Genomic DNA, 68,835 nt, shown 5'->3' on the forward strand with positions numbered 1-68,835 from the left:
TCAAAATATTACATGTATCTAAACGGAGTACATATTTAGACAAATTTGAGTCATTTAAGAGATTAAGTAGCATCTTAGGCCTAAAAGGATATAATAATAAAAAACGCACAAACACGCACTAAAAAACATTGTACAGTACTCCGCAAGGACACAAGAGAATGGGCCCAGGAGGACAGGTGCCTTGCAGAGAAGATCTTCTCCGCCACCCGCGCCTCATCCGCAGCAAACGTGGGACATGTGCTCGTGTGCTCGACGGTTTGCCTCTGAGACGACGCGGCCATGGCGCTCGCCCTCCTCTCACCCGCAGTCCCCCATCCACGGCGTAGCCTCAACTCTCCGCCACTCGCGCGCACCACCACCTCCAACACTGGTTTTTCCTTCTTCACCCCCTCCTCTTCTCCCGCCTCCCGTTGGTACTCCTTCCAGAGGACCAGCTCCACGGGCAGAGGTGACGGCACCGTCTTGTCAGAAGCACCGCGCGACGGATGGCTCGATGCAGACCTCCTCAGGAGGATCTCTGGCGCGGGGGACGCGGACCAGGCGCTGGACATTATCGCGGGGTCGGTTGGAGGGGCGGACTCCGGCCGTTCGAGAGCGTCTCTCGACGCGTCCGATTGCCACGCCATACTCGCGGCCGCGCTTGACCGGGGCAACGTCGATCTCGCGCTTTCGGTGTTCGAGGGAATGCGGTACGGCTTCTCGCAAGGTAGGGCAGATTGGTCTTGTCTTGTGATTTTACTTTTTAGTCATGAAATGTACTGTTGCTAATGTCCTTCGTTCGGAGTGCTGACACTGCTGAGTGACTGAGTTTGGTGTCAAACACTGCGTTGCAGGTGAGTGCTGGAGCTGGGCGAGGCCGGATGCGCGGACTTATGCGCTGCTAGTCCAGCGATTGGCAGCGGCTCTGCGTGTCTCTGATGCTATCAGGATAATCGATTATGTGTCCGGCGCAGGTGCATCTTCTGCAGAGGAGGTGACCTTTCTTTTTGGGAACTCATGACTTAAAGCAATGTCTTGTGTTTACATCTAGTGCGGCATGATGCTTCAATATAGTAGTAACTTCATTTTGATTTTTGACCCGTGAAGGCATAGTTTCAGAAACCCGTCGTTCCCACTTCCCACTTAAGCTGATACCTGGCACAACAACACAAAATATTTGTCCGCTATCTATCCATGCCTACTTTCGTCATTTGTCTACCTGGTGCTGGTTGCAGTTTAATTCTAACTAGACTTCATTTACAGTTTAAGAATCTTAATATGTAGCTTTGGATATGGAAATGTGATTCATGTGCGTGAGTCACATTGTAACCGTCAAACGAGGTAGTAAAAATGTTGCAGAGCAATCATCTTGCCATACCAATTATTGTGCTGTCACATTTCCTCCAAAACTTCATTTAATTTCTTTGAAGGAATTGAAAATAGAAAAACTAGCAGATAATGTTAAATTGAATTGAGAAGTGTTTATATTTTACAAAGAATTCAGTAGGAAACCATTAAGGTACATCAATAAATTTTTTCTTTGTCTTAGAGATTGTTTGCAGCAAGGCAATAATAAGCTACATCAGTACATTTTAGTTCTTTTTGTTATTGCAGGTCCCATTTGGGATAACTGTTCGCTGTCCAACCTGCACAGTAGCAATTGCTGTTGCGCAGCCTCAGCATGGAACTCAGGTTTGACGCTGCAGACTCATCGTGCTGTATCTCTCCCTTATTGAATACTACTCATTAGCTCGCATGACACGACGTACTAAGCAATTTTCCACAAGTACATCATGAGATGCATGTAAGAGACATATAGGTGACTTGTAAGTATAAGAGGAAATAATGAGGGCTGGGACGGATATACCCAATAGCTCCAGTTATCCAACCTTGTGAATTACTAGTAAAATAATAATAATAAACTGCTTTCCTTGTGTAACTAGTTCTAGTAGATAGGTCTCGGCCTCGGTTTTGTACAGTTTTTTTTTCCGCTTGTTCCGGCTTGCCGGTTGTAATCACGCTCCTTTGGGTCTTCTTCTTAATGAAAATGACATGCCGCTCGGTGTGTTCGAGAAAAGAAGGTAGGATGTTAATTACTTCATATATTATCCAAATTTTGAACTCGTTGGAGTGTAGATAACGACATCAACTTTTTTATTTTTTTCATCCACGCAGAATATGGAACATTCTGAAGCAGTATGTATGATACTAATTCTGAGTATATTGTACAATTCTAAAATTTAGAGCATATACTAGTATATACTGCTTTGCAAAAAATGGGTATATACTTCTTATTTCGGAATAAAAGTATATATTACTCCAAAACAGGCGAGGTGTACCAGGCTTTTACATCTTAGGTTGGAGCATATGCTACAAAAAATGGAGTAAAGAGTAAAACTGAGTATATCTTGCAATCAAGCTGCATAGTGCTTCGTCAGATGTCAACATTTTCATCAGTCCTTTCTCCAAAGCACAAATCTACCATAGTTTGCTGCAAGATCTGAAAGTAAAGAAGAATAGTTATTCAGTAAACTCGGTCAATAATGAAAAAGAAAAGAATAACCCTCTGATAACTACCACTAAATTACTGCAGACACCAAAGAAGTGGATCAAAGTATGATTACAGCGTTCCCCACATGAAAATATATTCACTAAAGAAATGAAAATAGCCAGAGACAAAATCTTGTAAGTACATCTTACATAAGAAAATAATCAGAATCTAAACTTAAGTTTTCTGAAGAATATACTACTATATTGGTACTGCATATACTGCCCCAAAATAAAAAAAATACAACCAATTCAATTTGCACATGCTGTTCTTTAACATCAGAAGGAAAATTGAAGCCACAAGCTTATAAATGGACTAAAAGAACAATATGCTTATGGGTTAGAACTTTTAGCCGTTAGGATTTTCTTCACCACCAGCCATGAATTTTTTGATTCCATTTTCTTAGTATACACACACAGTACTACTTAGGCTACTCACAAAGCATTAAATGTATGTTTAGATACAACTCCTCCAATGGCTTGTGTCTTAGTGTTATATCTAAATAAGCCCATACTTATTATGTTTTGTGAGAGAAATTATGAGTTTTCTTGGGTTTGGCAACGGTACCATTCTCTTTCTTCATTAAATAGGGTGCCACATCAGATTTTTGTCTAGGTGGCATGTTTTAGATACAGTACATGGTGGAGCATTGGGACTGCTCCTAGACTCTTAGAGTACAGTTCACTGATGTAATAAAAGAATTTAAAACCAATTAACTTTCTAGGCAACTTCGACTGACTATGTCATAAAATTCCAGAAATTAGTCATGAATCGGCTAATATCCTATATTAAACTTGGCAGGACCACACTCAACCTTCTGCAGCTAGATACAATAGCCATCATTCCTGAATCAACAAATGTACAGAAAACGACAATCTTGTAAGGACAGATACCAACAAACTTAAATTACTTACCTGCGGCCAAGAGAAAGAGTATTCTTGACCAGCCGGCAGCCGCCCAGGTAAGTTCATCTTGCCAGAGGAAGAGTCCCTGAGACCTGGCTGGCCACAAGGAGGGGCCCGTACATTAGAGAAGGTCACTGCCGTGGGGAAAATGGGGAGCCGTCACTGGAATGTACGCTGGTTAGCAACGCACTTCCTGCCATTGTTCACCAAAATGGCAAAGTCGATTGATTAGCAAAACATGGACCCTCCTAATGATCTCTGCACGAAACAACTAATCAGCTGCTGGAAGGAGGGGGTTCAATCAACCCGACGCCAGTTATTTTTGTCATTTGAATTTCATTTCAAGGTGAAAAGGTTTCTTGAAAAAAAAATATGGTAGGTGAAATAGTGCTATTCTGGTATGGGAAAATTTTCTTTTGTGTAGAAGGTACGAGGATTCTAAAACCATAACAATCGATTGGATAAATTTAATTTAATTTAATAGGGAGGATCATTTTCCATCCTCATGCTTTTACATATAGCCACACTGAGAGATGATAACATGAACAGAAATCCTTGATTATTTGTGGTTGGATACTTTGAAATGCAAAATTGGTTATGTTTGTTTTTCTCTTCAGGTGGTTTCTTGTTCTAAGTGCCGGTACCAATATGAACTATTTTCCGGACAAATTACAAGCATCGAGTCTGAAGAAGTTAGGTTAGTAAGCGTGAGTCTGCGAGACCTGTTTTATTTTTTGATCTATCTCTTGATAGTCACTGATGTTGTATATTAATATGGCATTATTTTTAGCTATGGATTATGAATCTATGATCAATAATTGTAACTGATGAGCACCTTTGACAGCAACATTCTGGTAAAACAGGTGTCACTTACTCCTTTTTGCTAGCAAGGCAAGGCTAATCTAACCTCTGCTAGAACTTTAGAGATAGTCGGTATCTTAATGAGCCATTTTACATATTGAGCTTACTCAGTTTGATCCATTCATGGTCAGGCTCACACATTTTTTTGTCTTATTGAGATTAGGTATTATGGTGAGTTTTTTGCGTGGTTGTTTCGATATTGCTCTGGAAATAGCTTTGCGTGATTGTTTCGTTATTGTCCCCTGAATTTAGCTTTCTAAGATGTCAAAACATTTAGAATTCAAATTTCTTTGTTTGATAATTAAACATTGTTTGTAAAAGGGCATGGTTTATGGGCCTGCCAACGATTATGCAACATCTGTCCACTCCCTAGTATTAAGTAATTTGGTTGATTTTTTTATTTACAAGGTTTGAAATCATGGTTCTCATGGTTTCGCGGCCAGTTCCTAGCTGCAGCTATTGCGGAATCTATTTACAATAATGTTTTCATATAGAAAATAAAAATTGTTAAATACACAGATAATAAAAGTCACATTAAAAAATTAGATAACCATAGTGATTTAGGTGTACTTTAATCTTATATAATTGATTTTTACTCCAGTGAAATTGTATTTACAAATTATCATATTATTTTGTTATATATTACCTATATGGAGTAGCAGAGATATCGATAGCTACAAGCTATGGCCTCTGATACTTGGAGCTATAGCGCTAGTCACTAGTATAGCGGAACCTTGTCTGCCGCTTATTATTGGGGCACAAAAAAGCACCTCTACAGTTAGCTATTCAAAATCTTGGTTATTTATTATCACCTCACAATACAATTTGAAGTACTTTGTTTCACTTTTTCGATGGTATTATGCATGACACTTCTTCTAATATTACTTCCCTAAGGATCTCCTCCTGCCGAACGCAGCATGGACATTTCAGCTCTGGAGAAGGCCTTGCGGTTCATAAATGTGATGAAAGATGATCTTCCAGCTGCTGTTCACTCTATCCTGGTAGCTCTCCTTTAGAAAATTCCATAATAGAACTTAGTTTGCTTGTATTTTGAGGATCTTTACTTTTGATGAAGTTGTACTTCAATCCTCATGACACATGTAACAAATCTATACTAGAACTGCAAAGTAGTATATTTCAACACATTTTCTGTTAAAATTTAGGCAATAATGTTTTGGTTGTAGTGTTTGAAAATGTCAATATGACAAGGCACTACAAAATTATGGAAGATGCTACTGCTACAAATGATCAATTGATATCAGAATTTGTTTTAAGCTCCACAACATGGGCATATCTTGGCAAAGTATCGCGAGAAACTAAAAACTTATCAGTAAGGTCAATGTGACCAAATTTGATTGCATAGGATGGCCAATCATTGACTTCAGACTGGACCCCCGATTGGTTTTTTTGTGGGAGCATTGTGGGGCTTCAGCTCAACCTGTCAAGAATGATATCGTACAATTTTTTTGACAATCTGTTGACAATACTATCAAGTATTAACAGCTTATGCCATTTTGTCTTCAAGTTTGGACCAATCATATGCTTATTTGCCGTTTCTGTTACAGATCCAGACACCCTCAGGAATAGCCCGTACACATAGGTTTGCTACCAAGACAGTGGAACTGCCTGCTCAAGAAGGGGAACGAGTGACCATTTCCTCGGCTGCCCCAACCAATACTTATCGTGAGATGGGTCCCCTCAAGATTGCAGCACGCTCAAAAGGGTTCGGACCAGGAGAACCTATGTGCCTCACTAATCACATCAGCGGACAGGTCTCAAAATTGCTAAGAGCGCCATCAAAGAATGCGGGACCATTTGTTCTTACTCCATATCTGTTTGTCGGTGCTCTTGCTTTGCTTGCTTCTGGTGATGCTGTTTCTGCGTTCATTGATCCAAGTCTCCCTAGACTAATTACAGCAACTGCCATTGCATCAGCTGCTGTAGGAACAACTCTAAACCAAGTGATCCTGCCAGAGACTCGAAAGGTATGTTAGATTTCTATGTAGCAAAAATATCGAGGGGAGTATTTATTCATTGAGTAAATGAAATAAAGTGCTAATACCATGAGCAGGTCAATAAAATGGTAGTGTACCAGACGTAAACCATGCTAACAAATACTCCACCCAATCATGCAAGTATGTGTTGGCACTACTACCAATTGGCTAGCATTACCGAAGGGCGAGAGCATTGGACTGTTCTCAATCTTACCGTATTATTTTAATTTATTTTTTGCTGGGACAATTCTACTATCAATTTGAAGGTATTTTTACCCGCAAAAAAAGTATTTTTATATTGAGTAAGTTTTTTTTAGGGAAACCTAGTGACTTATATTTTAAGTTAGAAACAATGGTGTGAATTATCTTTTCTGTGTGATTTATGCATTGTGTCTGTCCAGCTTCCACAAAAGGCAATAGACATTGTTGCTGTACGGCAGCAACTCTTATCTCAGTATGACATGCTTCAGAGTCGTCTTAAGGATCTGAAACAGCTTGCTGAAAAAGAGGTAAGTCCGTTTATTCTTTGTGACCAGTAAATCTTCTGCTAAGAGTAAAGTTTTGGAAAGAATAGTCTTCATCAAAATTCCATCGAAGGTCTGGATGCTTGCAAGAATGTGTCGGTTGGAGAACAAGATATTATCAGTAGGCGAACCATCATATCGGTAATTTTTATAGAAGGCCCAATTACCAACAAGTTCTTCTATTATATTATTTTACTAACTTAAGAAGGCACACTTTTATTACTTCCTCCGTCCAACAAAAGATGTCTCAAGTTTGTCAAAATTTGGATGTATCTAGACATGACTTAGTGTATAGATGCACTCAAATTTGGTCAAAGTTGAGACATCCTTTATTGGACGGAGGGAGTAGTATGTTTTCTTGTCCTACTGATGTTTTTTTATTAAGAGAACTAAGCGCTTTGCAAACTAATTTGCAGTGCTCGACGAGGTAGAGTGAAGAGGGTCCGAAAGAGCTTGGAAACTACTCTGTCGACAAAGATTGAGCTGATGGAAAGTTACGCAAAAGTAATAAATGAAGCTGTAAATGTAAATATGTATATATTCACACTTCATGTAGATGAAATGTAATTTAAATATGCTGCAGTTATGTTCTATGATTGAAATTGAAGTTGAGATGGACTCTGATGTTATCGTTGCTGAAGCAGCAAGCGGTGCAGTAAGTAACCCCCAATCCTTACCATTCTTTTTAATAGAAGGAAGCAAAGTTTTAACAACAGCCCCTCTCTTAACACAAACGAAAAGAAGGAAGCAAAACATCCAGATTACAGCTACAGCTCATTAGTTACTCAGATACTCCTACATACAGTATATATCTAAAGTACCATTGCTTTTGCTTGTCTTATTTTCCTGGCACATAACTAACAATCTGTATTTTCCTTCCAGGAAAGAATATCCGAACAAATACAACAATTAATGGAGATTGATGGTCTTGAAGAGGCAAGTCCTTCTGTCCATAATTTTATATTTTTGTTGAACATAACATTAAAATGAACTAACATTTGCTTCTAAACCATTTTAGCAATGGCGTATACAAGCTGAGGCTAATGATGAAGCAGAAAGGCTTCTTAGTTCAGATTCTTCGGAAGCATTGTCTGCTGAGAATGTATAATAAAAGTTTGGTAATATGCAAGAACATTTATGTGTTTTCCGTTTGCCATATATATTACTGCAGTATACATGTTTTACTTCCAAACTACGAACAAAACCGTTTTGGGCTGGGCGTTTTGACTGACAAAAATGTTTGTTTGGGCTCCTAGCAGCTACCCCAACAACTTCTGGGGTGTAAAAGGTGGAGACCATAGGCCCTAGAGATACAACAAAATTTGGGCCGGCTCACGCAACGGCTTGAGTGGAGCGCTGCAGAAAAAAAGGCCTATGACTGAGAAGCTGGGAAATAGATGCTTCTCCAAGCATCTGACACTCCAAACTTCACTTTTGTTTCCTACATTTCTAGGTATAAGATGTTCTAGGTCTGTCCTGTGTCAAACTCTTCAAATATTGACCGAATTTATAGAAAAGTTTACTAACATTTACAACTTCAAATTAGTTTTATCAAAACAAGCATGGCATATATATTTTCATAGCATACTTATTAATATATTCCCTCCGTTTCATAATTCTTGTCGAAATATTACATGTATCTAGACGCTTTTTAGGAATAGATATATCCATATTTGGGCAAATTTTAGACAAGAATTATAGTACGGAGGAAGTACATATTAATATTAATACATTTTCTATAAACGTGGTCAAAATTTAAAACGTTTGACTTAGGTCAAACCTAGAAGTCAGTGTTGAAGAGCTGTCGAAGCTTGTGATTTGCCATCAACCAGTTTGTAAAGGCTCTGATATCGCCTCAAAATCTACCACGAGTAACTAGGCGAGACTTTGGTCTTAATTTAGGAGGATTGGGTGGACTTGTGTGTCTGTGAGTTTTGTGTGACTCAACCCTCTCAATGAAGACGTAGGATCGTGCCAACGATCTGAACTTCGGGAAACAAACAACCGTGTCTTCGTCTTCCTGGTGATATCGTTACTCATTACTCATCCTGAATTGCTTCTATTAATTTGCATCTATTCTTGTTGTTTTAACTGTTGTGTTACTTTGTGTTTTGTATTCTTCATTTCGCTGCAACTCTGGTCTTAGGTTAAATCTTTCTAAGAAATTTAACTCTACAAAGAAGATGTATTTGAAGAATCTTAACTGGTCACATTCACCCGCTCTGTGACGTACTCGATCTTTCACCATTCCTAAACATAAGACATACTAGGTTTGACCTAAGTCAAACATTTTAAATTTGGACCAATTTTAAACCCTCAACCCAAATTACTCAATTTTTTCTGAATATGGACGTGCCTATGTTTAAAAAACGTCTAGATATATGTAATACTAGTACAGTGTCCGTGCGTTGCTACGGCCTCTTAATTCTTTTCGTTTTCACGTGTAAACATAATGCCCATGAAAATTCATGTCTACATAGAATACAATCACATAATTTGATTCAGTTGAGCTGGAATTTGACAAATCAAAATTTCATTTTCTATGCGTAGGCGTAGCAGCTCACATGTTGCTACGGCAAAGTTTACAAAAACCATTAACCATGAACATCTACAGTTGAGGAGCACAACTGCATAATTACAAAGATATTTAACGCATTAATCATACATTCCTTATCAGATCGAATAGCCTACACTCTGCATTCTTCTTATCTTAACACAAAAGAAAACACTATTTTATCTTAAAATCAAAATGCATCTGGTTGATGCCCACAAAAAAACAAAGCCTAATCAAACCACATTGGGTTGATCCACATACAACATTGAAAAGTAGAACACCCAAATAAAACCCAGTAGCAGCAGAGTAGCTGAGATCTCCGGCAAAACCAGATCCCAGCGGTGGTGTGTATGCTAATCTTACCAACCCTGGCGTATGTACGTGTGTAGGATGCCTGTGTATCCAAGTTGATGAATCGACGAGCAAAGCGGCGAGGGCGAGAGCAGGTAGCTACGGGACACGCGATTCGTCGGAGATTCATCCCCCAATGCAGTCGCAGCCGCCACACGAATCGAGAAGTGGTAGCTGGGGATGCTTAAGGCAGGAGAGGAGGCCGGCGAGCATAGCAGAGTGCCGGGGAGGACCGGTTGCGTGGTTGGGTGGACGGGCAGGACAAGAAGAGGGGACGAGAGCGAGAGGGATAGGGTTCGAGGAAGCCCGCAGCGACTAGGGCTCGGGGGTCAGACGGATGTTTTTCGGAACCGGGGAGTGCGGTGGCATTTTGAGCGCTCAATTTTAATGAAGTGACGTATCGCGACGGCCGTATCATCACCACCAACTCAAATTTAATATATTGATATAGATTTCGACGTGTAATTTCGGCCGGGAGGGAGTATACATTTTTTATTCTAATACCGCCAACAAAGATCCTTGCAAAAATAAAAATAAAACCAATCATGACCGATGTAAAACTCTCACCGTCGGGAAGAAGTATGGCAAACTCTCACCGTCGGGAGAAAAAGGAAAAGAACGCACGCGGAGCGACCCGTGCACGTACGCCTTCATTACATTGACGTTGGGCCCGGACCTGGACTCCACCTTGACCTGTCTACGCGTGGGTCGCTTTGCCGGTGCGCCTCCGCGCGGAAGAAAATCGTATGCAACGGAAAAAGGCCGGTTCACGTGGGCCTCCAACCCACGGCCTCGCTGAGAGGTGGTCCCAGCAGAAACCGGCGTCGCTCACGGTGCTGTGGTCGTGCGACGGACCCACATGCCAGTAGCGATGACACGCGTCTCAAGTTTCGACTTCCGTCTCCACTAAAGGCTACGCGCACACTGCCCACCGTTTCTCCTCTCCACGGACGCGCATACCCTACCTCCTCGGCTCCTCCTCCCCCCTCCCCGCCCTCTCGTGGTCGCCGTCGGGCAGCCGCTTGCCGCCCATTGGCTGTCGCCATGGACGCCGCCGCTGAGTGCGTCATCCTCGCCCCTCTCTGCCCCCTTCGGAAAATCGTGTGCCGATTTTGGGTCTGTTGTTCTTTTCCTCTTGCAGATTTTTTTTTGATGTGTTTCTTTGATGTTTTGCAGGTACCCGCACATCCAAGGGGGCGCGTCGTCTTCGTCGTCGTCTTGCCGCGCCGCCGATGCCGCCGTCTGGGAATCCGTGCAGCAGCAGCAGCAGAAGCGTCAGCGCTGCCAGGTACTCCTCGCGCGCCCTTGCCGTGCGCGGAAGTTCCGGCCCTAGTGGGCGAAATTTCCATTTATTTCGGTTTGTTATCCGAGCGGTTTCTGTGCAAATCCGATGTCGCGGCTTGTGTTTTTGTTAGTTCGTGGTGAAGGCACGGTATTTCCCCATCTTTTTAATCGGGTATACCCGAAGGGACGATTTCACTATCTTTTGATGAGAGGGATAAATACGATTTTTAGGACTCTTCACAACTCGACTACCAGCTGTACGATGAGGGCCGTAGATAGGATATCGATGGCAATTGTTTTGCTCATCCTTATGTTATCGTCCTTGCTAGTAGCACGGTTGTCATAACCACGGTGAATTGTTTTGCTTGCTGCAAGTAGAACGAAGAAACAAGAAGAAAACTGTAGTGTTGTCATTCTAAAACTGCGAGTTTGCTGTATAGATCAAGGATCTCAAAAAAGATAATAAGATGAGGGTCCAAGAAGAAGTCTATTGGTCTCTTCTCAGCTTGACCTTCACCTTGATCATTGACTTGTATCTCCTCTTGCTGTCCTTGATGATTTTCTTGTTCTTCTTATCTTGAGTTTGGTCGCCAAGTAGGGGCATCAATGAGCGTATCCATAGGAGAGATGTCCACAGCAGTTCCTTAGGCTTCAATGCGGTGGGTGGTACGAGGGTTTTAGCTTGCCTTGTTCTTTCCACTTGGAAAGATGGTTATTGATGAGGATTTAGTTAAATAATAGAGCATTTGTTGGGTGTTAGTTTTTTGATTTTGGGGTGTGGTTTAAATATTTTAGATGGAATTGTTGTAAACTACTCCCTCCGATCCATATTAATTGTCTCAAATTTGCCAAAATATGGATGTATCTATGTCTAAAAAGCATCTAGATACATGTAATATTTCGACAATTAATATGGATCGGAGGGAGTAGGGTTACGGGGCAATTTTGTTTCGTTTTGAGGTTTATTGTGGTAGAATTGGGGTTTTCTGGGCACCTGACAGACATTGCATGGGGTTTACAGCGAAATTCGTTCATTTGACTGGATTTGGATTGTTTGTTGCTGTCTGCGTGTTGTGCTCATGCCTGATACTGTCTGCATGGGAAGCTCTTACTCTGGTACATTACTCTTCGACTGTGTTGCTTTGTTATGTAGCACATGTCTAATGTTTTATTGTATTCTGTGTGGTGTTTGTAGAATTGGGTCTGTGTACTATGTTGTTTGCCATGACGAAATTTTGATCTCGCTGCTGCTTCTAGATTCAACGATGACGTGATGAGTACATTTATGTAGAAGGTTATGAAACTGTGAAGATGTCCTTGCATAATTAATTTATGAATTGTATATGCTGTATTGCTGTGGAAATTACTGACTCAATGGGATATACTCATCTTTGAAATATTTATCGATAGTATGTTGCTAATGCATATCATATGGTCTTCAAATGGTGGTTCCGTTATGGGGATGTCTCTGTAGTTAATCTCATCATTGAAATCTAAATTGTACTCCCTCCGTTCCTAAATACTTGTCGTGGTTTTAGTACAAATTTGCACTAAAACCACGACAAGTATTTAGGAACGGAGGGAGTGCAATTGCTTATTCTTCAACTTGGGATGGTTGGCTTGGCTGCAACATAACCATAACCATGTCACTCGATAATCATCTCTCAGACTTGGTTTTGTCTATCAGAGATGGTTAAATGATTTCCCTCAGTGCTATGTATCGGAAACTAGGATAGGTGAAGAAATGGCGATAGTCAACAGTCAATTGAGAAAGAAAACCCTAGGTTAAATGGGCAGCCAAATGATACACAAGACTTCCTGACTTGTTAGTAGAGCATGCAGGAATGCATGAGCCACAAAAGTTAGAATGTTTAGGAGCTATGATGAATTTGGGCCGGTGATGTAGCAAGATGCTTGTGGCTTGAACATGCAGAAATCTCCCTTGGAATATGGTGCCACAACTAGAATTTGTACTACTGTTTTGAAAGAAAAAATAAAAAGGTTTTGGAGTACTACAGACAGAAGTGTCCCCAGCTATGTCTAGCTGATGAAAAAAAATCTAACTGTTTATAGACTATGTGCTTACTAATACTGATTGTATGTTCTCGATGTTCAAACTTTTCTTATGTTTAAGTTAATAGGTGCAGCCATAATAGACATCTCTTAGTTCGATGTGGACGAGGTGCATTGGATGTGCTTAGTTGCTTCTTGACCTTCTTAGTTGCGTCATGACATTTTTACCAGGTGGATCTACCGCGGATGTTTGAAACACAACTTCATATCAAAAAGTTGTGAAAAATTGAAACTGCGGATATATTCGTTATGCTCTAAGTGACCTTTTAAAGTTTTATGCCAAAATATGACTATGCATTCTGTATCAGGAGGATATATCTGTGCGTCCTGTACCTGTACACTACTCACTTTTAAATTTCTACTGATTTCTCTTTTGTGTAGGACGCATCATATTTCGGCACCAAATTTAATATCACTTCTTGTAGCCTTATGTTTATCCACACAAAAATCTCAATTTTGTTGCAAAATTTCCTTTATTTAAAATGTTGCATTTTAAACATATGACTGATAAAATCAGTTTCTGTTTGAAATGTTTTGTGTTTATAACTTGGCAGGACCCTTCATCCAGTGATTTAGTTGGATCCAGTAAAGAAAATAATTCCTGCAAAGCATCTGAAGCTGAGCTACAGAATTCTGATTATGGTGAAGTTGACGAAGAAGATTATGGTGTGGACGATGAAGATGAAGGATCTGACTATGATTTCGATGAAAGTTACTTCAATCAACAGCTGGCTGATAAATTTGATGATTTAGATCTGCCACCAGGTGTGGAGGCTACTGTACCATGGTTGCAGAAAGCTGTAACTAATGTTGAGCCTGAAAATTTTAAGTCAATGTCAGAAATAGAGGATGAAATTGGTCAGAAATACAAGTTTTTTAAGCAGTTTGACACTGTTGAGGATTTCTCTGATCACCATTATGCTAATAAACCTGTTGGAAAGGTAACGCACATTGCTTTTTATTTTATGTGCTTTTTCCCACTCTGATGCTTATTTCTGTCTTCAACTTAACTCCAGACAGGGAAAGAGTGGACAAAAAGAATACAGCATGACTGGAAACTCCTGGAGAACGATTTACCAGGTCAGTTTTTTTCAAGAGATTGTTAAGAGGTTCTTAAATGACCCTTGAAGTGCAAGTGCCATATTTTGAAGCACATTGAAGATCTGATTTGAATCACCCACTTCACTACTCAGTCTTGCTTCAAGATTTGCGTAATTTCAAGAGCATAGACAATGTTTTGAAGAAAGCTCTTGTTAGTTTTCTTTATGTGTTGTGTTATTCCATCATCTTATTACTATGTTTAACTACACAGCTTTAGAAAGCCTACGTCTCACTGCTGAATCTCTTGTGAGTTAAATTGCTAATGCTTAGAAGTGCACATTGTTTTGATATGATACTACTTTGTTGCTGTCCTCTGGGTACATTTTAATTCGAGAAATCCATATCCTTACTATCATTCTCTTGTGCAGCGTCCATATATGTTCGTGTCTCAGAAAATCGAATGGACCTTCTCAGGGCTGCGATGATTGGGCCTCAAGGAACACCCTACCATGATGGCCTTTTCTTCTTTGATGCTCAATTTACTGATAGTTATCCTGCAACTCCTCCTGTATGTAATCAAGATTTTGATCACTTTGTACGTAAACTATTTTTATATTTTGATTGAAATATCTGCTGTGCTGCTTCGCAGGTGGTGTACTATCATTCAGGAGGACTTCGGCTTAATCCAAATTTGTATGAAACTGGAAAAGTCTGTCTTAGCCTCCTAGGCACCTGGGAAGGTCATGGTTGTGAGAAGTGGAACTCAGCTCAATCTACCATGCTACAAGTGCTAATCTCCATTCAAGCTCTTGTGTTGAATGAGAATCCATACTTCAATGAACCAGGATATGAAACTTTTGCTAATAATACTAGCGGACAGAGGAGTGCCTTAGATTATAATGATACAACATTTCAGCACTCATGCAGGACGATGCTGTACTCACTTCGAAGACCTCCACAGGTGATATACTGCTAATTATTAAGCTTTCGCAGTCCCTCCACCCGAGTGCACTCATGCATACAATTGTTAGACTCATACAACTGCCGAACATTAACATATGTGATTTTGTTAGAAGGGAATATAGAGGAGACAGCATCTTGTAGAAACCTTTAACATATCTGAACCCTGATCCATATAGGGTTGCTTTTGTAGCCTCGTAGGACAAATGTCTGCTTACACGGACATTTGCTTGGACTCTTTTCTCTGTCAGCCTGAGTCCATGTTAGTGTCCGGTATAGGATCAGCGAGAAGGATGAAGACACTGAGAACCAAGTATCCACGTTAGCCCTTCTTGATGACTCCATACTGGGTGCTGACAACAGAAACTGACCAAAGTGACATCCACATGGTCAACATGTCGACTCAATAACACCCTGGATGGGGCCAAGGTTGAAAAGACAGTTCGAGAATGGGTTGAAAATTGGGGTTATGCTAGAGATCAGGGCTGAAAGGTGGTCAAGTTTTCTATTGGAAATCATTTGTTTTCATCCTCCTTAAGATATACTCCCTCCGATCCTAAATTCTGGTCGTTGTTTTAGTGCAAATTTGAACTACAACAACGACAACAATTTAGGATCGGAGGGAGTACTAGTAAGTCAAGGGCACACATTCTTGAGCGATAGCAGCGAAATCTTGCTAGAATAAGTGAAGGTTGCATGTTGCAAGCTTGCAGCACAGCACAAGTGCACAGCAACCACAAGCTGGCCCTTAATTTGGTGATTGTAGGTAATTGTTATCTCTAGTACAGTATAGTGCACTGCGGAACGTTAGGCTGCATTTAGCATGGCGGGGGATTATGGGGCCGTTTGGTGCGCCCGCGGTTCCCTGGGCTGTCGTTTGGTTTAACGCCAGCATTTTGGCGAGCCAATGCGAGGTGTGCAGTATTTTGCCCGTGTCAGTTTCTGCGCCCACGGGCGGGCGAGAACCTGGCGGCGAATTCGTTCGCCCGGGATTTGGCGAGCCATCGATTTGGCATGGTGGGCTGGGGCACAAAGCAAACAAGCCCTATGATAATCATGTTTACCTGACCAGCTTTAAGCCTTTTTCATTGTTTGGCTAACCAATCTTTCTATTTCCATAGCTATTGTTCCACAGTATAAATTATAAAATAAGTTCGGGAACTGCAAACTGAACCTTAGAATTTCACAAAATAATCCATTAATTTTAATTGTGAGTTATCCCTTGTTTCAGCACTTTGAAGATCTTGTTGCAGGCCACTTCCGTGAATGTGGCCGCGCCATTCTGGCTGCATGCAAATACTACATGGAAGGTAATAAAGTTGGGTCTGTAGTTCCCAGCAATGACAATGAGGACAAAGAACTAGAGAACACAAGCGCAGAAGGATCCAGCAGCAGCGGTGCAGGTAAGACACAAAATAAAAAGGTAGATTTGCGTGCAGGTCGCACCGTGACTTTCAAGACCAACATGGAGGTTCTATTTGAGGAGCTCTTGATGGAATTCAATGTGAAGGGTGCTGACACCAAGAAGTTCTGTGTCGAGAAGTTGAAGAAGAGCCAGCCTGCTGCCTCTTGAAGATTCCAGCTGCTGCAGCAGATTTCTGAGTTTCTGTGAAGTGAAATCCATGAAATGATGTTGATTTCACTTCTTGCGTAACTATAGGAATGCTATGTAGATAGCCCCCCCTCCCCCCCCCCTCCCTTCTGCCTTTTACCGTACAGGCAGGCCTTCTGGACATCGTGACGATGGTTTGTCTTTTCCATGCTAACGAAAGTATCCACCCCATTACTGTGTTGTGATCCAAAATGGACATCTATATAAGTGGCGTGCTGGCATTTGACTCTCTCTCTCTCTATATTACTCCTGTATGTAGTTGGTTGTTCTGACTGACCGATTTCCCCTCCGGGGCTCCCCATTACTGTGTTGTGATCCTAAATGGACATCTATATAAGTGGCGTGCTGGCATTTGACTCTCTCTCTCTATATTACTCCTGTATGTAGTTGTTGCGGGACTGGGGGAAGATGAGGCTGGAAACCTCACTCTGGTTGTTCTGACTGACCGATTTCCCCCCCGGGGCTTCCTGGCCATCGGATAGACCTGTGTGGTTGATGTTTTCACCTCTGCTTTTTACCAATTTTTTTATTGGATTTTTGTACTGAACTCTATTAATCTCAAGAAGGCAGGAAATTTCTTTTTATTGTTTTAATATTTTATAAATCTTTTGGAGCAGATAAAACTATACAAATTTAGACGCTTGCTTCTTTGTAAGGATAAGCTTGCTTGCAAAAGAGGCGGGCACTTACGAGAGTAGGGGCCCTTTAGGTGACATAGGGCTGGCATGTGGGCCCTCCCCTCTGTTGGATCCATGTGACAGTGACTCGTATGTCACCGGACATATGTCCCACCCCGCACTTGCAGTCCACGTGCCCTCCCTAGCCGTCTTACCTAGGCACGTCATTAAAACGTGTGGGATATATAAAGGGTCTCATCTCTAAATTTCGACTGAATGCTTTCTTAACACTCAAAATTAGTCTCTTATTATTTTCTAAAAAATTTCCACGTGAGATAGCTGCCAGCATGCCACACAACATAAATCAATTTCTCACTACTAGAATGATCGACAACGGCATTTTCACTTCCCTCGTTGACAACCCCGCCTTGCTCCTTGTTGTTTATAGATCATATGAGTTGTCTCATGTAACTACGATAAACATTACGTAACTTGGATGGTGGATATCATCAATTCTTGTTGTGGTCGACTGTGTGCATATTGCTCACCATGTTCTCAGTGCTAGTCCTGATTTCATAGTGGACAGAGCAGTAATGGCTGTGCTGTGCATTAGTTGGAGTGATTTAAGTGGTGCGAGTAAACATAGTGATAGAAAGGGAAAAGCCATTTGAGTTCGGTGGTATTTTCTCAGATTGTCTCACTAAGGATGAAAGAGGATATGTACACTTTTCTCCCCGTGGCAGTGAAACTGACGAAGAGTGAGGTTCGTCGATATTTCTCTGGGTCATGTGCGTACATTCCAACATGCTCTCTCCTCTGGGAGTAGATGAGGCCCTTTTTCTCTACTTTTTCGCTGCAGCTTCGTGATACTTTGTTATCATGGTTTTGAACATTATTTGTTTATGCTGGCCTAGGAGGTCATGCAAGTTTGTAAGTACCATTTAAGTTCTAGATGATACGATATAATAAAGTACTTTTGACCTTTGTATCTTGGTATTACATCTTGAACTGTGTGTGCTAGTGAGTCGATCCAGGGACTAGCACAAGTAAGCACAGAGATCGAACCCTTGGTGAAGGGGGATCGCTTCATCCATCATTGAATATTGAGTGATGTTTCAGCTGTTCTTGAGTTGTTCTTGCTGTTTCTTTGGTATCGTGAAAGATCGCCACAACTGCGTCCGCATCAAGTGGTATCAGAGCTCTTGGTTGATCACGATACTAGTTGTTCCTTGCTGCAGCAATGCGCTCGAGGAGATCAAGCAGCATTCATGGAGTCCATGGAGATGGACACCTCTCAGATGAGGAGGTGCCACTTCCGATGTACGACCCCAGCCTGCAGCTAGCTGTTGTGCAGGGGCTGGTGCATACACGAGAGTATGTGATGAAGGAGATCGACAAGCACATGACGGCAATCTGACGGGACCTCAACTCGCTCACCAAAACTGTTCGTCAATTGGCTCCACCGACATCACCGCGAGGTGGGCTTGCTGAACGGGGTCATCATCGATAACTCCCCGGACAGCAGGGCCTGCACTTTGAGGAGGGGCAAGGAAAGTGTCGGAGCATGCACTCCGACGATGTCAGGATCTACTATGAATCACCCCCTCGGCGTCCTCGCCATGACCATCAAGGTGCTGCACATGGAGGCTTTGCCATGGGAGGAAGGGATCATGGGCAAGTGCACCGTGGCCGTGACGATGATGGTATAGGTAAACTGAAAATTGTCATTCCCTCATTTGATGGTAAAGCTGAGCCCGATGATTATTTGGAGTGGGAGATGCGTGTGGATCAAATCTTTGACAGTTACCGCTTCACGGAGGAGAAAAAGGTGAGATCTGCATCTATTGAATTTACCGGCTATGCTCTGATTTGGTGGAACCAGTTGTGCCGTGCCGGAGGACGTCCAGAGACATGGACTCAGATGAAGAACATCCTGCGGCGACCCTTTGTTCCAGTGCACTTCACTAGAACCTTGTACACTCGGCTGCAACAACTATGCCAAGGTAATTCTAGTGTCGATGAATACTATAAAGAGATGGAAATCTTGATGATCCGGACAGGGGTGAATGAGATAGAGGAGGCCACAATGGCAAGATTCTTTAATGGGCTCAATGAGGATATACAAGAAAGGGTGGAGATTGTTACTTATCAAGATCTGCAAGAACTGGTGCACCAAGCAGCCCGAGCGGAGCGACATATCAAGCAACGCCAAGCTCGTTCCAGCAATACCAACTCATCAAGCCAGTGGAGGCATTCAATTGAAAGGAGTGGTGCGCCCAATGCATTTTCTACCCACAAGTCAACCGGTAAAGAGCTAGCTCCATCAAAAGTAGAGTCTTCTAATGGTTCTACTTCTCGCACTAGTAGCATTCAGTGCCATACGTGCAAAGGCAGAGGGCATGTCATGAAGGATTGTCCCAATGCAAAGAAAGTGCTGCTCACAAAAGATGGTTATGCCACTGCTGATTCATGTGACGAATCGGAAACTGAGGGGAAAGATGAAGCCCACTGCACGTTTGAAACCGGTACACCTTTGAGTTCAGATGGAGGAGATGGTGTCAATCTCCTTGTTCGCAAAGTGGCTCGTGATGACACTCTGGTTGCTGAGAAGGGACAAAGACACAATGTATTTCAATCCATTTGCAAGATCAAGAACAAAGATTGCAAGGTAATCATTGACGGTGGAAGCTACAATAACATCATTAGCAATGATCTTGTGCAATCTTTGGGGCTGTCCACATGGCGACAACCACAACCCATTATGTGAAATGGCTGAATGGTGTTGGCAAGCTAAAGGTCACCCATCGTGCTAAATTGCTATTCTCAGTGGGTACTTATGTGGACAAGGTGGTTTGTGATGTGGTTCCAATGCAAACTTGTCATCTTCTTCTAGGAAAGCCCTGGCAATTTGATCATAATGCCACTCATCATGGAAGGTCTAATAAATATTCATTCATGCATCATGGAGTGAACCATGTCCTAGAGCCCATGGTGGAAGACAAAATTAAGGTTAAAAAATTTCCTGAAGTGAAGAAGTACCCCAAGAAGACCTCAAAACCGAAGATAATGTCGCAAACCATGTTCTTACCGATGCCACATTGCCGGAAAAGCCAAAGGAGGATAGAACAATTGTGTACATTGCAGAGATACCACTTCAAATTTCGTGCTCTAAGTTTCCACCTCTTTCCACACCATTCTGGAAGGGTCCGGCATGTGTAGAGGGCAGCAATAACTAGTTCTTGAAGTCATGTTGTAGGCACAATAAACGGAGCATGATTTAAAGGCCCAAGTCAAAAGATATGAGAGTTCCAATGAAAAGTGTTCAGGAATTGACCGTTGCGCGAGTCTCCATAATTTTCCTCCTTTCCAAGGCAGTGCCACACGTTTTTAAAACTCATTTTGGGTTGCTTTCACAGCTAACTAGGAGGGACGTTCCTAGTATAAGTATTCCCCACCCTTGTCTTTGAAAGGGGGTTCAGATTTCAAAGTTGTAGACACCCATGTGTGGTTGTGTATGTGCTGAAAGCACTCGTGTTCGTTGAGCGATAGCTTTCGTGTGTGGATTGAAGGGTATGTCCTTTGATCTAGATAGGATCCTGGTGATTCTCCCTTGTGATTCTTCATAGGTTCACAAGTACTATAGTTGGGGTTGCGTCTTTTGTAAACCGAACTAGTTATCTATCATCGGATATTGAGTGTTGTTTCAGCTGTTCTTGAGTTGTTCTTGCTGTTTTTTTGGTATCGTGAAAGATCGCCACAACCGCGTCCGCATCAATCAGCTTGTTCAAACATGTTTAAGATTTCATCAAAAATAAGAGGTGTTGTATCGTCAGTCTCCATGACATGCAATTCAGCAGCAGGCTTCTTGCCACAAACATGTGTAGGATCATATTTTATCACCACAATCATAAGCCATTAGCACGCCTATAATCACAAAGTTGTCGGTCCTTCCAAAGATCACTAGGTAATTGTTTGGAGGTGTGTGCAGCTGGTTTGATGCCGACAACATCTTGTTTACCCCAACCCTGCTGTCGGGCTGCCCATGGTTTGTTTCGGGAACTAAGATCTTGTTGTACCTTGGCAAGAACGACGGCTCTAGAGACTGTTTCTGGAAGTTGGGACTCCACCATTCCTCTAATTTCCGCTTTCAAACCCTTGATAAACTGAGTGACAAAAAACAACTCATCATAATAGGGATTATGGCCTGATATCTTATACATAAGTTCTTCAAACTGCAGATGATATTCTTGCACAGTGACTCGTTGTTTCAGGGTCAATAATTCAGAAACAAACTGATGATATTCATCTGAACCAAAACTGGCCTCCACTGCATTCATGAACTGAGTCCAATCCCCCACACGATGTCGTTGTTTGTATGACTGATACCAGTGAGCGGCATTGCCCTCCATGTGCATGGTGGCCGAGACAACCCAAAGAGAATCATGCACATTGAACAATTGAAAATAATCTAGGTACTTGTCACGCCAGATACATGGATTCTCACCATCAAAACAGGGGAATTGCATCTTGGGAAGAGTAGGAACTTTACCACTCACGGGGAGAATCGCGAGCAACCTCCGGTGACACTCACTCTGTAACCGAAGGATACGCCGCTGCCCAAAAAATCGCCTCCAGGGACCGAAAGACCTATGATACCAGTTGTAATGCCTATGCCCGTTGCCGCTGGCGACCGCCGAGACGTGAGTGATAATGGATGTTTGTGGAGAACAACCAACCTTAGTTGTTTGTGGTGAACAACCTAACCTGGATTGGAGAAGAGAAGAGAGACAACAACTTGTTCACGTTTTCATTCATCTAAAATGATGCATATCACCCGACGGATCCAGGCTCCTCGCGCGGCTGCCTCCTGGGCGTTTGACGCGTGGCCGTTTTGCTGCAGAGTTGGTCCAGTGGGTCCCAGCCACGTTCCTTTGTTCTTATCCCATCTCTATCCTCCTTCACTCGTAGCCTTATCTTCTCCTTTGTTTTCTCCTTTCGGCGGTTGCTGCCCCCGATCCGGCCGCCATGGCCTCCGGCCTGCGCCTGCGGTGCTGCAAGGCAAGGCGGCCGGCGCTGCTACGCGCCATGGCCGCCGGCGAGCGGTGTTGCAAAGGAGGTGGCGGTGCTGCAACCGGCGAGGCGTAAAGCTGCAAGCTGACGCCGCCTCCCGCCGGCGAGGTGATGCTGCGACTGGTGCTGCAAGGCAAGCCGGACAGCGCTGCTACGAGCCATGGCCGCCGGCCACCGGTGCTGCGACCGGCGAGCCGGAAAATAAGCGCCGATGTTGCAAAGCAACGCCGGCTCCCGCCTTCAAGGCGGTGCGGCGACCGGTGCGTCGTGGCGCTTCGACTGGTGTGCGGCAGTGCTTCAACACCTCGCTGTCGCTGTTGCAAGGCGGCGGGATGGTGCTGCGTCCGGTGTGTGGCGAGCTTTGACCTGTGTACGGCGGTGCTGCGACTGGTGCACGGAGGTGCTTCGACGCTCGCCATCACTGCTGCAAAGGGGGCGTCGCCTCTAGTCGGTGGGGCGGTGCTGCGACGGGCACGCAGCGATGCTTCGTCCGTTGTACGGTGATTATACGAAACGATGCTGCAACGATGTGCTGTGACCGAAGAGTTGTGGAATCCAACGGCAGGGAGTTCCAATCGGACGGACAGCTAGCGCGCCCTAATTTCTTGGGTTCTCAAAGAATACAACCTGAGCTTATAAAACGCTCGAGGACTCACCCGTTTCGCTCCATGATTTTTTTTTTGAGCGACGCTCCCTGATATTCTGCTCACGTGGCCCCACATGTAGAGAGGGCCCAAGGCAGCCTGTCAGGCGGAGCACACGGCCCAGGTCAAAAACCAAGTCTGTCCACTACAGCCCAGTCTATCCCAACACGAGCCCAAGAACGAAGCATCCCCTAAAAAACCAACTAACCAGGCCACCGGGGTCGCGGTACCTGCCCTCATGCACCTGGTCCACAATGTTTGGCGCTGCTTCCGACTCCGCGTACGTAGCCCCACAAGCCAGGGAGACAGGAGCAGCACCCCTGCACGGACCCGGTCCATACGCCACCCGTCCAAGCTCCAGCCCTTTTTGGCGCGAAGAATTGGCGCCAAGCCGCCGCCACCTTCCCGCCAATAACACCCCTGCACCGCTTCCCTTTCCCCCCCAACCCAAAACCCTTGCATCTCACCTTGCGACCACACGCAGTCAGACGCTGTGAGCCACCCCAAATCTACACCCTCGTCGGAGATCCAGGAGAGGTTCGTCGGTCATGGAGGCGTTCGGTGGATTCTTCGTGGACGAGAAGGCGGCGAGGGTGGAGAACATCTTCCTCGAGTTCCTCAAGCGGTGAGACAAGCGCTGCCGCCGCCGCCGGCCCTCCTTACCTCCCTCCATTTCGAGGGTTTCCTCCGGGTCCAGTTTATTTGATGCGTGGGGTTCCTCTTCTTGGATTTCAGGTTCAAGGAGCCGGATGCGGCCGAGCCGTTCTACGATATGGAGATGGAGCAGATGCGGTCGCGGGAGTCCACCACCATGTACGTTGACTTCGCGCACGTCATGCGCTTCAATGATGTTCTCCAGAAGGCCATCTCCGAGGAGTACCTCAGGTGAGATTTGGATGTTTTTTTTGCGAGGTGTAGATTGTAAAGAAATTACGGGTGTGGAATTAGAATTTTGGGGTTTATGTCTGGATTTGGATACGAAGTGGTGACAGCTCAGTTACTCGGATTTTACACGAAAACTAGTGCAGAATTTGGGTTACCGGCTAGGTCCGAGTCCGAGGTGTGGGGAGGTGAGCTTATCGGGACTTGTCGGTTAGATTTGAGATATAACTGCCTGGTTGAATTTTTCGGACAATGAGTTGCTTTATCTGTTCATTCTAGTAAATTTAATAAGGAGTAGTTTTCAACTGTTGAACTTTATTGTACAAATCTTCCTCTTCATATGTGAGACAGTTCGTGGGGAAGCGAGTATATGCGCTGCCCGTTTACATATTTGATTAATATTTTCAGTTAGTATACACTGGTTTCTTTGTCTGTACAAGGAGGATTGCTCACATGGCACATTTTGTTGCATTAGGTTTGAGCCCTACCTTCGGAATGCGTGCAAAAGGTTTGTGATGGAGCAAAGGGCTGGGGAGAACCGTGCGCCAATAATCTCGGATGATAGCCCCAACAAGGATATTAATATTTCTTTCTACAACATCCCGATGTTGAAAAGGTCTGCAGTTGCTCTGTAGAAGTATGTATTATCTATTTAGCAAATAGATAAATCGTTTGAATGTCGGCGTGCCTTAAATGTCATATGGGTTCAAAGACATTTGAAAGGTTGAGGACTTGATGATGTTTGTAAGTATTGCAGACTACCATCATAGATATTAAATGAATTGAAGGGGCACATTGCATGCAGAGTTTAAGTGTAGGTTCATCTGGTTCTGTTGGTAGATACTGCAGTCTTAATTGTTGACATTTTGCATTTATCTGTTAGATCATAGGTGTAATTTAAAAATCTTGATGGTTGCCAAAATATCGACTGAACATTCTGTTCTAATAGGTTGAGAGAGCTTGGGACAGCGGAGATTGGTAAGCTCACAGCTGTAATGGGGGTTGTGACAAGGACGAGTGAGGTCCGACCTGAGTTATTGCAAGGCACCTTCAAGTGCCTTGATTGCGGAAATGTTGTAAAGAATGTAGACCAGCAGTTCAAGTATACTGAGGTCACAGCTCTGAACCATATTTTCTTCCGTTAGTTTTGTTATCTCATGCTAATAATGAGTTTTTGTATCTCTCCTTCAGCCAATAATATGCGTTAATGCAACATGCCAAAACCGAACCAAATGGGCCCTTCTCCGGCAAGATAGTAAATTTACAGATTGGCAACGGGTCAGGATGCAGGAGACATCAAAAGAGATACCTGCTGGGTCACTACCTCGTTCCTTGGATGTCATTCTGCGGCATGAGATTGTCGAGAAGGCTAGAGCTGGGGACACGTGAGTGGGGGAACTATTTGTGACCATTACTCTGTAGTGGTTTGGTTGACACCATCTTATTAAACTTATCTGTTTTGCCATTTTCAGAGTCATTTTTACTGGAACAGTTGTTGCTGTTCCAGATGTTATGGCATTAACTTCACCTGGCGAGAGAGCAGAGTGTCGCCGAGAAGGTCCTCAGAGAAAGAATGGGTCAGGTGTCCAAGAAGGTGTAAAGGGCTTGAAGTCTCTTGGAGTAAGAGATCTCTCCTATCGCCTTGCTTTTGTGGCAAACTCAGTGCAGGTACGAACTATTTTCGCCAGTGTTTTGTCTGACTAGTTTGTTTTTGTCATTTCTCCTTTAAGTTCCTCATCTATCTTCGACATTGTTAGGTGGCAGATGGCAGGAGAGAAGTGGACATCAGGGATCGTGACATAGATGGTGATGACAGTGAAAGACAGAAGTTCACTGTAAGTTCAGTTTATGCTTAAGAAACTACTGATCTGTTCTGATTGACATAAAGGAAAAGCACGGTGGTGTCCTTCAGAAAAAGGACCAGAGTTACTTACCCTTTGGATAAGAAAGCCCGCTCTTTAATGTCGTTTTGAAACTATTGTTCTCCCATGTTGGTTTAATCATACCCGTGTTGTTTTTTGTGTCTTGAATGCATACCAAGCATGCTCATATTAATATTATCTCCTGAACTGTTGTACGCACCTATTTCATTTTTGACTTGGCGTTTTATATGTGAATATAATGGATGTTAGATTACAACATGGATCTTGTTGAACTGCCATGCAAGTTTGTTTTTGTGGGATTATGAGTTTATCACCTAAACCAGTTGCTTTTAACCTTCATGGTTGCTACCTGAATGGTACCTACATTCTTAACCATGTGACTAACAGTACAAATGTTCTTAATTGTCTCTTTTTTTTTGCGGGGGATTCTTAATTGTCTCTTTAACAGGAAGAGGAGGAGGATGAGGTTGTTAGGATGAGAAACACTCCTGATTTTTTCAATAAGATAGTTGATAGCATATGTCCTACAGTCTTTGGTCATCAAGAAATAAAGAGAGCACTCCTCCTTATGCTTTTGGGTGGTGTTCACAAGATAACACATGAAGGCATAAACCTTAGAGGCGACATCAATGTCTGTATTGTTGGAGATCCAAGTTGTGCAAAGTCACAGTTTTTAAAGTAAGATTTCTTCTCCTGTATTCTCATTGCCTTTCTTTTTTTTCTGATGCTATAAACTAACTTAAGGTCAATGAACTGAACATATAAACTTGTTAATGTTGCTTCCCAAGATAACGTGAATCAGTCTGTACAGTATCGCACAAGTTGTTTTAGTATGCATACACGTTCTATTGGTGTAAACTGCTTGAACATGTTTTGGTGAATAATTACATGATAGGCAAATTTTACATTACATCCTACTAGTAAAGAGAGAGTGGCAGTACAGGCCTTCATATCTTAAAGGTGTAATAGACCAATCGGTTTATTGTCTTCTCTGCTGGTATTATTATTTGATTAACCTAATCCGAGATGCTTGCAATTTTATAAGCCGGCACCTTGCCGAGTGGCTTCATTGTCGCCAACCTGCCAAACTAGCAACCCCTAGTGAATTATTTGCCTACTGCAAGGCTCTGCCTCTGTCAAAAAATCAGGCTACATAGGACAATTGGATTATCACAATTCATGTGGAAATGCATCCATGCATTCTATGAAATGACTAATAGTGAATTAAAGATATTTTTGTGAGTGAACTAAGGTATTGATTTGGTTTTAAAATTTAGCACACCAATGTCTGGCATTACATGTATCTTTGAACGGACTGAAACTACCTGTAAGATGCTGCCCCCTCTTACCAGGGGTGTAGTATGACCAAATCTGAAGAAATTTAATCCATTAGATAAAAAGAACGGTCAGTCCAAACAAAATTGTTAGTGCTGTACAAGAGCTCTGTGATTTGTGTGGTTTGAAATATCAATTATTTAGATTTTAGTATCTTGTACAATTTATTACTTGCAAGACCTCCCCTTGTAATTTGCTGAGTTCTCTATCATGACAAAATTTAAAATCTGTGCTTGTAATCCAATCTTCAGATATACTGCTGGTATTGTTCCGCGATCTGTCTACACATCAGGAAAGTCCTCATCTGCTGCTGGTTTGACAGCAACTGTTGCTAAAGAACCCGAGACTGGTGAATTTTGTATTGAGGTATCAATTTTTAGCCACTTAATCCATCTTTATCATTAGTATAAGTATTAAGGAATGCAGGCAAGACCTTCAGAAATCAGTATTTGCTTGAAACAATTCTGCTATAAATGATTAATTTTTTTGAAACTGTACTTTTTAGAGAAGTCATACAACATGTCCTATTATCTTTGTTGAAGCATTGTTTTTTTAATGTATATGCTTTTTTACAGTAGATGAGCTCCGCTGAGCTAGAACCTGTGTTAATGTTGTGGTTATAGTGTACATTCTGGCCAGTTCTGGAGTCTTTCCTCAGCTGTTGCGAACATTTCATTTCTTCCAGGCAGGTGCACTCATGTTAGCTGATAATGGCATCTGTTGCATTGATGAATTTGATAAGATGGATATTAAGGATCAGGTAAGCCTATCAACTTTTAGCTATTATTGCTCATCCCATTTTTCTCACTGTGATGTGAAAAACTTGAATGCCAATTTTATCTGTCTTGTAGGTTGCTATACATGAAGCAATGGAGCAGCAAACCATTAGCATAACAAAAGCAGGAATACAAGCAACATTGAATGCACGAACTTCAATATTGGCAGCAGCAAATCCCACAGGAGGGCGTTATGACAAGTCAAAACCACTTAAAGTAAGTCAAACAAATTACACCTTATAATTTATCTTGATTTTCCAGAAAGTTACATTGCTTTTTGTTTTGCTCATAAGATCTTTTGAGGTGAAAGTTAGAAACGTTGAATCTCATACTTTTGTGCTGCAATCCCTACCAGTACAATGTGGCATTGCCTCCAGCTATCCTTTCAAGATTTGATCTGGTATACATCATGATCGATGAACCTGATGAAAACACTGACTACCACATTGCCCATCACATTGTGAGGGTCCATCAAAAACGTGAAGAAGCACTTTCCCCTGCATTTAGCACTGCAGAATTAAAGCGCTACTTTGCTTTTGCAAAGTCTTTAAAACCGCAGGTTTGCCTCTTCATGCTCTTGGAAATTGAACTTTTAACTTTTCATCGACTTACTGTTATTGCTCTTTATCATTGCAGTTGAGTTCAGAAGCAAAGAAAGTTCTGGTGGAATCATATGTTGTCCTCCGTAGAGGTGACAGTACTCCTGGTACTAGGGTCGCTTACAGGATGACTGTTAGGCAACTAGAGGCATTAATTAGGCTGTCAGAAGCAATTGCCAGAAGCCATTTGGAAAGAATTGTAAGTAAATCCTCATGTGTATATTAATAATTGACTATTGAATGATCTTCAGTTTTTCCTTAAAGCATCATCTTTTATATTTGTAAAGTAAATAAACTTTACTTGCAGTGTCATCAATAGTAGGATCGGCCTAAAACTTTCCCTTGTGTACCCGACATTTATTCATTCGCGTCCCATAATTTTGCTACTAACTTACTTTCAACTTGAAATCTGTTAGGTTCTTCCAGCTCATGTCCGCATGGCAGTTAAATTGCTCAAGACATCCATAATAAGGTGAGTTTGTTGACTATTTAACCTTCATGCCTTGATATTTTGATGATGATATCAGTAACAAATATGCTTATTAATTTTTGCAGTGTGGAATCAAGTGAAGTTGATCTCTCTGATTTTCAAGATGCGGAGGATGGCACAAATGTACCTGCTGATAATGATCCTGAACAGCCAGAAGAACCTCATCAACCAGAAGAACCTCAACAAATGGATGCAGGTGGGTTTCTCACTATTGCTGAGATGACACTCAATTCTGTTTTGCTCTAATCGTTGCTTTCTCTTATTTTGTCTATGCAGCAGATGCTGGTAAGAAGAAATTGGTTATAACCGAGGAACATTTCCAGAGAGTTACACAAGCTTTGGTTATGAGACTGCGGCAGCATGAAGAATCAATCATGAAAGACGGTACTACTACATACTTCTATCCTTGACTTTCATGACTTGCTCCCTTCCCTAGTCTTTTGTATTGGTAATCACGTTCAGCCAACATTTCCAACTTCACTTGAAGAATGGAAATATATCTTATATATTTATATAAGAAAACCATTCCAAGTGCTGTGAGCCATCTATACTCCATTGCTCCCTTTCCTGGACAAATTAGTATGGTAGGAACTAGTTTTGAGAACAAAGTGTTTTTGAATGGCACACTCATAGTATATCAATTTTCAATATTGTGAAATAATATTGTCTGCAATCCAGCATGGCTTAGGACTATCTTCTAGGGCATGCTTGTAATGCAGGAATAACATACTTCTGCAAGAAATTGACGGAAACAGTTCAATTCTGCTGGATGTGAGAACTTCCTGCATTCCAAATAGGGCATTTGATTTCATAGGCTTGCCTACCACTTCTAATTTATACTGCTTTATTTAACGGTTATTTAACAGACACAAGTTGTCATACGCCCAGCTGACCAGGAATTGAATCTGACATGTTTTGTCGCAGCTGACCAGGAATTGAATCTGACATGTTTTGTCGTTGTCCCACTTTGGTGATGCAGGGGATGGTCTGGCTGGCATGAAGCAAGGGGATCTAATCATTTGGTATGTTGAGCAGCAGAATGCCCAAGGCGCATATAGTTCTACAGAAGAGGTGAAGGAAGAAGTGAAGTGCATCAAGGCCATTATAGAGGTAAAACCTTCTGCATTAGTATATGTTCATAGTATTGTATGGAAGTCTGCTTTCTGGATTAATCTGTCGAGTATGGTATATAACGTCCAACCCAATTCATTGTATAAGGGTACATTAAATGCAATTTATCTTTTCCCAAGCAAATAAATCCTTCTCATGTTTGCTGAAAACTTTGTCACCGTGTGTCTGTCTGCAGAGGCTGATACAGAGGGAAGGACATCTTATAGTCATAGATGAAGGAGCGGCAGGCGATGGTGTGGCAGCCCAACGAAGACCATCGGAGAACAGAATATTGGCAGTTAACCCAAATTATGTTATTGACTAACCATCCTTCGCAAGGAGGCACTGGATCTCCAGAATTGTATTATTGTTTCTTGCTCTCAAGGTATAAGCATGATGATTCTCACCTGTAGTCTGCCTATGTAATTTTTACGCTGTGATAGGGTTATGTAAACTGTCATGGTAAGAGAAGATCATTTTAGTTTAAGAGCCTGTGAATTCTCGGTTTCTAATATACTGTTGTGCCAGTTTCTAAAAGAATTTATGCGCAGTGCAACGCTTCATTTTCTTTCGTGTTGTTTTGACTTATTCTTGAAAACTGATAAGTCTGAAACACATATCAGGGATGTACATGTTCTTTTCTTATTGCCCCAAAAGTATACCCAAAAATCGAAGGATGGCAAGGAAGACCTTATTTGAATTCAAGTTTCAAATAGAACAGTTGCCCTTTTTTTTCCTGAAAGGGAAGGGCAAGCTCCTCCTGGCAATTGTCCATTTGGTTTGTAATTTATATGATACAAACTCACAGCCATGTCTGAATACTTTTGGATCTATTGACACAAACCTATGCCACATAATTGCATCCAAATAACGCAGTCGTTGGTCACAAATAGTTGTCTCAATCCATCCAAATGTGCATACCCATCCAAATGTGCATACATTTACGGTAGAGGAAGTGTTAGTTACAGACGCTAGAAATACTTTGAACGCTGTCGAAATGGACCACTAGTAATGTTGAGGTGATGTGTTCAGATCATATGTTATCTCAAAAACTTTACTGAAAGTTTATACATATTTTACATGAATATTTTACATGAAACAGTTCAATTCTCTTACGGCTTAGAATTTCCACGTTTTTAAATAGAAGATGTTCTCACTTTTTTGTTAGTCAAACTTCTTCAAATTTAACCAAGTTTATAGAAAATATTCATGTCTACAATATCAAATAAATATATTTTGAAGATATCCTTACAGATACAATAAAATTAATTCAGAGTTATAGATGTCGGTAGATTTTTCTATAAATTTGGTCAAACTTTAAATTTTTAGAATTAAGTAGAACAAAACTTAGGACATATTAGAAACAGAGAGAGTAGTATAGAACGAGACAAAGTGCTCTATCATCTCACTAATAAAGTGAATTGAGCTTCCTTGTGGGAGTAGAGGAATGTTGAAGTGTAGAGTAGGGTTTTTTTTGCCAAAAAGAAATAACGTGTATATACTCACTCCGATCCCCAAATAAACAAATCCAAGTCATTGATTCAGGACGGAGGGAGTATTATGTTTAGTTTGGTGGGTTTCACCTGTCTGATACACGCCACGTCATTGAACTACATAGGCATCCTCCATGTATAGGTACTGTATTTCCAAATTTAATGAGTTTTGCCTACATTGGATGGTGAAGTGCATTTTACTCTGGGCGAATGAACCGAGCGAGTGACCAGTACGGGAGTAACTACTCCCATCCTATCCGGCTATCCCACCAGGTCGTCACGCCTCGTTATGATCTTAGCGTGATGCTCACCAAACACCGGAAACAACAGTGAATTGCGTCAACAACCCCAATCTCCATGTCAATCATGCCGGCGAAATATCAGCGAGGTCGAGCTGGATAACATGCTTGCCTTAATTACACAAACAGCACATTTCCACTTTCACCTGTACGAACATTTACACTTGCATGCGGTAATTTTTTTTTAGAAATCTAACTGGAATTGCTTAGAAGAGAAAAAAATCTGAGTACATTGCAACTTCGAGATAGAAATGGATTCGAAGCAAACGAAATACTACAACAAAGCAATAAACTTTTCCTCACTACATGTATGCTTTTGCTTAGAAGAACTAATTTGTCCAATTTTGAACAGTGGAACATCTCGAGGACCAAATCTTCTTTTGGTCTGGACTTTCTGAGCACCTAGAATTCTATATTAATTCATCTACAACAACAAGATTACACATGAATAACAACAAGATTACACATGAATAATCTAGCAAACCAGACCACTGTAAAGAAATACTTACTCAAAAAAGCCAAAGAAAGCTTAAAAAGCGAACAATCTTATCTAACAACCAATTCTATACCGATCGAATCCAAGGAATTGATAGGTCGCGGGTCATGACCAACCAAATTGACTGCGTCAGATCTTGGGGCCTAGCAGCACATTCAGCATCGGAAGCCGAGCACGCGGCCATCGGCCGGCGAGACGCCAATGCGGCACAACTTGGCCGCCTCAACATGGTGGGTGAGCACCCCAAGCACGGTGACCTTGCCCTTCATGCGCAGCAGCGAGTCCACCTCAATCAACGGCGGCGACAGCGCTTGCTGCCTCGCCAGAGCGGCGAGAGCAGGGGACGGGCCGGAGGCGGCAACGGTGATGGTGTCCGGCTGCGCGGCGGAGGCAGAGGAGAAGGGGAATGCGGGGACGGTGAAGCTGGTGGCCATGTACTGTGTGCGGCCGCCTTCGATCTGGCCTGCGGGGATGTACATGGAGCCGACCTCGCCGCCCGCGTAGCCCACGCGGAGGGAGCTGTCGTAGTGCGCGAGCGGCGCGCGGTTGGGGTTGCGCACGGAGGCGAGCTGCTGGAAGGTGAAGGTGGCGGTGCCGTTCACGAGGGAGAAGGAAGGGAGCTGCACGGCGGTCACGGCGATGGCGGGCGCGCGCGGGCGGAAGAGGATGAAGAGCGCGGTCGCGGCGCCGCCGGCCGCGAGGAGGAGGAAGAGCGCGGCCACGACGCAGGAGCCCACCGCGGATGAGGAGGAAGGGCGGCTGCTAGTATAGCGCGAGGCGGCGTAGTACGGCGGCGGCTCCAGCGATCTGGCCATGGCGACAGAGAATCTTGGTTGTTGTTTGTGGCGAGGGGCGAGTGGAGCAGGTAGTCTCGGGGTTTGGTACTCACTCTACAGATACGGACGGAGTTGTCAGAGACACGCGACCGGAAGAGAAGGGAGCGAGGTTGCATGTTCTGCGCTGCCGTAGCGTAGACTGCCGTTCATTTTAATTTTTCCTAAGATGTTGTCTCCGATTCTAAATTGTTGTCAAAATATTACATGTACGTATCTAGATCTTTTTAAAAATAAATATATCCATATTTAAGAAAATTTAAGTCAAGAATCTGGCTCAGAGGGAGTAAAAAACTATTGCAAGGACAACAAATATATTGATTTGAAACTTCAAATTATAATTTCAATGTGTGAATTCTATTTTTTTATCCTTTACGTTCACTTGTTTGACACAATCTATCATATTTAATATGATTTTCCAAACTTATCTCATTTAAGCAAACTTGTGACACAGATTATCCCGCCTAATGTTTTTCCTCATTTCCCAAAATCATGAGGCGTGTGTCTTCCCGGCAGGCTGGACGAACTGGACTGCTCGCTTGCGTCGGAGGCCTTCCTTTCTCAGCTGCGTTGGCCCTTGTCTGCACGACACACGCGGGGCTCATTCGTCTCGTCAGCTCCTTCATCTCCTCGCCAGCGCCACCTGGCTTGATGAGTAAATGGACACATGCAACATGCTCCACCTCGACATCGCTACCATTGAGGGATGATCTGCCTCCATCGCACGGGTCGTGTCGCTCGTCCAGACCGCATCAACGCCCACCCCAGCCCTCACTTCTCTAGCTAGATGCGCCCAGCTCCAATGCATGCATTTCTTCTTATCATATTCCTCTTTGCTCCTGCACCACCAGATTGAGCTAGAAAATTCGATCAACATGCATAGCATCATGGCAAAACAAAATTCAAAGAGGAGGACAATCTCTCGGCCTCTGCATCGATCAATGCACACAACCATAATGTTATTAAAAAAATCATTCAATATACAAGTCCCTGGATTACAACTCAAATGAAGAACGAGCTTAAACAAATCAGCCACATTCAAGCCTATGAACCACGCACCACACAAACCGGTTGAAGAACTAATGTGCTACTGTCTCCAATCGATTATACCCAGATTCCATAAACCCTTGCACACCATGTGACACTGAAAAACAATTGCCGGATGGTTTCATCATGATAAACAAAGACACACGAAGCGGTTTTGTACTGCGGCCATTCCAGCAATCTGGCCACGACGAGAGCGAATCTTGGCGGTTCTTTGTGGCGAGGGAGGAGTGGACGATTTTCTCTCGTAGTTTGGTAATACTACTCACTCTACGGAGTTGTCGGAGACACACAATGTAAAGACACGGGAGCGGCATGCTTCTGTCGCCGTAGACTGCGGATTTAATGTAAAAATGTTGGAAGGGCAACATATTTTACTTTTCAAATTATACTTTAAAAGTAAAGAGAACCATATCCAAATTTCGATCCATAGGACCCACATGAGCTAGTTACGGTGGTACAGGTGAGCGTGGGCCACTCGTGAAGTACAACGTCAGCCTCATCGACGGCAAGTCACGCCCCACGCGTTCAGGGGCGGGGTGTGGTGCCACCAGGTGACGTACTTTGGGGAAAATAGGCTTGATGTGTGTGCATGAAATTATTTGGAAGTTTTGACCACAAATTATTTTCTTTGATTTGGGCCTCTCGATGCAGTTGTTGCCCACACGCTTTTCTTTGATCAAGGCTTCGATCACGAATTATTTCACTAATATATAATTATACATATAATTGATATCATTGTATTTGTATTCATATTCAGAAGTATTTGCTTATGTTTATGATTTCGATCACATTTGTCACATATTAATAAAATAGTTTTGTTAAAATCTTGTTAAACCTAATATGCTCATTAAATTATTGGACGGATTATACTATTTCCGGATCTATGTTACTTATCTCAAATTTGTCCAAATATGAATAAATCTATGTTTAAAAAATGTTTAGATTATAATATTCAAAAGATTATAATATCTAGAAAAATGATATGGGTCGGAGAAAGCAGTGGGTCGCTAATAATCACACACGCCCACCTGGCAGTTTCGGTGATCCACGGATCCTGCGGCTAGGTACTGCTCAATTGTTTTGGAGTTGAGCCTTCCTCCGCTCTCTCTCTCTCCCTCCTTGTTTTCGCCACCGAAGCAAGCTAAGTTTCCTGGCGATTTAAGTCAGCGAAATATTCACGGGTGGTCTGGAGTTTGGCATCCAAGCACGCGCGTCCTGGGGAACCGCTCTTTCTCGTTCGTTGGATTATTTTCTCCGATTTTCCTGTTGCTATTTTGGTGATTTTAGTGGCCAGATTGGGGGTTTTGGGTGATGTGGTATTTGTAGTCAAGGTTATTGTTTGAATCGAGCAAGAGGAAGGAGTCTCGAGCGTTTTGTGCGCCGTTTTGGTGATGGATGTGTAGCCTGGTTTTGGTATTCAACTTGGCTTGGTCAGTCAGTTCGTCGCCTCAATCAAATCTGTACAGGAAGGAAAGAAGGAGGTAAGCAGGGATGTGGTGTACAGTTTGCGATAGTTTAGAGAAGCAGAATTCTCTGGTTTCTAAATGGATTTTCCCTTTCTAAATCCTCTCACGCTTCAGTTTATTATAAACTGTTGATTTGGACCGGTCGGGAACGTACAGAATGTGGTAGGGGTAGTCGTCACTAGCTTATTTTGGCATGGTTATTTCACTTATCTGGGTATGTTTTGGGGCGACGGTTCGTTCTAGGGGTGGTACCTGACCCTTGATCTGTGTTGTCTGGGAGTAAAAAGAGTAGATTATGTGTGTTTATTTGAGCAAGTTCAGTAGAGAATGTGTGTTGGTTGGTAGTAAGGAGGGTAGATAATGTGTGTTTGTTGGAGGAAGGACAGCTTGACTCTCTTTCATTAAACTCAAAGCAATCTTTTTTCGTGTAATGACACTGACAATGTGTAATCTATTGGTTTTTTTAGTGAATCGGGAGAGGAGGCCTCTACTTAACTGTATATAAAACATAGATCAAGAGTTTTCATGTATAAGCTGGCAGGAGAATAGAGAGGGGAGGATGTTACATCAGGGGGAGGAGAAGGCTCTGATTACAGAACGAATGATCAGATGATCAAACGATGAGAGGATTAAGAAAGCAAAAACTTAGTCAGGCCAAGAGTCAATCCAGCTAAGAGCTGAGTGCTTTCCAGACTTGTTCATACGAGCAGACCAAAGCTTCAGAGTATCGGAAGAAAAGCGTGCTACCAACTGAACAGGGATGTTTTTGTTATTGAAGACTTTGCGACTTTGAGCCAGCCAGATTTTCCAAAGCACTGCAATCAGGACTGAATCCCAAGCTGGTCTCGTTTCTGAATTGGGAGACTCGTTTTGTGTGATGTAAAAAGATCCTCAATCTGCCTGATTCCAACTGTAGAAATACCCAAAGAGTGCAGGATAGTGACTGAATGGGGATAGAAAAGCACCAAATGATTCACCCTCTCTGCCCGTTGGACAACCAAAACGACATCCATCAGACTTAACAACATTCTGTTTGAAGAGCCGAGCTCTGACTTTGATTCTTTGTCTAACCAGCAGAGCAGCCACGCAAATTTTTTTCTCTTGGGAGCAGAACAACTCCAAATTGCTTCAGAAGCTTGATCAAAGATTCCCCGAAAATTGGTAAGGTGATACAGGTTTCTCACCGAGAAGTGTTGAGAGGGATTGAACTTCCAAAACCTCTCATCAGGGCAGTCGACCAAAGTAGGTATAGATGTAAGGAGGTCGATGAGAGCAGTCCTTTCACAGTTTGCTCTTGCGGATGTCAGGTGTTGAAAAGGGGCAACACCCAAGTGCCAGTCATAAAACAATCAGCGACCGAGATATTAGGTCGCAAAGCCTGTGGGAATAAAGCTGGGAAGGCAGAAACAAGCAATGTACAACTGAGCCAATTGTCTTGGCAAAAAGACACAGCATTACGGTTTTGCAAGCCGAACTGAAGTCACTGATCTATATAGCTGAATATAGGAACTCAGGTGCTTCCAGACATTCGTTCTAGTGAATCGAGATCCCCAACATCCTTCCTTTGATAGTACGAATCCAGATAGCCCAAGAAGAGGTTGGATTCGTAAAAAACCGGTGGCCAAATTTGTACAGAAGACAGAATTTCAGGTTCTTAATATTAAGACCTCCTTCATGAAAGGGTTTGCAAACCCTATCCCATGCCACCAAACAGTCGTTGCCAGAAGACCTATTAGAACCTTTCCAAAGAAAAGATCTCAGGAGATTGTCAATTTTGTTGACCAACCATTTTGGTAGTCTTAAGTGACAAAATATGTTGGAAGGGCGGACAGAACTGAATTTGTAAGCACCCCCCCTTGACAAAATTTATGGAGGAGGAGGATAGAGGTCTGCCAACTGCCAGGATCACCGGAAGATATGCCTGGTCCGGATCACCTTTAAGAACTTTCAACGTATCATCAGCATATTCAGCACTGGGCAAGGAAAATCTTCCATAAGGCCTAATTCGGTTACGCCCACCCCGGCGAGGATCAACAGGGAAAACTAAAATTCCAGTTCAACTTCTGTAAAATCCCTCTCAATCCCCACTGGTACTGTTGCAACCGAACAAGCCCTAATGGGATGTTGTAGTCTTTTCTCAAGAGCAAACGATTTAACAGATTGTTGAAGCACATCAATCAACAAACAAAAGAGTAAAGGGGAAAGGGGAACGTGGCACTCTGTTGAGAACAACTGCAGTCTTGGAAGAGGTAAACAACCCTTTAATCCAACTGATCCATCTATCATCGAAAACTCTGGTAGAAAGGATTTTGAAAAAGGCATCCCAAGCGATAGTGTCAAAAGCTTTACTGAATTCTAGCTTAAGAAAAATAGGTTTCTTCTCTCTAGTTTTGCAAGCCTGAACCAAATCCATAGCATTTTTTTTTCCCGAAAAGGAGGGAAATCTATAGCATATAGAAAGTTGTCAGGTGGAAATGCCATTGATCTTTGAAAGTTTGAACCAGATGTTCAAAAGTGCATGCCGTTTTACTTTGGGGGATCTGCACAGAGCGTTTTGCATTTCCTATTAAGAAAATGCATAAAATGTACTCCCTCCGTTCCTTCTTGTCTCAAATTTGACCAAAAATGAATGTATTTATTCATAAAAAGTGTCTAGATACATGTAATATTTCGACAAAAATTATAGAACGGAGGGAGTAGTTATATTCAGAAAAATTCTCATCAAAACAAGATATAATTTTTAAAATATTTTGGAGAAAAATCTTCAGAATGCCTTAAAAAAGAGAGGAAAAACCCAGTAAAAAAAGAAAAGGAATATCAATTACAAAGAAAATGCTCAACCTTGATGAAGTACTTAACATTATTCAGAAGTTCGGAAGAAATAATCCATTACATAATTCGAGATTCAATAAAACTATAATAACTCTGTCATCATCATCACCAAAATCTTGTAACTGAAAATAAAATGTCCATAATTTATTCTGTCGAAAAAACTATAATGGGATGCATGGGCACCGGATATACTCCATCCGATCCAAAATAAGTGTCTTGGACTTAGTACAGACTAAGTCCAAGACACTTATTATTGGATCGGAGGGAGTATGAGCCAGCATGTTAACTCTTTACTGGATATGTGATCGGCCCATGCAATCGTCTCGCTTGGGCATCAGGCAGGGACTACGAGCTTGGCCTGGACAGCATCCTTGATCTTCTTGATTGCATGGCAGAAGAGGTTCCCAATATCATCCATGAGCCCTATGGCGACGCTCTGCTGCAGGGGGGCGCTCAACTCTGTCTGGTACAGAGCAGAAACAATCGAGCCGGCACAGGTAGCAGAGACGCCGGCGCTGGAGGAGGAACCGGCAGAAATTGTTTGCACAGATTGCTGACCTTGGCCATCAGGGAGGACGATGAACCCACAAGGTGAGAGGGAGAACGAGGTGTGGCCTCCACCGTTCATGACTTGATGCATGGATTGCTTATCAATTGGAGCATAGGCCATGAACATGCAGGATGCGTCAGCATATGCCTCTTGCAGGATCAGCTTGTCGTTCTTGTTGGTGGTTCCATTATAGACCTATAAAGATTTGGACAAAACATTGACAATCATCAGGGATTTGTGACGAGGAAGAAATAATGTGGTCAGAATTAAGCAGCAGAGCAGAGTAGCAGCCAAACTTACACTGGGGCGGAGGACAGAAACTGAGTTGCCATAGAGCTGGCCAGTGGCAACACAGGCCACCTCTTTCATGGGTCCACTGCTGGCAAGACTGTCCCACTCCCCGCGACGGCTCCCGTCGCAGAGGTAGTGGAACACGCGCCCTGCCGGCACACCGGGGAGCCACACCGTGGTGGTGGCGCTAAGAACCCCTTGATGATCCAGAGTCACAAAATGCACAGCCAACTCAAACCTCTCAGAGCCAACGCCAATGCCACCGTTCCAGTCATTCCATGGCTGGCCTGCTGGGAGGCCGCACATGGCCACATAGAAGTTCATTGTCATCCGCTGCGCAAGCTCCAAGATACCCTTCTTTCCCGCTGGCTTCATAGCAGCGCCTGGATGTTTCAAAATCGATAGACATATATTACATCACCATTCAGAATTTGGGCCAAATGCATGAAGAATCTGGTTTATGAACTCACCGGTGTTATTGAGGTTCAGAACAAGATCAGAGCGCAGAACGGCAAAGTATTCACTCTGCCTCTGCAGTGATGCAAGCCAGCGTCGAGCGCCAAATGCCTGGCCAGAGCGGAGCAGCGGATGGAACAACGGCTGTATGTTGCTCTCATCGTACTCAGCATGTACGATACATGTGACCTGAAATTAATGTACAACATCCATGGAGGGCTTGATAACAAGAATTTACAATGAAATGCAATTTGCTAAAGTATGTAGTGTCGCATGCAGACTACGTACCTTGCAGTGGCCATCGTCCATTTCCTCAATAATGCATCCACTTGGCAGCAGCCTGTAGGCAGTGTACATCGTAGGCAAAGCAGCAGCGGTCTGGTAGAGGTCAAGTGTCTTTTCATCGTTGTGCCCAATAAATCCATCTACGGACACATCCACCACGGCCCATAATCTTGGCTGGAGCCGCATGCATTGCCTCATGAACCTCACCCTGACCACTGGCGCCCTCGGTGCCAGCACCTTCAGCTCTGCGCTCATCTGGACCTGCACCACAGATTTAGGGATACAACACATCCATCACCAGCTATAAAACCAATAGTGGGATTAATGAAATACACAAAAACAGTACATAATGTGTTTCTGACCGAAAACTGTATGAGCGGCTCATATGACGTGTTGAGTCAGACAATATATGGTAATATGGAACGTTGAAGCTCACCAGTTGGACCAGCCTAGGCTGCGAAGCACTGCTATTGATGATGGCGCTGCTGGTTACACCTGCCACAATAATGCCTGGGAACATCTCAGACCAGCGAGCCTGCAAAGATATATGCAACTATGAGCATTCCTAGCTACCTGGAGCACAAAAGAGTGTATGGTTACTGGGACAAAGCTAGTGTGTACGTACCGGATCCATGAAGATGCTAGTGAGGTCGGCAGCGTTGCCCAACACGATGCCGGTTGTCCTGGTGCCATCCACAGCAAACCCCTTGGGACAGATCCCGAGGATGCCCGGGTAAGTGGCATTCTTGTAGGCCTGGTTGTTGAGCACATCTCCATCCGAGGTCCTCAGCCACATAGGTTCATTCATGCTCGCAATCATCTTGAATTCCTCACAAGCACCGATGAGATGATCAAGAAGTGTGATCTGGCTGGCAGCAATGCTTCTGGCTGCAGAAGACATGGACGGTGCAGGCACAGCGGCAGCAGGGTTGATCACCAAGGGGCGGCCGCCATTGTTGAGGCCGTAGGGGCTATAAGCAGCAGGCAAGGCCCCTTCTTCTGCTGCAGCAGCAGCATCATCAACATCCTTTCCGGTCAAAACGCTGACGAACACCTTGGTACGCATGAGTTGGTCCTTGAGCATTGCGTTCTCCATGCGCAGGCGCTGCTTCTCTGGGGTGTCCCTGCAGTCATGAATGTGCATCCTTGGGCCTCCACAGCCGATGCATGTCCTGCTCTGTATTTCCGCCTTCATGGCTTTGTTCTCAGCTAGCAGCATCTCGTTCTCTTCCCTCAACTTCTTACCCTCCTGCTGCTCCATCTTGTTCTGTGTTTAGCAATTCAAGTTGTCAGTACTCAGTAGTAACTAATGTAACCCACAGAATGACACTTCATGCAAACCATTATAGCATTGTGGAAACAAATGGTATGTCTATATACGTACCTTCTTTGCGGAGCGCCTGTTTTGGAACCAGAACTTGACCTGCAGCAATCCCATGCCAAGCCGCTTGCTTAGGTCCAGCCGGAGTTGCTCATCTGGATGGGGGCATTGCTGGAACACACTGCAAAAAAATAAAAAAATAAATTAGAATGGATTTAGTTCATGTACTCTTAAAAAATGTAGCTAGATGGTTCAATTGTGTATTCTTACGCTTCAAGTTGTTGGATTTGCTCTCTGCGATGGCGCTTGGAACTCCTTGGTGCTGTCCTCCCAGCAGCAGCAGCACCACCACCACCAGCGTTGCTGTCTTCATTTGCAGCAGCTGCGTTAGCATCATCATCAGTGTTGGGTTCATACGACACACCATCAGTCTCATCGCCAAGGTTATTGTCGTCGCTGAAGTCAAGTTCGATGTTGTGATCGCTGCTGCCTTGCTGCCCTTCTCCGTCCATGGCCGCCGGAGACACCTAAACCTGTTGTCCATACATAAGTTTCCAAATATACATATATTATACAGTTTTGATTCCCAATGTATAGCGTAAGTTAAGTAGCAGTAAAAAAAAACGAAATAGCGTTAAGAAAAAGCTGCCTCCGCTCCTCCCCAGCGGTCGAGACGGGCTCCTTCTGTAGGCCACGACCGCTCATCCCTCAGTGGCCATCCGAGATCTTGCCCGCTAACCGTGGCTGCTCCTCTCCGACGGCCGAGTGGGCTTGCTATGTGTTTTTTTCCCTTTTCCTGTGCATGCTATGTGTTTGATCTGTGTATTTTTGAAAGTTCATCCAAAAGATAGAAAGTTGAATGAAAAATTAAAAGTTCTTCCAATTTGTTTGGAAGTTTTTATTAAAAAACTGAATGTTCAGAAGACCAAAAGTTTGATAAAAGTAAAAGTTGAGAAATTTGTGAAAACTGAAAGGTGAGAAATGTAAAAGTTGAGAAACAAAAGATGAGAGGATGAAAAATAAAAAGTAATTTGAGAAAACAAAAGGTGCGACGACGAAACATAGAAAGTTGAAAAAGCCAAAGAAAAATCGATGGCATGTCTCAAAGAGGAAAAGAAGAAGGCCGGGGTAGCACCTAGAACCTGGCGGAATCAATCGTGCAGAAGCATCCTTGTGTTTACAAAATCAAATTGCTTGAAGAGTATAATATGCATGCAAAAATAGATAATACATTGTAGGTAAATGTTTTCCACAGAAAAAAAAGAGTTCACCTTCTCCATTTTAAGAAATGTATATGCTTGTGTACAAAATTAAGAAACTATCTTGTCGATTTGGGAAGTGGTAACACAATACATACCAAGAATACAATGATGTTGCTTCTACAAAAAGATAGGAATACCCAAACAGAAAAAAGAAAGACCGTGAACTATCTATGTTAGTCATATTAGTAAAATCTTTTTGATCCGTCGTAGCTCCCACAGTAGACAGGATGGAAGCAAGATCTTCTCTGAGAGAGCAAACTTTTGGTAGTCAATATTTTCCGTAAAAAAACTCAAACAGCATCACACATTTTTTTATGTGTATATTAATAAAAAGGTATCGCTTTAAACATGATGAAACTCAAACAATATCACCAAAAGACATTCTGATGAGTATGCAAGTCAAACATTTTTTTCACTATCCATTCTAGTAAAGAAAACCTCAAAGAATGTCAACCAAAGACAATGTAAATAAAAAACTTCTGTTCATTTTTACATTCTCAAAAATATGCAAGGATAACCATGTGATGTTGACTCCTAGTAATGCAAGGCAATGACGAAACAACGAAAATTTATTGCATATGCATAATAATTCAATTAGATCAGTGCGATCTATATCCAGAATAACACACGGGATGCTACATGTTGTATCTGATTTAAACTTTATCACAGAGACTACATATTTCCAACAACGCGTAGGATTCTACTTGTTCCCGAGTATCCACGCTAAAGTAATGTTAATGGTGCATGAACATCTAAACTTCATAGGATTTGAATAGGTAAAGACAATAGTTGACACCATAGAAATACCTTTGACTCAATCGTTGTCTCCCGCACAGAGACGCCACAAGCTACGAAGGCTGGAAGACTCTCAATCTGTAGCAACGCAAAACACGGGTGGCCAACATTTATAGGCGACGCGTCCATAGAAAATTACAAATTTAGCCATGATTTTTGCATGGAAGGTAGTAATTGGGATATAAATGCGAATGATCGCATGCTTGGCTGGTAGCGAGGATAAGGACTATAATATATGTATATTAAGTGGAAATTGAGTTAGCACATTTATGTAGTGCATTATTTTAATAAATTTTAAATCAAAATAGATTTAAGATTACGATCCGATATGATACGGATACAGATAATATCGCAATGCATTAATATTCAGGAATTAATTGGCATTTGAATAAGGATAGGATGTCGATGGGTATTTAAAAAAAATAGTAAATAATATTATATATATAGATACAATTAATTTTATGCTCAAATATAATTTGGGGATAAAAATAAAATCATTAATCTTTACGCATTAGTAATCAGGATACAGGTAATATCTTGAGGCATTAGTGTATTTTCTGTTGAAAATACACTCTATTGCTTATTTTTACGAGTGAGTACTTGTATATTAAAATTTTGTGTATTATTGTATCATACGAAATAAAAATCACTTACTGGTTCAACTATATTGGTTCTCATGTATCTATATAGCATATATTTTATAAGTGTCTCCCACTAAATACAATTAATTTTGTAAATCCAAGAGTGTTAGCCATGTCACCCTAATTATTTTTTTACTCTATGTAACATCTCAAGTTTGACCATAATTTTTTTGGCCGTATGTAACATTTCAAGTTTCGCCATAATTTAATTTTTTTGCTCGTATGTAACGGTACTGCAGAGACAGATTTCAAGAAACTCTGGATTTCAACATAATAAGGGACATCATTCCATATTCACGCAATTCCTTCACAAAGAAAGTGTAAACAAAAAAATTGCACTTTTGCAACTATTAGAAAGTTAGTTCCTAAAATTATAACCAATTTGCTAAATATTATGAATTTTTATAATAAACATCAAAGTTCGTGTATGCATTTTATATGCATCAATAGCTCATATGATTCTATCGCAAGATCGTACATGTAATGACCGTAAAATTACTTAAACTTAATTATATTTTGTTAAACTTGATTAATACCAACTAAGACTAATTAAGGATATGCATCTATCAATTATGCATTAATGAAATTGACTAAGAACTAAAACTTTTAATAAGGTTTCGTAAACCCTAACTTTGAACCCTGTTAAATAATGCACTTAAATATTTATCCAATGACCTTTAGGATTTATGCACAAGCTCAAGTAATTTTATGTGAGTCCCTACAAAATTCTTAGGAGATTTGGAAATTATTTGGGCATCCTTTGTGAAATGTATTTGAATATAATTTCAAATTACAGTACACCTAATTTCAAACAATGAACTATTGTATTTGAAAGTGTATTGTTTTGTAAAACTTAAACACGACTTTTCAGGATTTAAACAAATGCATAAAAACGTTTTGGAATTTAGTTATAAAGGCTTAAGGGATTTAAACCCTTTTGAAACCATGATCTGTTGTATTTGAAAGTGTATTGTTTTGTAAAACTTAAATACGACTTTTCAGGATTTAAACAAATGCATAAAAATGTTTTGGAGTTTAGTTACAACAGCTTAAAGGATTTAAACCCTTCTGAATTTAATCAAACACGAATGCATTCCAAAGTATTTTAAAACTAGGGTTTTTTATTTCTGTGCCCCTCCGTCCTTAGCTGTACTCAGCAATACCCGAGGCCAAAAACAGTGCTCGCTTCTAGAGTTGTTCGTTTTCTGCTTCCTCGCAAATGCCCTCACGGAGCACCTGCTAACAGTCAAGCCCCTTTGACCGTTTGGTTCTGACGGGTGGGCCGGAGGCAGCCCTGACAGGTGGGGCCGGAGCGGCGTTTCTGGCGTGTGGCTGCAATGTCCTAGTGCAAGCGGGCAATGCTTAACGGGTCTGGTTACCTTACATGCGGGCCAAGGCGTTGCTGACAGGTGGGGGCGGTCGACTTACATGTGGGGCGACGCAACGAATGACAGGTGGGTCCATCGCCTATCTCTCTCATCCCTTTCCCCGCCTACCCCAAATAGGACCGATTTAGGGTTGTCAAATACGCCTCCGTGAGCTTGTGGAAGCACTGGCAACGCCGCCGCCAAATACGCCTCCGTGGGCTCGCCGGCAAGACTTACGAAGGGAAGCACCCGCCAAATATGCCTACGTGAGCTTGTGGTTCCTACGCCGTGGACACAACTTATTCGAAGAAAGCAAAACACACCTCAAATGCAAAATATTGGAAGCGATTACATCATAGGAATTCAATATGTCGGTTATTACCACAACAGTTCATCATCACAGATCACCCAACGCAAATTCTAACAGTTAAGGACATTACATTAATATAAAATGACTTTAAAATAACAACGACGCCGATCACTCCTAGCCGCCGGCTTCCTCCTCCGTTGCCACGCCAGGCTCGGCATGCCCCTCCACATGCGCCACCTCTGGCACAACGTACGGGAGGCCGTGCATCTAGCCGGCATGGGGGAACGTGTTTGCCGTGTTGGTGTACACGTTGTACATCGTGAATGCGATAAACTCGCATCCACACCAATACACGCGGCCAAGGAGGTACTCGGCGCCGTGGCTGTTGGTGAGGTGCACTAGGATGACCGTGTCGACGCCATCCTCTCAGAGCTGCTCCACGCGGTACACGGGAGGGCCTACGGCCTCCCGGTGTAAGAAACTGGTGTGGAGGAAGTTCCTGACCACACCTGGAGCGTACGCTCCACACGCACGCCCGGTGGGAACAACTGCTCCTCTGTGAGGGGCGGCGGGTTGAAGGTGAGGCCTTCGAACGCCATTGCCCGTCGGTTAATCGCACAGAAGAAGTGCAGAGAGGTGAAGATGTGTAGAAGAAGGAGAAGAATAGAAAGAAGTAGTGTAGTGGTGCCGGGTTAAATAGCGATGGTGAGGGAAGGGGAGAGGTTTCTGGTGTTGAGTGTTGGGTGGTGGGCTTTGAAAGCGGTTTGCATGAATGCTTTGGGACTTTTCGCCGGAGCGGTTTGACTTGCGGAGGCGTGCGTGGCGGCCTGGCATGGGAAACTGGCGTGTGCGGCGGCTTTACATGGGAAACCGGCATGCGTGGGCAGTTGTAGGGCCTTGCACAGGAAACCGATGTGTTCCCGCGCACCCTCTGGCCTTCAATATTTCTTAATTAATAGGGAGCTTGACTTGCGGAGGCGTGCGCAACTCTCTCGAAGGAGCTCTATGCCTATATATATATATTCCGTGCCATCATTCCGGCCTTTGCATCTAGCCTTCTTCCCTGCTACCAAAGATCATTCGATATGGCACGGTGGTCTGGGGACTCCTTCCAGTGCTTCTCCATTGAAGCGGAGAATAGGGAGCTCGACGGAGAAAGTCCGTAACGACGGACGTCATTCTTCACCTCATCGGACGAAGATGAAGTCCGTAGTAGACGGCGCTGCACCGGTCGCGGTGGTCGTGGACGCCGCCGATCTCTACCAAGACGTCGAACTCCGGCGCCGCCTCCGCCTCCGCCAACATCTCGTCTAAAGGGCAGGCCATGTCTCCAGCGCCGGCCCAGCCTCCTCCTCCGCCGGTGTGACGTCAACCGGCCCTGCCACCGCCTCCTCCTCTGCCGCCTCGTCTATCTACATCTCCAGCTCCTACGGCACCGCCGTCGCCAATGCCACCGCCGCCGCCGACAGTACAAGTCTCCATGGAAGTGCTCCGATCGTTGATCGGTACACTGAATGTTTTTTTGGGCCATATCTATCAGTGTCAGGCACCTTGGGGTTGACAATGATGCCCTAAATTTAAAATCAAAATTGCAACGATATATGTTTGTAAATTTATTGAGTTCTTGCTTCGAGAGTCGTTTCTTGCTAGCCTCTTTCTTGTAGAATTCATGTGAGGGGCTATTCGGTTGTTGATTGATGGGAAGGAAAGCACCATCTAATTTTCATGTGTTTGTGGCCAAAACAAACTTTGCTTCATCCGCCACTGACAGAGTTTCATGCAAATTTCAAGTGTTGGATCCAAAACGATAATAAATAAAGGTTTAGAGCATATAAGAATTTTTGTTTGGTAACCTTACGTGTTACTTGTTCTTCTCAAAGAATTTCAGAATTTCTGGAGTGTCGTACCAGTGGCCCATGGGGTCCCACTGACACGGGATGCGTGGGTCGCAAGTGACGAAGCCCCACCAGGTTGGCCTCTCGGGAAGGTTAAGCCTGGGGAGCCCGCCCCAAAGAGACGGTTATTGGCGAAAGGAAAGCCAAGAGTTGGAACAGGAGAGGTGCCCGCTTCGGTGGGTACCCGGGAACTCTGGTCCCGGGAAGAGGAAGGCACGCTGCCCCGGCAACGGGTTGGGCGCTTTTGCCGGGAAGGGGCTCCCAACAACCCGCGCTCGGGCATGCAGGTGGGACCCGCAGAACAGTGAAGAGAGGATGAGATAGCGGACGCAGTGCATTTAATGCACCGATATAAGTCACATCGGCAGGGCTAGTCTTGCTCAGCAAGGCTAGAGCGGTTACCCTATAAGTCCATTTTATTTACCGTGTAAAGTGGCCTGGGCGCTGCATGGCGCCCAACGTGGATCAACAGTAGAGTAAGTTTTGTGGCAATGACAGGCGTATAGCTAACGTGTCACGCTGCATGCATCGGCACTTGTGGTATCCCCTTGTCTATAAAAGGAGGACCAATGCCATCGGTCAAAGGGTTCGAACCCTAGTCAAAACAAGTAGTATGGCATCCACTTGTAGCAAAATTCCTTAGAAGGACAAGTAGCCTCCCCGGGAACCCCTCGGGCAGTCTGTAAGAGCGCACTAATTCGTGAATACAACTAAAGGCAAGATGTAGGGTGTTACACCTCCGGGTGGCCCGAACCTGGGTAAATCCGATTGTCTACACTTCGTGTCTTTCGTCACGCTGGCGATCGCCGAAGCGCTTGCCTCGCCCCTCAACGAACAACAAGGGAATGTCCAACATCCTCGGTGCCGGAGACCCGTGCTCCGACATCTGGCGTGCCAGGTAGGGGGGCGTGCAGAGAACTTCGGGTGCCCGCTGGCGTCATCGGCTTCTTCACCAACGACATCGCCTACATCAGCCTGCCATGCCGCCCAAGAAGGCAGACGAGCACCCGGTCGACTTGCGCGACACACTGGCCATGCGCACTCGATCCCACAACGCCACGCGTGCGTCACAAGGTCAAGGGGACCAGGGGTCCCCTTAATGTCAGCAACCTCAACAACCGCAGCTGCCACCGCCACCTCCTCGGGGTCGATGGCGAGGGGGCCTGCGGCGCCTAGAGCCGGAGCCAGCCGCACGGCGACCTCAACGTCGCACGTGCCAGCCAGCGAGTTCACTCGCGGGCTAAGGACGCGCAGCAACAGCGCGTCGCATTCGACGCCATTGTGATCTCGGCCCTCTAAACCGAGGGCACCGGGCGACCGGGCGGACGGTAGCAGGTCAGAGAACCGGGAGCCTCCCTCCCAGACCCTGGCGGAAGCCATCATCACCGCGCGTGTCATGGTGCGCTACGAGCCGCCGCAAGGCACGCTAACGCATGACGTGTGGAGTGCGGAGTTGGACGCGCTCCTCGCGCTCGCTGCCCAACAGCCGCAAGGTGAGGGCGGCCCGGCCGATTCGGGCCGGGGACAAAACCCAGGACGCGGAGACGCACCCTGCGCTTCGGGACATGGAGAGAATCCTCCACCCTCGGGAGGACAAGATGACGAGGATCCCGAGGACTACTCGGACTCGTCACCGACTGTCACGCCAGGTGACGCACGAGGCGTCCTGAACGCCCGCCAGCAAGAAGATCTCCGCCAGCACTTGCAGCGCCGGCACCAGCACGAGAGAGAGCGCCCGCGTCCAGAGGAGCAGGAAGACGCTCCCATGGGCGCCAATGACGGCTGCGCCGCGTTCTCCCGCGAGCTGCGCCGGGTGACATGGTCCCGCAAGATCCGAGCGCCAACGCTCGGGACGTACGACGGGACCGTGAACCGCAAGGACTTCCTCCTGACTTACACGTTGGGCATGCATGCTATCGGTGCCGACGACAAGGTCAGGGCCAACTGGTTCCCGATGGTTCTGAAAGGATCAGCGAGGACTTGGTTCCTCAACCTGCCCGCCGGGTCCATTGCCTCCTGGGCTAATCTGTGCGAGCAGTTTGTGAACGCGTTCCAGGGTGGCTACAAGCGCCCGAGAACCATGGCGGAGCTGCACACGGTGGTGCAGAAACCGGGGGAGACGTTGCGGGACTTCACCAACAGGTTCTCCAACATCTCCTATTCCATCCTAGAGGCGGAAGCGGCCGCCATCATCAACACGTACGCCATCAACGTCCGCGACCCGAAGATGCATGAGAAGCTGAACACGCACCGGATCCGGACTACCAGGGATCTCTACGCTCTCGCGCACAAGTGCGCGGTGACCGAGGAAGGGGCCTTATGTAACAGCCCGAGAGCAACTTTTACATTTAAGCCCTTGTTTGGACCTGTTTGTAATTTATTTAAATGCTGCATGACAATTACATTTGCATCCATGCCATGCCATGTCTATTATTTGTGTCACATGAGTTTTAAACTTGCATCTCAAATTGTGGTTTGAATGCTTGTTGTGTAATTTGGCTAGAAGATTCAAATATGAATCACCCTCCTTTGAGTTTGAATTCTTTTCCCTCTATTTTTCAAATGAGACTCAAATGGGTATGTTTCAACCTTTAACTCATTTGAATATTTTACAAATACTAGTAACCTATTTGATCTCTCCTACTTCTCAGCTATTCAAAAAGGTGTTTGAAATTTGAATCCAAAAACTATTCGCAAAAACAGAAAAAGAAAAGGGAGAAGAAAACCTTACCTGCTCACTTGGCCCGAGCTGGCCCAGCCGCCTCGGCCCGCCTTCCTCCCGCGCGCGCGAGCAGGCAGCTCCGCAACGGAGGCCTCGGCCCAGTGTCCCGCGCGCGTCGCGCGGCCCAGCTCGGCCCAACCGCCAGCGCACCGCCCCGCTTCCCGTTTTCCCGCGACGAAAGCGTAAACTCCAAAAGTGCGCGTTCTCTCACAAGCCTTCTTCTTCCTCTGCTTTTCTCCGTCCCAACCGGTGAGCCCCCCCCGGCCACGTCCTCTTCGACAGCGACAGCCACGCCTCCGCCTCGCCTACATAAGCTGCTCCGCGCCCCTCCTGCTAAACCTAGGCCAGCAAAACCCTAGCCCAACGCGAGGACGACTGCAGCGACGACGCCGATGAGCCCGGCTTCCAGGAGCCCCGAGATGTGGCCTGCATCCACGAGGGAGCAGACGCTCTCACGTCTCACGCCGCGTGAAGCAGCTCACTCGTGAGGTGTGCGCCCTCCTCCCTAGCGTGGAGGCGCAACAGCTGTTGAGGTGGTTGCACGTGCCGATCACCTTGAACTCAGACGATCACCCGATTGGTCCCTTAGGATCAGGGGTAATACCCCTCGTAGTGTCACCGATCATAAACAACGTGACAGTGACCAAGGTTCTGGTGGACAACGGGCGAGCCTTAACCTCCTGTCCGCCAGGTTGGTGGAAAAGCTTCAGCTGCCTCTGGAGCAGATGAAGCCCACCGACCCGTTCTGGGGGATCAACCCCGGAGTGGGGCGAATCACGCTCCCGGTGACTTTCGGGTCCCGGGAAGCATTTCGGACTGAGCACGTTGTCTTCGACGTGGCTCACACCACGTTGCTGTACAACGGGATTATTGGTCGGCCGGCGCTGATCAAGTTCATGGCGGCAACTCATTGTGCCTTCGGCGTGGTGAAGATGCCGTCAACATACGGTGTACTCTCCATCAAGTGCGACCTGAAGGACGCTACTCGGTGCGTGGGCGAGGTCGTAAAGACCTCCGCAGTGGCGGATTCCGGCGACTACGATGTTGCCTGGAACGACGATCCACTTGCGGGCGAGCAGCCCGCACAGAAGAAGGCGCGAGCCGCTCCCTAGCAGGAGGCCGGGGGCAGCACCAGTTCCAGCCTGCGCGTCAGCAAGGGCATGAAGCTGAAGGAGGAGGGTGCCAAGGTCAAGAAGGTGCCTCGGCGACAAATAGGAAAGCGCCTCATCGGCTTCCTCCGGGGGCATTCTGACGTGTTCGCTTGGGAGCCGTCAGACCTTCCGGAGTCCCCAGGGAGGTTATTGAATATCAGCTGGCGGTGCGGCCAGACGCGCGGCCCGTCAATCAGAAGGTTCGCCGGCAAGCACAAGAATGCAAGGACTTCATCCAGCAAGAAGTCGAGAAGCTCAAGAATGTCGGGGCGATCAGGAAAGTGTTGTACCCGACTTGGTTAGCAAATCCTGTTGTAGTCCCTAAGGCTGGGAATAAATTACACATGTGTGTAGATTTTACTGATCTTAATCGTGCATGCCCTAAGGACCCCTTCCCTGTACCCCGGATTGATCAAATAGTAGATTCCACAGCAGGTTGTGAGTCTTTATGCTTTCTGGATGCCTTCTCCGGCTACCATCAGATTAAGATGGCAGTCGAAGATAAGGAGAAAACAACGTTTATCACCCCGGTTGGCTGCTACTGTTATACATGCATGCCTTTCGGGCTGAAGAACGCGGGCTTGACATTTCAGCGTGCTTTGCGCGAGTGTCTGGGACCCCAGCTAGGTCGTAATATCGAGGCCTACATGGACGGTATCATCGTCAAGTCGGGGCGCGGGAACTCGCTCGTAGGCGACCTGCAGGAGACATTCGATAATCTCCGCAGGATCAAGCTTAAGCTTAACCCCGAGAAGTGCACGTTCGGCGTGGACTCGAGGCACTTGCTAGGCTTCTTGGTATCTCACCGGGGAATCGAGGCCAATTCACAGAAGATCGAGGCGATCGAGAAGATGGAGGCACCCCGCAAGGTCAGGGACGTCCAGCGCCTCAACGGTTGCTTTGCAGCTCTCGGGCGTTTCATCTCAAGGTTGGGCGAGCGAGCCTTGCCTTTCTTCAAGGTAATGAAAAAGAAGGGCCCAATCAATTGGACCCTCGAGGCGGAAGCGGCGTTCTAGGACTTGAAGCAGTACCTGAAGTCGCCGCCGATGCTCGTCTCCCCCAAGCCGGGCGAGCCGTTGCTGCTTTAGTTGGCAGCAACAAATCAGGTAGTGAGCTTCGTGCTCGTTGCCGAGAGGGAAGAGCAAGTCCCGAGGGCTGAGACAGGGGGGCAGGGGGCTCCCGACGATCCAGGAGAACCCCCGGCTACCGCCTCTGCCCTGGGAGCCGAGGGGCAGTCCACCCAGGCTGCCCCCCGCAAGCGGCTAGTGCAGCACCCCATGTACTTCGTCAACACGGTGTTGCGCGATGCCTGGGTACAGTGATGATGTGCGCCTGAAAGTAATGGCATAGCTTCCGTGAAGCAAGAAGGATCCCAAGCAAAAGCTTCTGAACACCGTGAAGCCACCGGGAGGGTGGCCGAATGGAGAATGGAGTTGGCGGAGTTAGGGCTACGTTTCACCAATACAAAGAGCATCAAGAGCGCCGCTCTCGCCGACTTTGTCGCGGAGTGGACGTCCACTGGAATAGAGGAAGAAGAGCCGGAAGCAAGCCTTCTCGGCAAATTGGATGAAGGGTACTGGGTCATGTACTTCGACGGCGCCTTCAGTCTGCAGGGTGCCGGTGCCGGAGAGGTGATCGAGTCGCCCACTGGAGATCAACTCAAATTCGTGATACAGCTCGACTTCGCCAACTCCACCAACAACACAGCAGAATACGAGGGGCCGCTAGCCGGGCTACGCGCCGCAATCGCCCGCAACATCAAGCGCCTGGTTGTTCCTGGGGATTCTCAACTCGTGATAAACCAGGTGAACAAGGACTACGACTGCCCCCAGATGGCAGCGTAGGTGGAAGAAGTGCGAAAGCTGGAGTCCAAGTTCAAGGGACTCCGGTTTGAACACGTGAAGTGCAAGGACAACTTTGCTGCGGATGAATTGTCCAAGTGGGTAGCGGAACGCAGCAAGGTGCCTCCTGGGGTATTCATACAGAAGCAGTCAAAGCCTCTGTCGATCCCAAGACGGTTGCCGAGGAAGCCCCTCCGGCAACCCGAGGAGATCCCATAGCTGCGGGGCACCATGCCACCGAACTTGTGGCATGCTTAAGCTGGGAACCGCCACCCTGGGGCACGGATATTGTTCGTTACCTCAAGGATGGAACCCTCCCAGAAAAAGACGTTGCCGCAGAGCGATTAGCCCGGCAAGCTAAGATGTACGCTCTGGTAGATGGGGATCTCTACTGGAGGCGTCCAAACGGAGTTATGCTCCTTTGCGTGCCCTGGGAAGAAGGGCGCTGCTGGAGGATATCCATCGAGGCACATGTTCGCACCATGTGGCCTCCAGGGCACTAGCTGGGAAAGCATACTAGCCAATAGCCTTAGCCAATGCCGAGCAACTAGTCAAGACCTGCGAAGCATGCCAGTTTCATGCCAAGAAGAGCAACCAACCAGCGCAAGCCCTGCAAGTCATCCCGTCCTCATGGCCGTTTGCGGTCTGGGGGCTGGACATCGTCGGCAAGATGCCGAGAGCTATTGTCGGTTACCAGTATCTCCTTGTAGCCATTGACAAGCTCTCAAAGTGGGTCGAGATGGAGCCTGTGTGAGCTGTGACAGCGCAGGCTGCCATCAAGTTCTTCAAGAGCATTGTGTGCCGGTTTGGTGTACCTAACGGCATCATCACCAATAATGGCACACAATTCATGTCGGAGCACGGGTCTCCGGCATCGGGGATGCTGAGCACCCCCTTTTTGGTTTGGCAATCGCCGGCGTGACGATAGACACGAAGTGTGGACACGTGAATTTACCCAGGTTCGGGCCACCCGGAGGTGTAACACCCTACATCCTGCTTTTTGTTATATTCAAGATTATGTATGTGGCTTACAAGGTGTCCCTAGGGTTCCCCGGGGAGCTACTTGGCGACGGCTCTAACTAGGGCTAGAACTAAGGCTGACCGGAACAGAACCCTTTGACCAGTGGCATTGGTCCTCTTTTTATAGACAAAGGGATACCACCGGTGCCAATGCATGCAGCGTGACACGTCTCCTAGACGCGTGTCACAGCCACACGAAATACACTCTCGCTGATCCATGCTGGACGCCATGCAGCGCCCGGTCCATTGTACAAGGTAGAAAAAATGGTTAGTAGAGTAGTCGCCTTAGTCTTGCTAAACAGGACTAGGCCTACTGATAAGACTCCTGTCAGTGCATTAAATGCACTGCACCCGCCGTCTTGTCCTGTCTTCACTGTTCTGTGGGCACCGCCTGCATGCCCGAACGTGGGTTGCTGGGGTGCCCCTTCCCGGCTAGCACACCCGGCTAGTTGCCGGGAGGCGTTTCTTCCACTTCCCGGTACCGGGGTTCCCGGGAGCTTCTTCTATTTCGGCCCTTCGCTTCACCTTCACCAAGGACCGTCTCCTTGAGGCAGGCTTCCCGGACTCATCGCTTCCCGGGAGGCCTTCCTGACGGGGCTTCGTCACTGGAGACCCACATGTCCCGTATCAGTGGAACCTTGTGGGCCACTGGTACGACAATTCACTAGTGCAGTGTTACAAGCTTACTGCGAGGACATGGGCACTAAAATCCACTTCGCCTCTGTCGCTCATCCGAGGAGCAACGGGCAAGTGGAGCGCGCCAGCGCAGAGGTACTGCGGGGGCTCAAGACGAGAACCTTTGACAAGCTCAAGGGCCACGGGAAACACTAGGTTGAAGAACTCCAGCCCGTGCTGTGGTCGATTCGGACCACACCAAGTCAGGCGACGGGCGAAACTCCGTTTGGCCTCGTCTACGGGACAGAAGCTGTGCTGCCCCTTGACCTCAAGGATGGGTCACCTCGAGTACGTGCGTACGGTGACGAGAGCCAACACACGTAGATGATGGACAACCTTAGCTTCATCGAGGCGATTCGATGCCGGGCTGCTGTGCGAGCCGCAGGCTACCAACAGGGGCTCCGTCGTTATCACGATAGGAGAGTCCGTCCCCGGGGGCTCGAGGTTGGAGACCTCGTCCTGCGCCGGATACAAGGAACGAATGCCGGAAACAAGTTGACTCCAAACTGGGAAGGCTCTTTCCGGGTAGTGCAGGTGACTAGACCGGGGGCTGTCCGGCTGGAAACCGAAGAAGGCTTGCCAGTGCCCAATAGTTGGAATATTGAGCACATGCGCAAGTTCTACCCGTGAAATGGTGGTGCCTTACCCACGGGTGACGCTGCGGCAGCGTGCCTCTTTAAGCTAGTGTGGCCAGGCAAGGCCCGATTGTAATCCGCTAGCACAAAGATGAATAAAGATAAGTGTTATTTCAGTGAATATTGTGTTTTGCTGTTAATGTTCACTTCTGTCTCCTGCTCTAGGTGCACAGAATTGTCTCTTCATACTTGGCTGTGAGCAGGGGGCTGCCAGAACCCTGAAAACCAAGCGGGACACCCCGGAACGAGGCCTAGCAGTTGATGAATCCGTTCACAATGTGCTACGTGCCTGCAGTGCACCGTGGAATAGAAAAGATGCTCACACTCAAGTCTAAGGTCGACTCTTATGTGCCCGGGGGCTGGGAGGCAGGAGGTTATCCAGTTAGCGTTGTCTTTTTTCGTGCATTTCGAAAACTTTTCTATGCACCATGGCCACTGCAAGAATCTGACGTGCAGGGTAAAGATGGGGACGAAGGCACACTCTGATGCTCGTGGAGTTGTCACGGGTGTCGTTGCCTTGCGGGTAAGTTGTACATATATGGCAATTACTTCGAGGCTTGATGCAGGACTCTGAGACAGGGCCAGTGCCTCCACGTGCCAACCAGTGGTTCCGCGTGCATGGCGGCAAGGGCAGCACTCCGGCTATTTAGAGACCGGAGCAAGCGCAATACCAGCAACGGACAAGAAGGCAAGCGATGTCGCAGAGAGGCGATGGTGGTCCATACGTGGCTCGCGGATCCGCCCCGGAGGCGTGTGCGCTGGGGTAGTTAGTCCGCAGGTGGAGTTGCTGGCCGCTGCTGTCTAGCCCTAGGTTGGCACTGCGGGTCCGTCCTGGGTCCCTGGTCTGGCTAAGTACGCAGTTTGCAAGTCGTCGGGTACACAAGCTTAAAACACGAGAAGGACAGAGCCCCTCCCCGACAAGCTAGTTATAGACAGAAAACAAGTAAATTGGCGTTGGATGAAATGAAATTCAAACAAACAAGTTCGCAATAAACATTCAAAGTGACAAAGGCTAACACTAAGTAAGGCGCCTTGCGCCGCTTGCAAGAAAGTAAATACAAAAGAAGAACAAGCAGATAACTATGCAGGAGGTGCTCCCGGGGCAGCAGCGTTGGCGTCAGGTGCCTCCTCGATGCCGAGGCCTCCTCCGGCGGCTTATTCATCAGCAGCTTTAGTATCGTGAGCGTTGCTCTGCATCCGCGCCACCATCTCGTCCACCACGCCTTGCACCGCTTCCCAGTGGGTCTTGGCCTCTTCTTCCTCTGACCAGGCGTTGAAGGCAGACTCGAACGGGATGTCGGGACGGGTGGAGTGGACCCGGGTAAGAATCTGCCCGGTGACTTGCTCGGCTGTGGAGCCGACCTGCCGGTCCCCGAACGTCGTGACGCAGTTCTGCAGGCTGTGTAGCCAGCCGATGAAATCCGCGAAGAAGGAGGTGAAGCTGCCGATGTTCGCCTTGTCGAAGGAAGTTACCGGGATATCGAACCCCTGCAGCGCCTCCACCGCCGAGTCCGCCGGCTTCTTCAGCCTGGCTACCTCCCCCGACCGGCGGGCCCGCAGCTCAGTGCATGCACCGTGAGCTTCCTGGGCCTGCAGCTTGTGCTTGCGGCACTCGGTCTTCAGCTTCCCGATCTTGGACGCCTTCTTGGTATTGTCCTCGTCGATGAGCCGAAGCTCCTGCCGCGTCATGTCATGCTCGCCCTGAAGGGACGCGCTGGCATCTTGGGCAGCCTTGAGCTGCCCCACAAGCTCGCGCTCCCGGGAGCGAGCCTGATCTTGCAGCTCTTTCTCCCGGCGCGGTGAGGCTTCATCCGCCGTTGCAGCCGCCATCTCCAGCTCTCTGACATCGTGCCTGAGGCGTTGGATCTCTAGGGAGTAGTTGGACAACAAGTCCGTCTTCTCCCGAAGACGCCCCTGGAACGTGTCCAGAGCCGTCTGGTCCTCCTCTTCGCTCTTCGCCCAAGGGGGCAGGCGGGGGGCTCGGTGGCTTCTCCAGAGCGCCGCTGCTTGCCTCGGTTGGTAGAGGCTGCCCCGCGTCACCTGCAGTAGCAGTCGCGTCCCCGGCAAGCGCTGGGGCGGGTTGTTGAAGGGCTCCGGCGGAGGCAACCTCCTCTGGAGCATTGTCATCGGCCTCGCCGGTGAGGTTGATCACCCACACCTCGGTGGGCGCGGGCGTAGCTGGGGCATCCCCGGCTACTGCACGAAGGACACCTGCGTCAGTCTGGGAAATGGCGCAATTGAGTGAAGGAAACGCAATGAAAAACAAAGCTGTACCTTGCCGCGTCTCGCCGACGGCTTGGTGTGCGGTCCCGCTAGCCGCCTCCTCGCCCGCTGCCGGGACGCTCCCGCCGAACGTCGTGGACCCTGCGGGGGACTCTGTGTCAGAGAGCAGTGGAGAAAGTGGGTTAGAACACGAAGTGCTTGAGCTTGCGCGTACCTGCTGCCGGGCCGATGCCTTGGAAGTTCGGGTCTAGGACCCCTGTGTCCCCAGCGGCAGCCGCCGCCGCCGTAACAGCCACATGAGCGGCATCCTTGTCACCACCGCCCGATGCCGGGCGGGGTTTCTTGACCTGGGCTGCCCCCTCTTCTTCGAAGAGCTGGAAAATGCAGAAGTAAGGTAGCATAACACATAAAATTCGTGAAAACTGAAATGTTTAAAGCAATGTCAAACTTACCCCGGCGGGTTGAGCTTAAGAACCCTGTCCGCTAAGATGCTCCTCGCCGGGAGGCCGCTCCGTGCGGGTGGAACTGGCGGAGCCGTCGGGGTGGTCGGGACGGCTTCTGCAGCCGCCCTGCGGCCAGCGAAGGCCATAGTCCCCGCATCGACGTGAGGCGCCTGAGGCTGCAGGCTGGCCTCCCGCCTGCTAGCCAGCTCTGCCGCGGACCGCCTTACCAGAGGGACGACGTCTTCGTCGTCATCCCCTTCAGGCGCAACCCCGCCAGCTTCCGGGGGAGCGCTGTCGTCGACGTCGTCGTCATCTGGCTCCTCCGACGCCTAGCGAAGAATCGTTGGAGTCCGAGTCCTCCGGCCTGGCGGAGCCCCAGTCTTGGCCACCCTTCCCCGACCCGGCAGCTGGCTCCTTGCAGGGGTGAGACCTGGGTTGCGGGGGGGAGGGCTGTGCGGAGGGGTCTTCCATGATCCCCCGCTCATCGCAAAGTGGGAGATCCCGGGCTCCTGGGTTCAGGATCCCGACATGGAGCGGTTGCGCTCCAAGCGGCGGCAACTAGAAGGCTTCGTCCTCGCCGGTGATGCCCTTCACCCAGAACTATATCTCGTCTGGCAAGAGTTCCGTACGCTGCAGCCGGGTTTGGTCGCCCGGCCCGGTGTACATCCATGCCGGATGTGAGCGCCGCTGCAGGGGAGCAACGCGCCTCCCGATGAAGTGGCGCGCCACGTCCGTGTCCGTGAGCCCAGCCTCGCGGAGCGGCTTGATCTCTTCACAGATCGGGGCCAGCTTCTAGTCCTTCTGGTCGTGGAGTGTCCAGTCATCAGAGCCCTTCGCGGGTCCGAGGGGTTCCTCGTGGAATTCCTGGAGCTGGTCGGTGCGCACCCAGCACCAGTCGCGGCACCACTCGTGCTCGATCTTCTTCTTCTCCAGCTAGGTGAACTCCGACTTGAGCCTATTGTGGAACCGGAACACCACACCCGAGGACAGGGGAGCCTTCGCCTCTGTCCTCGGGTAGTAGTAGTGGCGAAACAAAGCCACCGATGCCATCACCCCCACGAACGCTTCCCAGAGGTGTTGGAAGACAGCCAATGTGAAGAATGACGTGGGGTGAATTTGAGCCATGATGAGCCCGTACGACTCCATGATGGCAGAAAGAAAGAAAGTGTGCGGCGGCACGAACCCGACTAGGATGACCTTCCCAAAAATACGGAAGTACTGCGGGTCGCGCTCTACGCAGACGGGGAGAACTCACGTCGGCCCGTACTCATTGTGCCTGGTGGCGAGCGCCAAGACCAGCTTCTCCACCCCCTCGCCGTTGTACCCGGGGGAGAAGAAGGCGAACTTGGCCCACATTTCTTCATCCTTCCGTGCTCGCTCCGACAGCTCCTTCTTGCTGGCCTTCTCGCGCTTCTCTCCTTTGCTGGTGCTCCCCTTGGGTCGGTTCTGGCCCTTGGGAGACATCGGCGGGAGTGGGGAGTGGGTTTGGCTGGAGTTGGGGCACGGAGAGCTTGGAAGGCAATGGCAGAGGCAGGAAACAGTGGGGGGTGCCCACCGCTAGCCTTGGGTATTTATCGAGGCTGGCGGGCTGCAACGGCACCCCCACGATCAGCAATAAAGTGCCCTAAAGAATCGGGAATTAAGATGGGGGTGCGTGATTTGGCCTTAACTCTCTGGTGATTATGGGGGATAAGGCAGGAGATCGTGCACCCGATCGTTTCACTCGGGAGAGTGGAACTAGAAATGCAGCCCACAAGGCCAGGTACCGGGATAGTCCCCCTGGACCGACGCGTCGGATAGGGCGTAGCCCGGCCGACCAAGGATAGCACTAACCGGGGCCTTAAGGCTGCCGGCCCACGCCCGGGGGCTACTGTCGTACCAGTGGTCCATGGGGTCCCATTGATACGGGACGTGTGGGTCGCAAGTGACGAAGCCCCACCAGGTTGGCCTTCCAGGAAGGATAAGCCCAGGGAGCCCACCCCAAAGAGACGGTTATTGGCGAAGGCAAAGCCAAGAGTTGGAACAGGAGAGTTGCCCGCTTCGGTGGGTACCCGGGAACTCTGGTCCCGGGAAGAGGAAGGCACGCTGCCCCGGCAACGGGCTGGGTGCGCTTGCCGGGAAGGGGCTCCCAGCAACCCGTGCTCGGGCATGCCGGTGGGACCCGCAGAACAGTGAAGACAGGACGAGACAGCGGACGCAGTGCATTTAATGCACCGACAGGAGTCACATCGGCAGGGCTAGTCTTGCTCAGCAAGGCTAGAGCGGCTACCCTATAAGTCCATTTTATTTACCGTGTACAATGGCCTAGGCGCTGCATGGCGCCTAGCGTGGATCAACAGTAAGTTTTGTGCAATGACACGCGTATAGCTAACGTGTCACGCTGCATGCATCGGCACCTGTGGTATCCCCTTGTGTATAAAAGGAGGACCAATGCCATCGGTGAAAGGGTTCGAACCCTAGTCAAAACAAGTAGTATTTCATCCACTTGTAGCAAAATTCCTTAGAAGGACAAGTAGCCTACCCGGGAACCCCCCGGGCAGTCTGTAAGAGCGCACTAATTTGTGAATACAACTAAAGGCAGGATGTAGGGTGTTACACCTCCGGGTGGCCCGAACCTGGGTAAATCCGATTGTCTGCACTTCTTGTCTTTCGTCACGCCGGCGATCGCCTGAGCGCTCGCCTCGCCCCTCACCGAACAACAAGGGGTTGTCCGACATCCCTGGTGCCGGAGACCCGTGCTCCGACATGGGGCAAATTTACTATATTTCGTACATATTTTGGATTTTCAGAAAATTTCGGCATTAAATGAAAAATCACCTTTTTCAATACATTAACCACAAAAAATTAATGTAAGAAAGGTCCATTGGATCCACTGTAACCTAGTAGAACGCAAACAAATAGGTGTCAATGAAAATTAAATGTGTTATTTCCTTTATTACTATGATTTACACTTAACTCAACAGTATAATAATGTTAACAATATAAAAAAGTTGTCAGAATTTTTTTGCAAGTGTCAATTTTTAGTGATACATTCATCACATAAAAAAAATCAGAGCATTATATAAATTTCACAATTTGCTTCTTGTACAGATCACCAGATCTCCCTGAGGTATTTTTGAAACTTTGTCCAAATCTTGTGAAATTTGGCACAGTAAGCACATTTGGTATGTATTGCATGTATGCAAAAGCATTTTCAATTTGGACGTGTTTTCAAATTTTTTGAATTTCAAATTCAGTTAAATTTGATGTGTTGGGGCCAAAATGATACGAAATACATGATTTGAAGTTGCGAAACAATTATTGGAAGTATGTAAACATTGTTAGTACTTGACGCCTTCAATAAAAGTTAAAAAAAACTATTGACATTTGCAGATTTGAATGGATTTGACTGGTTTTAAATCCTGGTCAACTTTCTGAAATGGGTGTGAAATTTCACCAGTGTTCTTAACTTTTTATGTACTTTCTATTGGTGCAATCAGAAATTAATTTGGAGATGGTCGAATTTTGGGGATTCTTCCAAATGCAGCCATTTTTGTGTGTTGAAATCCCTGTTTTCATGCACAAATAGGTTTGAAATTGGACTGAACCGGATGTAATCCAATTTTCTCGACTTGTATGGTCGAGATACAACTTTTCTTCATTGGTTGTCTCATCATTTCTCTTTAGTTCCATGGGTTTATATATTTTTCATAAATAAATCCAAAAATTCAAAGAATGTACGAAATATAGTATCTCAAGTCCAGAAAATCTCATATTTGGTGGAAACACTTGTGGAGCACCGACAAAGCTCCCTAAATCATCTGTAATGAGTATTGCACATATTTGACATCAAAAATGCTAAAACAAACAAATTTAAGTGAATTTGAAATTCAAAAATTAGCAAACCATTTCAGAAATGAACCAAATCTGAGATATTGGTTTCACAAGACATAACTTTCATTCAAATTCAATTTCTAAGCTTCCTCCAAAATTGTCCATTTGAGTGGGCTGGGACAACCAAATGTGGCTATTTTTTTCCTGGTCAACAAAAGTGAATATCACAAAACAAGTTGAAATTTGGTCATCTTGCATAAATTTCCATTCGGATTCCATTGGTACAGTCTGAAATCAATTTGGAGCAAATTCACTTTCTAAGCTTTCTCCAAAATTGTCCATTTGGGTGGGCTCGCACACCCAAATGTGGCTATAAATTCCCTGGTCAACAAAAGACAACCTTCTCATAACATATTGAAATTTGGTCATCTTGTATAACTTTCCATTCACTTTTCATTTGTGCAGTCAGAAATCAATTTGGAGGAAGTTCAATTTCGAAAGAAATTCATAGGAAATGATCAAGTGCCGATAACAGTACATGCCCAGGTTCAGATAAAGAGCAACAACCTGCGCTTGATCAGTACAAATAGGCAGCCAAGGTCTTTGCTTAGCTCTTCCTGGTGGATAGATTGAACACTAAAACATGCTAAAGCGTCATCATTTTAACATCAACTCTGGATGGAATTGCTTGCTTTGTACCTCACCGCCGGAAGAAGACCTTGATCATTTGTTCTTTGATTGCTCTTTCAGTCAGGCCTGTTGGGGAGATCCTGGCATACAATGGAACTTGAACTTGATGCTGGAAGATCATCTCATGCATGCTAAATCTTCTTGGCAAGGAGGGTTGTTCTGGGAGCTCTTTGTGCTGGCTGCCTGGGCTCTCTAGAAAGTCCGAAAAGCAAAATTCTTTGACAACATCCCTCTTGAGAAGTCCACCTGGAGAGCCTTGATTAAGACTGAGTTGCAGCTGTTAGCCTTTCGCTCTTCAAAAGAGCAGTTTCAATCTAACCTTCATCAACTTGTATAGCAACTAGCTTTGTAACTTGAGGAGTGACCCTCAAGAGGCTGACACTTTCCTTTCTTTCTGCATGTATTTTGTACACTTCTAATCTTTAATATATTTGCACGGTAGGAGCCTCTCCTGCCGTTTTGCCGGTCAAAAAACAAACAAACAAACCACTAATACATAGACAACATACATCAAAACCAACTTGGATTAAACATAACACAACATCAACATGGATTAACTCCTGCTTTTGGAGGACCTGAGCCATCTACAGTGCCAACAAAACAGGGGAACTCATGGAGGCGAGTGTGATCTCCTCGCGGTATTCCAGAACCACCATAGTCCAGATAAGCTTCATCATCTGAAGAAGAATCAGAGTAGTCCCTGTTGTTGTGATCCAAACCATCAGTAAGAAGATGAAACTTATCGACCACTTCATGGACATGGACGATGACCCTGAATGACAGAGCACGTCTGGTTTCTGGTTCTGCCCCCGCTGCAATTGAATCATCAATGAGCTCATCAGTGTATTGAGGAGTTGGTTGTGTGGCCGAAGTAGGCACTCTCATCGGCAACCGCTTCGGGATGGCATAAGGATCACGCATCCATGCACTGAGTTTCATGCAGCACGGATCAGTCCGAGGCAGAATTGCCACGAACTGGCCGCCTAGCTGATTAATCAAATTCTTCACAAAATTCCAACTCTTGCGCATCCTCCATCAGTCCATCCAAGCTAAGAACGCAGCTAAAAGACGGTTTTTACTCCTCTCCACGGAAGATGGAGGTCCAGCGGCGAAACGAGATGTGGCCGGCAGGGCACCTGATGCGCATCGATTGCATCACTGCTGCCGTGCAATCATCACTCGAATCAAAGCGAATAAGAAAGTTGGCCGGCCCAGGACATACCTTGATGCGCACTCCCCTTTTGAAGTTGCAGCGCTACTTGAGAGCTGCCATGACCTCTTCAGCCGAAGTGGCCGGCGGATTGAGCGTTGATCCTGTATGGACGGTAGCAACGATGGCTTTACCTCGCAGCCTCGCCGCCTTCTCTTCCATCCTGGAGGCGCGGGAAATTACTATCTCGGCCACATCGGGCCGGATATCAGGCACCCCGCGGCAAAATATCTCCTTCGCGAATCGGCGGCAGCTACCGACATTGTAGTACGGAGGTGGTTAGTGCTCGCCATTGCCGCCTCCCACTCGTTTCTACACACCTACTAGCCGCAGCGCCACCGCCGTCCTCCGCCAATTTAGGGTTCAGGATTTGGTTGAGCTGGGGGTGAGATTAAAGGAGAGCAAGTAGGCTCCACATGTAAGTACCGATGACACTGGCCCCGCCTATCATCTGAAGCCTCGTCCCACCTGTCATCCTTTGGCTCGGCCCACTGGTCATCCTTTTTGCTCGGCCCTAGCAGTTAGCCTTTCCTCGGCCCACATGTCCTCCTTTGGCTCGGCCCACCCGTCATCCTTTTTGCTCGGCCCCAATGGTCAGCGTTTCCTCGGCCCACCTGTCATTAACGATGACCGCCCCACCTGTCAGGACACGCGTGCGTTGGCCCGCATGTAAGCTCAGTCGACTCGTTAAGCCCTGCCCGCTTGCACTTTCTCGTCGCAGCTCCACACGCTAGAAATGCCGCTCCGGCCTCACCTGCCAGCACTCCCCACGACCCACCCGTCGGAAGGAAACAGTCAAAGGGGCTTGACCGTTAGCAGGTGCTCCGTTAGGGCATTTGCGAGGAATCTCCAAAGGGGCAGGTATAGAAGCGCGCACAGTTATGAGGCCTGGGTATTGTTGAGTACAGCTAAGGAAGGAGGGACACAGAAACCCTTAAAACTAGTATCCGAGGTTTGGATGTCTGATCGAGCTCAAATATATTTTGTTTGTAGGTTTTACAAATATTTAAACAAAATTTTGGAACTCGTTTTGAAATCACATTTGAATTTAAATGGTTTTAAATTTCAAAAATCTAAATATGTCAAAATTTCTCAACATAAGTTGAAACTTTTACAATACCTTGATAAAAAAATTTAAACCCACCTTAAAATTTCATAAATTGTGGAGTTCGTTTGTGCGTTCAAATGATTAAAATCAAATTTGGACAGAGTAATAAAAAAAGAAAAAGATTAAAGAATTGCTCTGCCACATGGGACACACTGTTGACCGTCCGACCTTTGACCGAACTATTTCTCGGTTGGACCAGATCTTCCCTTCTGATGGCTGGGCCTACCTAATTTGCTTTCTTATTTTTTCCCTCTCTCTGCCGCCAGGTCCCACCCACGTCCTCTTCCTGTGCGCGTCCTCGCCCCGTCCTCTCCCTGCACCGTTGCCGTCCCGTCGCCGCCCCTCTTGCCGACATAGCCGGTGGGATCCGGACGTCCTCGATGCCCCATGCCCTCCTTCTTATCCATCTGCCCTTCTCTGCGACCTCGGTCCCTCTCTTTTCTCTCCCTCACTCCCCAAGTTCATATCTTCTGCTTCCCTCCCCAGAGCCTTGCCGCCTCCATCTCTGTCCCCGGTGAGCTTGGCTGTTCCCGACATTTCCTGGTCCCGTTGTTGCGCCTTGGGGAACCACAACGACATTGTCCTCGCCATAGTCTCCGTCTGCGTGAGCAGTTCCTCCCCTCGTCGGCGTCAGCCTCCTCATGGTGGCCCATGCAGGCCCGCGCATCATTCCTCCGCGTGATACCATGCTGGGTGCTAGCCCTCGCCACTCTCAGCCTTCACGTGACCGCATGCGCCTTGCGCTCTGGCTCTATATATGCCGCACTCCTCCTCATGGAAAGCCCTTGCGTTGCGACGCCGCTACGTGCCATGGTCAGGTCCGCACCTAGAATGTTCTCATGCTTTCAGTTCACTTTTATGCAAATGAGATCAAATTGAGCCGTGGGCTATGCTTTTATGCAAATATAAAATTTGTATAATTTTGTCTTTGTTCTTGGATATCATGTTCCTTTCTTTGGTAACTATTTTGTGTGTACACGTTTCTTTGAGGATACACATCATGTTGATTATTATCCACCTAGAAACTTATACACATGAGAAAGTTCATATCTTTTCTTGCTATCCTCTTTCCTTGTCGGTCACACATCTTATCTATTTAATTCTTTGGTGAGTTGGATAAGAATTTGATTTTTTGAGTGCTTAAATAATGAATTGCTTTACCTATTCATGCACTCATGTGTTTTTGATGTATTTTGGACCCATGCTTGCTTTGATGATCTCATTGATATCTTTATTACATATTGTCCAAAATATGTTCTTTGGATCTTGAATGCATGTTTTACATGTTTGATGCATTTCATCTTCTCATATTATCTTGTTGCATTCTTTGATCCTCAATATATTGTGAGACCCTCCAATTATTCATAATTGGATCTGTGCATTTGATTTTACTAATATTATGAGAATGCACAACTTAAGGGGGAACTCATATTATATTAACTTCTAGATTTCTTCATATCAATCTTCTTCTGCTTCCATTTTGGCATTTGATGCTAATGGGGGAGAAGTTTAGAGAGTTTATGGAGTTTAGATGGTTTCAGAAGAAGTCTTGTCATTCATGCATATCTATCTTGGATTTTGAAATCCTTGTTGCATGGATGACTTGTCGCACCAGTGGCACCCGGGGTACCACCGCTGCGCGACGCGCGGGCCCCTCTCCCGGGTTCCCGGGAAGGTCTCATCCCGGGGAGCGCCTATGAGCTCCCCGGCAAGCTACCAGCCCGAAAGGGCTAGTGGGGCTTCGGGGAATATTCCCGCTTGGGCACCTCCCGGGAAGTAGGTAACTTCCCGGGAGGGGGTTCCCAGGTGCGTTGGGCCCGGGTGCTTCCCGGGGTCGACTTGTGGGGACTGGGGGTTCCCGGGCGCGTGCCCCCGCCTCGGGCGTGGGGCCCAGTGGGCAGCGCCACGCGGGCGCGTGGCGGGCGCGGGACGCGCGGTCCCACCAAGGCGAGGAGCAAGGCACACGGCTCAGTAAACGAGCCGACCGACGGGTAGTTACCCGTCCGATCCAAGGAACAATGGTTGTCTAATCCTACCCTAGGGTCTTAGGCCCCTAGCAGCGGAGGTGGCACCCATGCACGCCACCAGCTCACCGGGGGGAGTTGCATGCCTCCCCGTTGGACACTTGTAGCTCATGCACCGTGGCACATGTGGCATCCCCTTGTGTATAAAAGGTGGACCCATGCCAACGGTCAAGGGGGTTGGTCAGGGAGCCAGTTAGTCAGCTAGACAGTCGTTCAGTTCCTCAAGTTCCCTTCGCTGGCTTGTTAGATCGAGGATCAGTTGGTTGCAGTAGACAGCCAGCAGAGAGCAGTAAGGAGTACTTAGGCATTGAGAGGAAGCCCGGGAACTCGCCCGGCAACTTGTAAACATTTGATCCGTAATCAACATCAGCTCAGATAGGCAGGACGTAGGGTTTTACACCTCCGGGTGGCCCGAACCTGGGTAAAAAACGTGCGTCCACCTGTTCCCGGACTAGCGCGCACCCTTAGCACTTTGTCTCACCGGCCCCGTAGGGCCTCATCGGCCGTGCCGGCGATCACCGGGTCTCCGCCCCAGACGCCCCTGCCGAACCTAAAAGGGGAACATGGCCGCACGCCCCCGGTGTCGGAGCACCGAGCGACGACATCTGGCGCGCCAGGTAGGGGGCACGGGAGTGGACAACACCGGAGATCGCTGGCAGCTGAAGTTTCCATCGGCGTCGGCTTCGTTCTTCTTCGCCGACGAGTCCAGTCACCATGCCCCCCAAGCGGGCTGGTGACTCCCGCATAGACCCGCGTGAGGCCCCAGCGACGCACACGCGGTCGCACGACGTGCGACCCGAGTCGGGGGCTCAAGAGAACCCCGAGCCCTCGAGGGTGCAGCAAACGCAGCTGCCTCCGCCGCCTCCTCGGCTGTCGACCGACAATCGGCCAAGGGGACCGGCTGCCCCCAGTGCCGGGGGCAGTCGGGCGAGCAAGCACGGCGTCACCCGGGCCAGCCAACGGGATGAGTCACGGCCCGAGGACGCCCCGCGGCAGCGGCACTAGGAGCACGCCGCGTCACGGGCAACCCCTGGGGGTTCGCACCCTGCACACACGTGCGCCATGGCCGAGGAAGGGCGCCTAGCGCCCGAGCTGGCAGCCCAGGCTGCCGCGAGCCCTGGCAAGGGCTCGTAGAAGAAGGGTTCCCGCAAGTGCAGCGGGAAGCAAGTCCTCGCTGCGGACTCGGGGAGCAGCGCCACGAGGAGTGCCGTGCCGCGCGAGCCCTGGCAACGACCCCGGAGCGGGTCCGAGGCCGGCTGGCGGTGGTGCCGGCAGGGGTGAACCGAAAGGGGAGCGCGGCCAGCCCCTCGGTGGGCGGGAACGCCCTCCTCGGGGGCGCGACAGGGCGCGCGCGGAGGAGGGGCGCAACAGGGCGCGTGCTGAGGAGCAGCGTGAGTCCGACTATACCGGCGGCGACGAGCCGGGCTTCCAGGAGCCTCGTGGCATCGCCTGCATCCATGGGGAAGCTTACGCACTCCCATCCCACGCCGCGGTGAAGCGCCTCACCCGCGACGTGTGCGCGCTGTTGCCGGATGCGGAGCCGTAACAG

At 46.6% G+C, this 68,835-nt stretch overlaps 6 protein-coding genes and 2 long non-coding RNA genes across 14 annotated transcripts; 4 read left to right on the forward strand and 4 right to left on the reverse strand.

Moving 5' to 3' along the window:
• Window positions 1–204: 204 nt before the first annotated feature.
• On the forward strand, window positions 205–8,406 carry LOC100835405. 6 transcript variants are annotated; one of them, XM_024459318.1, is made up of 13 exons: window positions 205–706; window positions 834–973; window positions 1,576–1,671; window positions 4,050–4,129; window positions 5,210–5,294; window positions 5,859–6,278; window positions 6,689–6,796; window positions 6,885–6,952; window positions 7,228–7,315; window positions 7,395–7,466; window positions 7,694–7,747; window positions 7,830–7,929; window positions 8,068–8,406. In XM_024459318.1, the coding sequence occupies exons 1-12, from the start codon at window positions 280–282 to the stop codon at window positions 7,917–7,919; spliced, it is 1,728 nt and encodes a 575-aa protein (XP_024315086.1). In that variant the 5' UTR covers window positions 205–279; the 3' UTR covers window positions 7,920–7,929; window positions 8,068–8,406. The 6 variants fall into 6 exon arrangements, with proteins under 6 accessions (XP_024315086.1, XP_024315083.1, XP_024315084.1 ...); XM_024459315.1 differs by having other exon boundaries at window positions 7,830–7,913; XM_024459316.1 differs by having other exon boundaries at window positions 7,830–7,913; window positions 8,071–8,406.
• A 2,220-nt stretch (window positions 8,407–10,626) lies between these two features.
• Window positions 10,627–17,040, forward strand: LOC100845785 (putative ubiquitin-conjugating enzyme E2 38). The gene is made up of 7 exons (XM_003566350.4): window positions 10,627–10,777; window positions 10,893–11,004; window positions 13,628–14,014; window positions 14,090–14,153; window positions 14,543–14,682; window positions 14,764–15,075; window positions 16,306–17,040. Exons 1-7 carry the CDS (start codon window positions 10,761–10,763, stop codon window positions 16,645–16,647), a joined length of 1,374 nt encoding a protein of 457 aa, XP_003566398.1. The 5' UTR covers window positions 10,627–10,760; the 3' UTR covers window positions 16,648–17,040.
• Window positions 17,041–21,083: 4,043 nt separating this feature from the next.
• Window positions 21,084–21,995, reverse strand: LOC104582714. Its single transcript, XR_730637.3, has 2 exons — window positions 21,853–21,995; window positions 21,084–21,466 (listed from the first exon to the last, which is right to left on the reverse strand). It is a non-coding gene; the product is annotated as an uncharacterized LOC104582714 (long non-coding RNA).
• Window positions 21,996–23,214: 1,219 nt separating this feature from the next.
• On the forward strand, window positions 23,215–30,629 carry LOC100835714 (DNA replication licensing factor MCM6). 2 transcript variants are annotated; one of them, XM_003568660.4, is made up of 18 exons: window positions 23,215–23,642; window positions 23,753–23,902; window positions 24,375–24,515; window positions 24,849–25,011; window positions 25,091–25,284; window positions 25,372–25,567; window positions 25,657–25,734; window positions 26,231–26,460; window positions 27,369–27,483; window positions 27,803–27,877; window positions 27,969–28,109; window positions 28,249–28,452; window positions 28,530–28,691; window positions 28,909–28,964; window positions 29,048–29,178; window positions 29,259–29,366; window positions 29,962–30,092; window positions 30,289–30,629. In XM_003568660.4, the coding sequence occupies exons 1-18, from the start codon at window positions 23,566–23,568 to the stop codon at window positions 30,415–30,417; spliced, it is 2,481 nt and encodes an 826-aa protein (XP_003568708.1). In that variant the 5' UTR covers window positions 23,215–23,565; the 3' UTR covers window positions 30,418–30,629. The 2 variants fall into 2 exon arrangements, with proteins under 2 accessions (XP_003568708.1, XP_010231574.1); XM_010233272.3 differs by having other exon boundaries at window positions 29,262–29,366.
• A 1,419-nt stretch (window positions 30,630–32,048) lies between these two features.
• On the reverse strand, window positions 32,049–33,406 carry LOC100836024. Its single transcript, XM_003568661.4, has one exon. It carries the CDS (start codon window positions 33,193–33,195, stop codon window positions 32,536–32,538), a length of 660 nt encoding a protein of 219 aa, XP_003568709.1. The 5' UTR covers window positions 33,196–33,406; the 3' UTR covers window positions 32,049–32,535.
• A 1,873-nt stretch (window positions 33,407–35,279) lies between these two features.
• Window positions 35,280–38,219, forward strand: LOC106865971. Its single transcript, XR_001405905.2, has 2 exons — window positions 35,280–35,741; window positions 36,194–38,219. It is a non-coding gene; the product is annotated as an uncharacterized LOC106865971 (long non-coding RNA).
• Window positions 38,220–38,892: 673 nt separating this feature from the next.
• Window positions 38,893–40,660, reverse strand: LOC106865418 (homeobox-leucine zipper protein ROC6-like). The gene is made up of 5 exons (XM_024458807.1): window positions 40,577–40,660; window positions 40,144–40,401; window positions 39,870–40,044; window positions 39,409–39,782; window positions 38,893–39,303 (listed from the first exon to the last, which is right to left on the reverse strand). Exons 1-5 carry the CDS (start codon window positions 40,658–40,660, stop codon window positions 38,893–38,895), a joined length of 1,302 nt encoding a protein of 433 aa, XP_024314575.1.
• Window positions 40,288–41,973, reverse strand: LOC100846700 (homeobox-leucine zipper protein ROC6-like). Its single transcript, XM_024458808.1, has 3 exons — window positions 41,732–41,973; window positions 41,516–41,642; window positions 40,288–41,407 (listed from the first exon to the last, which is right to left on the reverse strand). The coding sequence occupies exons 1-3, from the start codon at window positions 41,971–41,973 to the stop codon at window positions 40,751–40,753; spliced, it is 1,026 nt and encodes a 341-aa protein (XP_024314576.1). The 3' UTR covers window positions 40,288–40,750.
• Window positions 41,974–68,835: the final 26,862 nt, after the last annotated feature.

This window comes from Brachypodium distachyon, chromosome 2 (assembly GCF_000005505.3).
Source record: "Brachypodium distachyon strain Bd21 chromosome 2, Brachypodium_distachyon_v3.0, whole genome shotgun sequence".
Taxonomy (NCBI): Eukaryota; Viridiplantae; Streptophyta; class Magnoliopsida; order Poales; family Poaceae; genus Brachypodium; species Brachypodium distachyon.

What these genes read in the sequence shown, in the direction of transcription:
- LOC100835405 (XM_024459315.1), top strand. Translation starts at nt 280, where the DNA reads ATGGCGCTCGCCCTCCTCTCACCCGCAGTCCCCCATCCACGGCGTAGC. An exon ending in GTGCATCTTCTGCAGAGGAG is followed by an intron (nt 974 to 1,575) that starts GTGACCTTTCTT and finishes AGTACATTTTAG; the next exon opens with TTCTTTTTGTTATTGCAGGT. An exon ending in CTGAAGCAGCAAGCGGTGCA is followed by an intron (nt 7,467 to 7,693) that starts GTAAGTAACCCC and finishes TTTTCCTTCCAG; the next exon opens with GAAAGAATATCCGAACAAAT.
- LOC100845785 (XM_003566350.4), top strand. An exon ending in CCTGGAGAACGATTTACCAG is followed by an intron (nt 14,154 to 14,542) that starts GTCAGTTTTTTT and finishes TCTCTTGTGCAG; the next exon opens with CGTCCATATATGTTCGTGTC. An exon ending in GTTATCCTGCAACTCCTCCT is followed by an intron (nt 14,683 to 14,763) that starts GTATGTAATCAA and finishes GCTGCTTCGCAG; the next exon opens with GTGGTGTACTATCATTCAGG.
- LOC100835714 (XM_003568660.4), top strand. Translation starts at nt 23,566, where the DNA reads ATGGAGGCGTTCGGTGGATTCTTCGTGGACGAGAAGGCGGCGAGGGTG. An exon ending in CTGGTGAATTTTGTATTGAG is followed by an intron (nt 27,484 to 27,802) that starts GTATCAATTTTT and finishes CATTTCTTCCAG; the next exon opens with GCAGGTGCACTCATGTTAGC. An exon ending in ACCTCAACAAATGGATGCAG is followed by an intron (nt 29,179 to 29,258) that starts GTGGGTTTCTCA and finishes TTGTCTATGCAG; the next exon opens with CAGATGCTGGTAAGAAGAAA.
- LOC100836024 (XM_003568661.4), bottom strand. Translation starts at nt 33,195, where the DNA reads ATGGCCAGATCGCTGGAGCCGCCGCCGTACTACGCCGCCTCGCGCTAT.
- LOC106865418 (XM_024458807.1), bottom strand. Translation starts at nt 40,660, where the DNA reads ATGTTCCCAGGCATTATTGTGGCAGGTGTAACCAGCAGCGCCATCATC. An exon ending in TGGACGATGGCCACTGCAAG is followed by an intron (nt 40,045 to 40,143) that starts GTACGTAGTCTG and finishes CATTAATTTCAG; the next exon opens with GTCACATGTATCGTACATGC. An exon ending in TTTCTGTCCTCCGCCCCAGT is followed by an intron (nt 39,304 to 39,408) that starts GTAAGTTTGGCT and finishes AAATCTTTATAG; the next exon opens with GTCTATAATGGAACCACCAA.
- LOC100846700 (XM_024458808.1), bottom strand. Translation starts at nt 41,973, where the DNA reads ATGGACGGAGAAGGGCAGCAAGGCAGCAGCGATCACAACATCGAACTT. An exon ending in CAAATCCAACAACTTGAAGC is followed by an intron (nt 41,643 to 41,731) that starts GTAAGAATACAC and finishes ATTTTTTTGCAG; the next exon opens with TGTGTTCCAGCAATGCCCCC. An exon ending in CCGCAAAGAAGGTACGTATA is followed by an intron (nt 41,408 to 41,515) that starts TAGACATACCAT and finishes TGCTAAACACAG; the next exon opens with AACAAGATGGAGCAGCAGGA.